At 40.5% G+C, this 57,955-nt stretch overlaps 1 protein-coding gene across 1 annotated transcript; it reads right to left on the bottom strand.

Moving 5' to 3' along the window:
- Positions 1-17,174: 17,174 nt before the first annotated feature.
- LOC103182279 (adhesion G protein-coupled receptor F5-like) lies at positions 17,175-57,295 on the bottom strand. The gene is given in 16 exon segments (XM_007899227.2): positions 17,175-17,871; positions 20,040-20,109; positions 21,562-21,618; positions 21,705-21,746; positions 23,732-24,463; positions 24,466-25,113; positions 26,777-26,956; positions 28,628-28,803; positions 30,550-30,668; positions 34,457-34,515; positions 37,303-37,409; positions 38,672-39,037; positions 39,646-39,816; positions 42,580-42,646; positions 43,211-43,337; positions 57,121-57,295. Coding segments are annotated over 15 exon segments (2,967 nt in total). The 5' UTR covers positions 43,310-43,337; positions 57,121-57,295; the 3' UTR covers positions 17,175-17,797.
- Positions 57,296-57,955: the final 660 nt, after the last annotated feature.

Here is a 57,955-nt window from a genome sequence, read left to right as displayed (position 1 = left end):
CCCACCCCACCCCCCCTCCCCACTCCCCCCCCACTCCCCCCCCACTTCCCCCCACCACCTCACTCCCTTCCCCTCTCTCCCCTCCTTCTCTCTCCCCCTCCCCCTCTCTCCCCCCTCCCCCTCTCTCCCCCCTTCCTTCTCTCTCTCCCCCCTCCCCTCTCTCTCCCCTCCTCTCTCTCTCCCCCCCTCCCTCCCTCTCCCTCCCTCCCTCTCCCCCCCCTCCCTCTCTCCCTCCCCCCCTCTCTCTCCCCCCCTCTCTCCCCCCCTCCCTCTCTCCCTCCCCCCCCCTCTCTCTCTCCCTCCCCCCCCCCCTCTCTCTCCCTCCCTCTCTCCCCTCCCCCTCCCTCTCTCTCCTCACTTTACCCTTCCCTCGGCCTTTTGGCTCAGATCAAGTGGACCTTCATGTTGGTGGGCCTTGGCTAAGATGTTGATCTAGTGTGTGTGTAAAAAAAATCATTGCCTGGCGTTGCTTTTTTTGCAGGGAAGATGATTCAACGCATCAACGTTTCCTAAAGAATCAGAAAAAAATATTAAAATTAATAATAATCTATCATAAAGTCTAGCTGCAGATGGAGCTATTCATAGAAATATATCATGCAATTTTCAATTATGGCTGGCTGTCAAGTAATGGATACTGGGAGCACTAATGGTGTAATATCTAATAACCAATTTCTGACTGCTGAGAACAAATCCCTATCACTTCAGTTATAAATAAATTTGGAATAGAGAAGCCTGATTTCTTCTTCCTGCTGCCAATTGATCACTGAGGAGAGTTCTCCTCATGAACAGCTGAGTATAATGCATAGAGCTCCTCTCTCGTGCTGGATTTTTAATGCTACAAAAGAGCCTGTCAATGCACAGTATTGATTTTTCACAGCTTGAGATAAGATACAAATACAATAGGAACAATACTGGCATAAGGGACAAAGGAGATTACTGTGATACTGAGCAATGGCAAATGTTTGACCAACAATAGGAAATGTATGTATAGATGTAAAACATGATCAATCAGTTTTAGGGGTGTTGTAGACGATCTGCAATGGGCACCTTTGAAGATCACACTGTCTAGTTTTGGAGGTTGGGAAAAGATTATACAAATTCAGAAATAGGCTTTCTTCAAATTGTACCATGCTATCTTTCATAGATTTGTAAGATCTTAAATTCAATTGGAAACATTCAACCAAACAGACATCCTGGCCCAGTTGGTAATACTTTCGTCTCTGAGTCAGAACGTTTTGGTTTCAAGCCCCACCCCAGGGCTTTGAACTCATGGCCTAGGCTGACACTCCAGTGCAGTGCTGGAAGAGCACTTCAGCTCAGAGATGCTGTCCACCAGATGAGATGTTAAACCAAGGTCCTGTCTGCCTGATCAAGTTGATGTTAAAAATCTCATGGGCACTATTCGAAAAAAAGGTTTCTTCCATTCGGATAACAATTGATCTTTCATTTCCTGGCTACTTGTTGGACATTACTGTGCACAAATTAGCTGCCAAATTCATCAACAAAAACACAGCCACTGAACTTCTCAGTAACTTTGAGACCTTTTGACAATGTGACAAGGCATTACATCAAATGCAAGGATTATTACTATATTATCACATTATTCCTGCAACATACAATTCTAACCCAGTGTGGCAACCTGTAACATATTGGCTAGAGCACTCGACTCGCAAACAAGAGAACCTGGGTTTGATTCCCGGGAAGAGCAAAACCTTAGGCAAGTTTCCTTATTCCACATGCCTCTTTTTACCTAGCAGTAAGTAGGAAACTTGGTTGTTAGTTGATTGGATGATCGCTTTTCCTGGGGTAAATAAATAAAGTAATAATAAAATAAAGTAATTAAAAATAAATAAAAATAATAATAATTTGCTCACTCAATCCATGACTGTTTGTGGGACACTTCTGTGCGCAACTGGCTGCCATGTATTGCCCACAAAATGTATAGTCAATTTAGTTTACAGTATATTCTATGAAGCTTTGAGACATCTTGAAGACGTGATAAGGAGCTGTATCAAAAATGCAAGTAACTCAACTGAGCGATTCAGGGATTCAAATTGTAACACACAGAGCAATGGCTCTGAACTTCCACTAAGTAGTTGATATCAACAACAACAACATTACATTTGTAAAGCACCTTTCAGGTCGGGAGGACATCCCAAGGCGCTGGGACATCCGAAGCAAAGAAAAATGTAGTTAGAGTCGCTTCTTGGAAAAATGTAACCCTTAAGAACTTTTTTGGTGATCCAATTCATTACGTTAAGACACAAACCAAGATGATATTTTACAGACAGGCAATGTTTATACTGAACAAGTGACACAAATCCTAAAACAAATCCAACAAGCAGCCACCTAGCACTGAAGTAATTACTGTTGTTGATTACTTTCTGGTTGTAGGTTGAGATCTTCTTCAGACTCTTGATTCCAGAAACAATGACTGAGAGTAATGACTGCTTCAGTAGTTTACCCTGATCAATGATCCCACATAGTTCTCATGATTGGAAAACTAATTCTCGGGAGAGGACTGTGCAAACAATAAAATGCAGGTAAACTGAAATAGACTGGAGAAATAGTAAAGGCCATTTAGGAGCTCTGAAGATAATGGAGCAGCCAGCATTCCTGATGGAGTCGATATGACGGATCCTTTGTTTTCATTTGCGACCACATTTATGTGATGTTCAGTATTAAATCAGTTTAATTTCATTTTTTACCTGATACAAGCTAATGTGCTTTTTAAAAAAGTATGTTGTACTGTATTGTTTGAGCAAGAGTTAGGCAAATATTGTGGTTCAACAGAGAAGCATTTTTCATTAGGTAAGACAAAAAAGAGCTCTTACATTGTTTAATGTATTTTAATGCTGTATCTGAAATGAAAACAGAAAAGTATAACTTAGAAATGTTTCTAATGATTTAACTTAACTGTGACAATACAATATACAATGCAATACTTTAGTTGTTAAAAATGTGACTTCAATTTACATTTGTCTGAAGGGATCTCATGTGAACAAGGCTTATTTTTGTTAGCACCATAAGGAACTGCTGCTCACATTCTCACCACCACAACAAAAATTTCAAGAGAAGACTTGATTTACCCAGCTCCATCTCAGTGTTTATTTAAGGCGATGTTAGCAGTTAATCGTTTGTGTAAAATGTTCCCAAGAGAGCCCTGGCCATTAGGCACACATTAAACTAATGCTGGATATCATTCTGCTTTAAATGACAGAAACAACTACAGGAACTTGAAGAGCAACTTGATCCTTTCCATCCTTTCCAAATCCCTCCGATTCTGGAGACTTTAACCACCTCTCCCTTTCTTCCTAATTTTTGCTTACAAGAATTTCAGACCAGTTGGATTTACTCAGAAATAACAAATATTTCTGGTTTGCTACCTCTCAACTCCAAGAAGAACATGAGAACATAAAAATGTGTTAGTTGGGAGAAGACCAAGGTCCAGTTAGTTCGCCTTCCATCATCTTAGCAGTCACTTGACATGTCGTGTCCCAAACTATATACTGTATCCTGAGATATTATTTTCTAGCAGAAATCTATCTAATTTGTTCTTAAAACAAATGACATTTTCTGCTTCCACTGACTCCCTAGGGAGCCTCTTCCATAAGTTTACTACTCACTCGCTGAAGTAGTGGAGCATCTGTTTGAACAGTGTAGCTGAGAAAAACAGTTCCCTGTGGACATTCTACTCTTTGCATTTAGAAATCCATGTGAAGAGTTTATTTGAGAAATCGGGTTCCTCTCTCCACTTCTGAAGTTGCTGCGATATAGTTCCACAAACTCCAGAAATATTTTCTCCACAGTTGGGAACTCTTTGTAAGGTCGAAGAGAAAACTATTTCTTTGTACACTGACTCAACTACAAATAGAAAGAAAAATTAGGTTAATTCCTAATGTTAGAGGAAAGTGTTTTGAGCAACAATTTGATAAACTGGGCATTTTAGCCTTGAAAATAGACATCTCAGAGAGGATTTTAATAAGGTATATTAAAGACTGAATTGGATATAGTAACCCCAGGACAATATTTTTATATATGCCAAGACAGCAGGGCAACAGGTCACAGGGTCATGGTCATGAAGGGTGAAATTCAGAAAGAGAATATAAAGCATACATCACTGTAACATTGCTTCCTTTGTTTTATATACCAGCCCATTTGTGATAAAGGACTGCATTTCATTAGCCTTTATGATGGCTTTTGGACATGTAAACTGACCTTCAGTGATCTATGAACCTGACCATCAAGATCCCTTTGTTCATCTGATTCTACACCTTCTAACACTTACTCTTTCAGAAAGTATTCCAATTTATGATTGTTAGAGCCAAAGTGTACTATTGTAATCGTAATGATTTAGTTCCCTCATCATCTTCTCTTTTGCCTCCTTGTTTAGTGTCATCCATGAACTTGGGTATAGAGCCTTCTATTCCTTCATCTAAATAATGTATGTATATTGTGGATGGCTATGGCCCCAGCACTTGTTATTGTGGACTCCCATTTGTGAATGCCTGCAAATGAGAGAATGTCCCTATGACCTGATAGTGATTGCCATAATAATAATAATCCTTGTATTTGATATAATAATAATAATAATCCTTGCATTTGATATAGCGCTTTTTACATCTTTTAGATGTCTTAAAGCACTTTACAGAATAGACTGTAAAGTGAATTGACTGTATATTTGTGGGTGAAATGCGGCAGCCAATTGCGCACAGCAGTGTCCCACAAACAGTTGTGGATTGAAATGACCAATTTATTATTTTTTTTGAGGGATTATTGCCATGTAATCTTGAATGCAATCATATTGTGACTGTTAGTTCTTAGAGATTCCAATATTGCTACAACATAGAAATCTTTAAGAATTAATATCACTTTTAAAGCTCAGATTTACAATTGTTACACCCAGATTTTAAAACTATATTTTCGAATATGAATCAAGGAAAGCAGTAATATTACTATACAAATTCCTGTGGTAATCTGCTGTGATTCAAGTACTAAAAATACATTTCCCATTTCTACTTACACTATAAGACTTTCAGAAGGCAAGTCTATGAAAAAACATTCCATAGGCGATTCTTTATACCAAGATCTACCTGAGACAAAAGAGAAGTAGATTTGATCCCCGAAGCCTCAAAATAGCTATCAATAGCTACATCTCAGAGTGCCGTGGAGTAGAGCTGCGTATTCCCCATCCTTTGGATGAGATGTTTGAATCAAGGACCCATTTACATCTGTTCGGATGAATGTTGAAGATCCCATGGCAATATTCAAAGGAGAAGGGAGTTTCTTCCTGTGTCCTGGCCAACAATCTCCCAGATAAAATTGGTCATTCACTTCATAGGCAGGCTGGCTGCCACATTCACCTGCAGAATTGTCAAGCACTACACATTACAGTAAATCCTGTGAAGTGCTTTGAGATGTCCTCCTAATATGAAAGGCACTACATAAAATGCAATTATTATTTATTTTATTAATATTATTTTACGGCATCTGAAAATCTTCATGTTATCAATTTCCAAAATAGATTTGGTTGTATCTAACATTTTTTTTGTAAAGACTGATGTGAGGCTTTACCGTATCCGACTTGCTTATGCCCCACTCCATCACCCACTGCCTCCACGTGACTCACACAAGACCTCCTGTTCATCCCTCGTCTCCTCTGCTCCACCATCGGTGGCCGTGCCTTGAGGCACTACGCCCCAAAACTCTGGAACTCTTGCCCCCAATCCCTCTGTCTTGCCCCCTCCCTATTTTCAAATCCCCCCTAAAGACCTTCCTTTTTGATTTTGCTCATGGTCGCCTCCACTTCCCTCTCCCCCTGGCTCAGGATCAGACTCTGACGCTGTCAAGTGCTCCAGGAAGCTATCCCACGTGAAGAGCGCTATATGACTGCAAGTTGGTATATATCTATCCATTCCCGGTCCCCTTGAGTATTTCTACCCTACTCATTCCAAAGAGTTGTGTCTAGCCTGCTGCATTCACATAACTAATAATAATAATAATAATAATAATAATAATAATAATAATAATAATAATAATAACTAGGGTTAACTAAAGACTAATACTAATAACTAAGAACATATTAGGCACTTTCCTTCCAACTATCATTCACTGTTGCATTTATATTGACATCATTTTATCTGCCACCAACTATATTTTTATATATAGTATCTTCCAATTCTTCATAACTATTTTGTGTAACCCTTATTCTCACTTTTTAAGAACGCTTTATTTAAACATTCTGTGAGAATGCAACATGAAAGACATGAAGATAGATAGTTATCTATGATTATAGATAAATTATGTCTAATGTAAAGTTCACCCTCATGACTATTATCATTTAAATAATGGTACTGATATCATGTAGGTTAATATGCCTTGGCTCCTATAATGTGCCAATGGCCAATTTGCTTAATATTGCAATAGGAAGATAGTGCTCTAGCAACCCAGATGGACTTAAAAGGAAGTAGATAATGTTCTAGCCCAAAGAATATTATATCACTGTTTAATGTTTACAGTAATTGAATAGAAGGGTGGGCGAGTGATATAAACAAAAGAGAGACCTCACTGCTAGAGCTTAGTTGATTTAGTCAAATTTAATTTGACCAAATCACGTTGACTGCACATTCGTGGAGTCCGGTCGCATATTGGTTGGAGCACTCTGGGTCAGTATACAGAATATTCTGTGAATGGCTTTAAGACGTCTGGAAGATGTGATAAGGCTCGATGTCAAATGCAAGGATTATTATTATTAATTGAGTGAGAGAGTGTGAGAGGGAGAGAGTGTGTGTGAGAGAGTGCGTGAGAGAGAGAGGGGAGAGAGTGATTGAGAGAGAACAGGAGGGAGAGAAAAAAGGAGAATGAGAGAAAGCAGAGAGAGAGGGGAAGTGAGGGCAATGTTTTGTGGTTCACTGTTAGGACAGACAATTGGAGCTTCTCTCAGCCACCGTGGGGAGGACCGAGGACAAACACTGAGCACTGAGTACGGTGTCCTCACAGAAAGCTACCTCTCAAATGCACGGATTATTATTATTATAATAATAATAAATCATATTGACACAGCAGATCCACTGTAGGTATTTTTAGTTATTCAATATCAGATGAGTTATAAGATGTGCGATTCCTTCAGAATAAACTACATATTTTTCACATTCCAATCTTTTTTATTTATCCCCAATGGATGTCACCCTCAATGTTTAATGCTTTTATTCATAATGGGACCAATGTACATATTTTTTATATATTTTACTAACAAATATAGAAAATCCCAACTTATCTACAGTTAAGTATAACCCTTACTTAAATGTACAAAAATAATTGCATTTATGGTAAACAATTCTTTGTGCTCCAAAATATTTTGCTCAAATTAATATATAAGATCAAATTTGTGTATAATGTACAATGCACAATGAATAAAATGATTCTGTGCATTTCAGAAGTCCTCATACAATACCTTCCAACTTAGTTCCTCGGCAAAGTTAGAAATATTCCCACTATTCATATATCCAGATGATTAACATATAGAGTGAAAATAATGGGGGGAGTTCGCTAATCAGTAAAAATCCTTTTTGTCCCAACTATATGCCTCCTATCTCCCAACCAATTTCTTATCCATATCATGATATAGTCTTCAGTTCTGTGTGCCTTAGTTTTAGGTAGTGTTAAGAATGCCTACTGAAAATCAATTTAACTGATATCTTCCTTTATCATCTTAGTGGTGCTGTGCTGTCAAAGAACTCTTCAAAACTCTATGAGATTTGTGAGACATGATTAACCTGTCACAAAACCATCCTGATTTGCGCACTTTTATCCCAATGCTCAGTTGCTCTGACCCCGATGAAGGATTCCAGTAATTTGCCACAACTGATGTTAGGCTCTAGTAATAAATTCACTAGCCTTGGCTACAAGCACATATTATTCTCCAGTTGTCAATAAATGACAATATCCACTTAAACCCAATTTACGATCAGGATCAGTAAATTTAACAGCTATCAGGAAATGGGTTCTCACCTCAAGGTTTAAAATTTACCGACAAGTGGAAAACAACAACAACAAATGCATTTATATAGTGGTTTTCACTTGGGCAGATGTCTGAACGGTTTGAATACAGTTTCACACAGCCCAGTCACTCCCCACGGTCACAGGTAAGGATGTTCAGTTGATTTGATGAAGGAAGGTCTTGCGAAGGGCCTTGAGGATGCAAGGAAGGGGCGAGGCGAAGGGATTCCGGGAGGGATGCGCAGGATTAACTGGAGAAAAAGCAGTTTGACGTTGAACTGCAGATATGGGGGTATGGAGAGATAATTTGCAGTTAGGGTTGAATGCTTTTGCAGATTAGGGAATATTCAGACCTTTTTGTTTCTTCAGGAGATTAGATGAAGCTGGAATTTAGGTTGGAACATATTCTGTGGGAGGTGATCACTCTGGTGTCTTTGGTCACGATTTTGCCCCCGACCTCTGACTTCTTGTCCCCCAACATGGTAAAACAAATCCGTCGCCAATTGAGTGGGCTCCTAAAAGTCCTTGTTTGGCTGAGGACCCTCTTAGGCTCATCATTTTAGAATGATTGAGGGGTATTCTAAACTCTAGAATACTTTAGAAGTTTGAGGGGTGATTTGATTGAGGTATTTAAGATGATAAAGGGGTTTGATAGGGTAGATACAGAGAAGCTATTTCCTCTGGTGGGGGAATCCAAAATGAGGGGGGATAGTCTTAAAATTAGAACCAGACCATTTAAGAGTGAAATCAGGAAGCATTTTTTCACTCAAAAGGGTGGTAGAAATCTGGAATTGTCTCCCCGAAAAGGCCGTGGGTGCTGGATCCATCCATACCTTCAAAGAGTGAGGTTGATATTTTTTGGTAAGTCAGAGTAGTAAGGAATATGGGGAGAAATCGGGATATTGGAATTGAAAGGATTAGTTAAAGTACAGATCAGCCAAGATCTAATTAAATGGTGGAACAGGCTTGAAGGGCTGAGTGGCCTGCTCCTGTTCCTATACTCCTATGTTCCTATATCATGAGAGAATCAATAACTAACAAATAAAACCAATATAAAGCATGCCAAAAAGCCTAAAATTGATAAAATAATAATAATAATCATAACATTAGGCAAGTTTCCTTACTCCACACGCCTCTGTTTACCAAGCACTAAATAGCAACACAGTTGTTTGTTGATTGCTAGATCACTTTCCGGGGGTTTCCTTCAAAAAACAATAATTTGGTCACTCATTCCACGACTGTTTGTGGGAAATTGCTATGTGCAATTGCATGCCGAGTTTCCCCCACTAAATATACAATCAATTCACTTTACAGTAACAAAACACAAAATACTGCAGATGCTGGAAATCTAAAAGAAAAATTGCAATAAATAATTCTCTGCCATTTCCGGCATTTCCAGTGTGATCCAACCACTAAGCACATCTTTCCCTCCCCTCTCAGCATTCCGAAGGGACAGTTCCCTCCGTGACTCCCTGGTTCATTCCTCCATCACCACCAACAGTTCTTCTCCTCCCCCCGGCACCTTCCCACGCCAGCGCAAGAGATCCAATACCTGCCCTTTTACCTCCTCTCATACCACTGTCCAGCGCCCCAAACACAGCTTTCAAGTGAGACAGTGATTTACGTGTACTACCACCAATGTAGTTTATTGCATTCGCTGCTCACGATGTGGTCTCCTCTATACTGGGGAGACGAAACGCAGATTGGGTGACCGATTCGCCAAATACCTCCATTCTGTCCGCAAGCACAACCCTGAGCTTCCGTCTGGTTTCTTGCCATTTCAACTCTCCCTCCCACTCACACTCTGACCTCTCCATCCATGGTCTTCTATGCTGTTCCAATAAGCCACAGCGCAAGCTCAAGGAACAGCACCTCATCTACCTGCTACCTTACTGTCCTCTGGCCTCAATATTGATTTCAACAATTTCAGACCATATCAGCTCACCTTCCAACTCCCCCTCTTCTGTGACCACATCACCTGGGTCCCAGACATATCTTTTCTCTCTCTGGTCTGCCTATTTTGTTGCAATTTACCCCCCACCCTTTGGTTTGCATCATTAACACCTCTTTAATCCATCATCCCCTATCCTCTACCCCATTTTCACCTTTCTCTTCCTTGCCCTGCCTCCCCCCCTCTGTTAGCCCTTAAAAATCTCTGCCTCCCAACATGCCCCAGTTCTGACAAAGGGTCGTGGACCTGAAACGTTGACTCACTTTCCTTTCTCCATAGATGCTGCCTGACCTGCTAAGTGTTCCCAACGCCTTCTGTTTTTGTTTCACTTTACAGTATATTCTGTGAAGTACTTTGAGAGTCTTGAAGACATGATAAGGCTCTATATCAAATGCAAGGATTATTATTATCACATCTTTGAGACGTCATAAAGCGCTTCACGGAATGTACTGTAAAGTGAATTGACTGAATATTTTGTGGGCGAAACACAGCAGCCAATTGCACACAGCAGTATCCCACAAACAGTCGTGGATTGAAGTTACCAATTTATTTTGATTTATAACTTTTTTTGAAGGAATTATTTATTACTCCTGGAAAAGCAATCCGTCAAGCAACTAACAACATGGTTCCCACTTACTGCTAAGTAACCAGAGACAGTCATGGATTAAGTGACCGAATTATTATTTTTTTTGGAAGGGATAATTACCGCTGGAAAATCTGAAATGAGGAAAACCTTTTTTAAAAAAAAGTTTTCAAAAAATGGCTGGTGATGGGAACTTTATCGGAAGCAACCAATTACTTGGTGGGGTGTGCTGCCTGCCTTTCAGTGGTGATAGTTTACACTAGCATTAAATAAGGTCCATAAATATTATCCCATAATAAGTGTGAAACAATAACAATTTCAGGCAGCGGCAGACCATTATTCCATTTAGCCTGTCTACCTAATAGTTTACTCTCTTGTAATATCATGGTGATTAATAATAATTATGCGAAACCAGATGTTTTGAATAAAATATATCAGATGTTTAATAAAATATATTTGCATGGATGTTCATTGAAACCACGGAGTTGATTCTCTGCTATTTAGTAAATGTACTGGCTTTATCGATGATCTTAAGATTTTCCAATTATAAACTATAATGATTGGAGATCATTCACTGTGTGCTTATTGAATTGACAATGAAGGGCAATACTGCCCTCTACTGTCCTTGGTAATGATGCTTAATATTTTCCAGCAATATTTCCAAAACACCATAAATAATTTGTGATTTCATCTAACTCATTCATTAACTATTTTTAGGATATTTATAATAATAATCCTCACATTTTCTACAGTACTTTTTACTTGAAGAGGATGTCTACTGTGAATTTACTTCACAGGATTGACTGTAAACTGTAGATTTTGTATGCTTTCTTCCACCTCCGACGCATCGCCCGTCTCCGCCAATACCTCTCTCCGAAAGCCGCTGAAACCCTGGTCCATGCCTTTGTCACCTCTCGGCTGGACTATTCCAATGCCCTCCTCACCGGCCTCCCCTCCCCTACCATCCATAAAATCCAGATTATTCAAAACTTTGCCACCCGCATTCTCACCCGTACCTAACTCCGCTCCCCGATTACCCGAGTCCTTGCCAGACTGCACTGCCTGCCTGTCACAGAGAGGATCGACTTCAAGATCCTCACCCTTGTCTTCAAATCCCTCCACTTCTCTGCACCCCCCTACCTCTCTGACCTCCTCTCCTCAAAACAGTGCTCCTTGCCGTTGCCTTCGTTCCTCCGGGTCTGGCCTCCTTGTCCCCCGAGTCCTCCGCTCCACCCTCGGCGGTCGTGCCTTCAGCCACTATGCCCCGAGGCTCTGGAATTCCCTTCCTCACTCCCTTCACCGCGCCCCCCTCTCTTCCTATTTTCAGGTCTCTGCTGAAGACCTTTCTTTTCGACCGTGCCTTTGGTCACCTTCCTCCCCCTCCCCCTGGCTCAGCCCTGGGATCCATTACTGTAAAGCGCTCTGAGATTCCGTCCGGTGTGGAGAGTGCTATATAAATCCAAGTTGTTGTTGTTGTTGTAAACACAACAGCTTTGCACACAGCAATGTCCCACAAACTGCTATGAAGTGAATGATCAATTGTATTAGAAAGATTATTATACGTTAGAATACCTTAGAATATACAGCAAAGAAACGGGCCATTCGGCCCAACTGGTCTATGCCGGTATTTATGCTCCACAAGAGCTTCCTCCTTCCCTTCCTGAACTAAGCCTTCAAGCATAACCTTCTATTCCTTGCTCCCTCATGTACCTATCTAGAGTTCCCTTAAATACATCTATGCTATTTGACTCAACAACTCCTTGTTGTGGCATGTTCCACATTCCCACTACTCTCTATGAGAAGAAATTTCTTCTAACTTCCCTATTTGATCTATTTGTGACTATTTATATTGATGGTCCCTGGTTTTGGTCTCCCCCACAAGTGGAAACATCTTCCCTATGTCCACCCTATCAAAATCTTCCATCCTTTTAAAGACCTCTGTCAGGTCACCCCTTACTCGCCTCTTTTCAAGAAATAAGAGTCCAAGTTTGTTCAGCCTTTCCTGATAGGTATAACCTCTCAAGTTCTGGGATCATCTACTGGTCAGAACAAGGGGGAAAAACTCTTGATTTTTTCCAATAGTGCTATAGGATCTTTAACATCCAACGATACAGCATATACAGAACTTTGGTTCAATGTCTTATTTGGAGGGTGGCACACTTGTCAATGCCGCACATCCCAGCGCTACATTGGAGTGTCAACCTAATCCATACAAATTTAAAGTCCTTAAATGGGGTTTGCACTCACCAACCTTCTGACAGAGGCAATAGTGTTACCTACTAAGCCAGGCTGACACCTTCTACTTGCCTTCTAGATTACCACTCGCAAAGATGTACTAACTGACTGCTGTTGTGTCAGCCTGGCTCACTTTCGCCTCTGGGTCAGACGGTTATGGGTTTAAGCCCCACTTCTTGAATTCACATAGTCTGAGCTGACACTCCAATGCATTGCTGAGGGTGTGCTGTATTTTTGGACGTGCTGTCCTACAGATGAAATATTAAACTGAGATCCTGTCTGCTTATTCAAAAAGAAGCAGTTTCTTCTCCTGTCCTGACCAACATTCTCTCAAATAAAATTGATCCTTCACTTCATGGCTGTTTATGGGACATTGTTGTGCTCAAGTGGGCTGCCTCGTTCGCCCACAAATACGCAGTCACTACATTTCCCAGGTAAATCCTGTGAAGCGCTTTAAGACCTCCTCCCAAGGTGAAAGGCACTCTACTAAATGCAAGGATTATTTATTATTATTTTTGATTTACTATCTAACAATAATACAAACTTTACTAACCCAACTGCTTCAAACCTTATCAACCCAGTCACTGCCTTCACTCAGCGGGTACCAGCATCCTCCATGTCCCCTGCTTTACCCACCCCATCATCAACAATTGGGCTTTCAACCAACCTGCCTAATTTCTTAACTCCATCTTGGAGTCTCTCCAACCTGTCCTCACCTTCACCTTTTTCAAGAGTACGTCTCAAGACCTTCTTCTTCTACTGTGTCTTCGGGCATCTTGGGTGCCAAGCCAGGACTGTGAAGCGCCTTGGGAAGTCCTGCCAATGCGAAAGGCACTATATAAATGTACAATTGTATTGTATAATAACGCTTGCATTTCAAGTATTGCCTTGTCAAGTCGTAAAAATGTTTCAAAGTGGTTTCACAGTTTTTTTACTGTTGAATGGCGGAGTCAGGCTCCACCACTGTTAAGCGCTCTGAGATGCTACGCTGCGTGGAGGGCGCTATATAAGTGCCAAGTTGTTGCTGTTGTTGTTGTTGAGTGTTGTGTCTTTGTACTTTTATTTAAGTTGTCATTCCCCAATTCTTATTCATAGATCTCAACCCATTTGCCTACAAATACACAGTCATTACACTTTACAGTAAAGCTTGTGAAGTGCTCTGAGATGTTTTGATGACATAAGTCAAATGCAAAGATTATCATTCTTACTATTATTCTGGTCCTAATGTTTGCAAGAGGTGAAGTTTACTGAGGCAGATCATGATTAATCAGAAGGTTAGATGGAAAGTTTCTGCTCTTAAACATGTTAGATTGCTGGTGAAATGGGGATTAAATCAACTAGAAAGAAATACTATACTTCCAATGAAGAAGAATGATGATTATTAGGCTGTTAAGACTATATTCCACCAGGAGACACTGTCCGGCTTGGAGGGCGCTATATAAATCCCAGTTGTTATTGTTGAGTTACAACTGTGACTGTAACCATCAGACTTTATGCTGCCAATGGAGATAGGCAAAGATGGGGGTGTTGTGGAGCATTGTGGAGCCTGTTTTGGGAGAGGACATGGACTGCAGAGCTCGGGATACTCTGCAGCCTTGTAGGGAAGAGCTGGGGTCCACCGAGCAGAAAGTTGGTGTAGTGACTATAGTGATGGTCATCTCCTCCCTCCTCCCAGCTTAGCATCAGGCTCCACCACTGTTAGACACTCTGAGATGCTGCCCCATGTGAACAGTGCTATATAAATGCAAGTTGTTGTAGTCAAGCCTAGATATGATCAAGGTGTGGATGAGGGTCTTGGCGGTCTGAGGGGAGATTATATTGGCGGAAGCGAGCAATATTTCAAAGGTAATGGGAAGCTGAGTGGGTCATAGATGTGGGGTTTGAAAGACAAAAAAATCACTGAAGTTCGCTACCTGCTCTGAAAAGTGGAGTGTGTAGGTTGATGTTGTGAATGCCTCAGGTGAGAAGCTACTGATGTGAGCCAAGCAGGAAAGCCTCTGTTTTATTGACATTCAATTGAAAAAAGTTGCAGCTTATCCAAACCTTGATGTCCAGGCAATCAGTCAGAACAGCAGTGTTCCTGGCGTCAAGGGAGCAGAGAGGTAGAGTTGGCTATTATACAAATATTAGTGGAAGTGAACCATGTGTCTGCAGATGATATCACTGAGTGTGAGCATATAGAAAATTAAGAGTAGAGGACTGAGGGTAGAGCCTTGAGGAACACTGCTGGGAAGGGAGGAGAAGCTGTTTGAAGTGACGAAGTGGAAACACAGGATAGGATAGAACCATGAAGGTGGAGCAGAGAGGAGAGGTACATGGAGAAGGATAGAGTGGTCGTGTTGAAAGCAGCCAAGAGATTCAGGAGAACGAGGAGACAAAAAGAGATCTCTGGTCGCAGATCGAGAGAATGTCCTTGGTGACTACACCCAGTTTGAAATGTTACAGTCCTTCCAGTACTCCATTCCAATTTAACAGTACACATTATCCATGACTGTTTGTGGGACATTGCTGTGCACAATTGTTTATTGGCTACCACAGTTCATCCACAAAATACACAGTCAATCCGCTTTACAATATATTCTGTGAAGTGCTTTGAGATGTCTCAATGACGTGATAAGGCACTATATCAAATGCAAGGATTCTGGTCAGGTAAACCAAAATTTATAAAATGTTTTTAATACAATCAATAACTGACAGGATACAATAATTATAGAAACAACAGCAATACAATAATCATAAATTATTCCATGTAAGTGCATAGCCCAGCACCTTAACCCAAAATGTGAACCTTAAAGTGCCAGATATTGATTCTGTTATGCTAACTAGGAGCAGTTCCTGCTTATCTGAGAAAAGGTTAAAACAAATTCCATCATGATATGATCAACAGATTTATTTTTCATTTAATATTGCCACAAAGGTTAAAGTTCCGATGTAAAATACAAATATTACATTGCAATAAAATAATCTATGATCAGAAATATTTCACACTTGTTGTATGTAGGGACTTGTGAACACTTCAATTGATTTAATTTCATTGTCATTTCATCCCTATTATTAAACTTGGAATGTTCCTGCTCCCAAACCAATTGCCTAATTCCCAAAAGCTCTTGCTATTTGTAAACTTAAACCATTGCATTCGCAATAAGAAATAAAATGTTTGGAGACTATGAAGATGTCTAGTTATTTTAACAGTCACATTGATAGCTTGTTTCTTTCAGAAGTGCCGCCCTTTCCACCAATCGATTTTTATATAAAATCCCAATTTTGCCAAATCTAGATAGATTTTAGCCTTCAGTCTCCAGCAGCTCCATGCAATTTGTAGACAAGTTACATTGTCTATTATTTTTTCCAATATTCTCCCCCCTCCTCATGTTGGACTGTGTTTCTACAAATACTAGTTAACCTGTAGTACTGTGTCCAAATGGCAATTCTTCATCTCACCAGGTTGCCCATCCAACACATACACAAGAGGGACCCCTGGCTGGTATTCCTCTCCTTGGCCCGCGAAGGTAATATTAGCCTTGCCGCACATTTGAATCAGCCAGGTTCCAGGCTGTAAGCTGCAGTTCTATCCAAAACACCATCATAGCTGCCCCAACTTGGCCATATCCAACTCAGATAACCCTTTTTAAAGAAATGCTCAATTGCTTCCTGCTCCGCTGTCCCAAACAATAGGACCACAGAGAGCTTCAGTCGAGCTTCAAGCTTCACTATTGTGGGAAAGTTCAGAGACTTTGACTACAATTTTACAATACACCAAAAATACAATATAAATGTATATTCATATAGCAACTTTCAAATAGAGAGAATATCCCAAGGTACTTAATCCGGGCTTGGAATTTTAGTTGATTCAATAATAATCACATCCTTTTTAACCATATATACTCTACAAGATCCCCCACCTTTCCTATTCCCCTCACCTATACACTCTATTCCCTACTTCCTCATGTGTGCAGCAAGTTTACTCTTAAGTACGCTTATGCTTTTTGCTTTAAACTATTGAGTTCCAGATTCTCACCCCTTTCTGTGTGAAGAAGTTCAACCTAATCTCTCTGTTAAATTAACCACCAACCGTCTTATATTTGTGCCCTCTAGTTTTGGACTCATCTACAAGTGGAAACAGCCTAACATCCTTATCTAATCCTTTCACAATGTTAAACCTCTCTATCTGACTGCCTCTGAATCATCTGAACTCCAGAGAGAAAAGCTGTAGCCTGTGCAATCTTTCTTGTTAGCTGTATCCACTTAGCCCTGGTTAAACTACACAGTACTTCTCACCGATTATTACACAATCTAAAGGCTGATATAATCGCATCATAGATATGGGGCAGAACAACGTGAATACAATTTTACTTTAGTTACCTGGAAAAAAATCTTTGTTTTAATCTCTTCATATCTCTTTTTTTCTTTGCTGTGCCCTCTTTAATCCAATTCAGGGCTCCTTTTTGGAGCCCATGCTCCAATTCTCAAGCCTACTTTTCTCTTTCAAATACAATTTAACCATTTCCAGCAAAATGTGAAAGACAATCAGGAAAGAATTTCATAAGAACATAAAAAAGATCTGGAATTATATCTGATAAAAAGGAATCAATAAAGCACAATACATAGTCGGTAAAAAATAGTTAGGATTGAGTCACTAAACTGGATTACTTTATCTCATTCGCTTACACCAGTGAGGTATTTGATTACAGTGAATAGTTTCTCAAATATTAACACAGACTTCAAATAGACTCTACAATACAGCTAACATCCAACTATTGTGATAATTTACTTCACAGAATAATCATTTACTTTTCTTATTGATATGAATTATCACCATTGGACAGTGAAAAATAGTGATTGTTCCCAACAAATAAAGTAAAACAAATGATTGACCATCTGCCGCACAAATGTATACAGTGCCTGTTTTAACAGTTACATTTTCTTCCTGCATTTCCATTAAGCAAAGCTGCTGTGTCGGGTTTGAATAGATAAGTGTTTCTTCTGCATCTTTCTATGCTACTCGATTTTGATCCAGCGAGTTTCATCAGTTAATTCAAAGTGGAATAGCTTTGTGAATTGCTGAAGTCACTTGAGTAAAATTGGCGAGCCATACTGTAGTGTCCTAAAAGGCCAAAACAGGGCAAAATAAAACAATAGAAATAAAGGAATCTCACAACCATATTTAATCAATTCAGACATACACAGATTGTTTCTTCAATTCAAATATATGGTAGGCTTGCAACGCTCTGAACGATGCCACATCTGTGAACCGCTTGGGTTTTGCAGTTAGTTCAGATAAATGATAAGACAAGCATTATTAAGAATGTTTCATTAAATATGGTTTGTAGCACTCTGAATCAGAAGGTCACAAGTTCAAGCCCTACATTGGAACCAAGAGCTCATAGACTGACACTCCATGCAGTGTTGGGGGATTTGCTTGTTCAGGTGGATGTTAAAGATCCCATTGCACAAAGATTTATAAAGCATGTACAGAATGAATCATGGCACGGATGTGGGGTGGAAAGGACAGCTGAGGGTCTAACAAGGTACTAAGGCTCTGGCTCAGTGAGATGGACTGTGCATCCATGGACGGTAATGCTGCCAACCCCGGAGGTGTGGAGGCACTGACAGGAGCAAGTCAAGAGGGTCTCGGTCTTGTCGATGTTCAACTGGAGAAAGTTAGCTCTCATACCGACATGGCATTTTCAGCATTCACATCGACAAGAAGCTAGCACTTTGATTTAATGTTACATGCAAAGGACAGTACCTACAGCTGTACATTAATAATAATAATAATCCTTGCATTTCTAGCACCTTATCACGTCATTGAGACATCTTAAAGCACTTCACAGAATATACTGCAAAGTCAATTGACTATATATTTTGTGGGCGAAACGTGGTAGCCAATTGCACACAACAATGTCCCACAAACAGTCATGGATTGAAGGGAACAATTTTTTTAAAAAAGAATTATTACCCTTGAAAAAACGATCTGCCAATTGACAAACAACTGTGTTCCTATTTACTGCTAGGAGTAAAGAAACTTCCCCAACATTTTGCCCTGCCGGGAAACAAACCCAGGTATCTCAATTGTGAGGTGAGTGCTCTCACCACTGAGCTACAGGACTCCACAGTACTTCACCTCAGTACTGTCCTTAGTACTGCACTATAGTGTCATGCTAGATTATGATCTTGTGAAGCTCAAACCCACAATTTTCTGATTCAGGGGCATGAAAGTTACCAATGTATCTACACTAAACGTTCACAATGGGTTTGTCAGAACATATGTTAAATAATTAGTTATTTGGAGAGAAACACAATAATAATATAATTCTGAGCAGGTGTAGAATCAAGAGAAAAAAACCTCAAGCTCAATACTCTGGAAGCTTTTGAGAGGTTAGATAATGAATTATTCTTCCTTCTAGTGAATAGATCTTTATCAAGAAGGGATAAACTCAGGATTACCACTACCTGAGTTAGGAGGGTAGAGGAAAACTTTCAATGCAGAGGATTATTAGAATTCGGAATGCTTTGCTACAAGTATCTATTGGTAGATAGCTGTTACAACCCTTAAAAGTGGATAAACATTTGTAGAGGAAGAATTTCAAAGAGTATGGGGAAAGAGCAGAAAATCTGTATTTGAATAGCAAGCTTGAGTGGATGAATTAGCACCAGCAAAGGCTCAATGGACCAAATGGTCTCTTCCTATTTTGTAATTGTTATGATTCTATTAAGTGATTTTTGGTATCTAGAATTTCAAGTTATATGTAAACATAAAATGCATTGAGCTTGTTCTCATTGCAAAAGAGGAGGAAGCTGTGATCTCATGTCTACCTCAGAGAATCCAAATTAATCCCAGATAGAATCCTTATAGACATCAGGGGGCAATTTTTATCCCATCTGCTTACATTAGATTCAAACCTAGATTCCAATTGTGCTTCTGCAGTATGCTAAAACAGTGTAGCACCCATTTATCCCAAGTCTTAAAACCAATATTAAATGATCAAAATTAGTTGGATTACAAAGCAAATCTCACACAACTACAGTAAATGTAGTTACACCCATTATTTTCCTTCGATAATAACCTTTTAAATCATAAATTTCAGCTAGCCATATGTGTCCATTCCCGGGAGTTACCTTATGATTAGATAATATGTTTCATACAATCACAGAAATTTATAGTACAATCAAAAGCCATCACTCTATCAAGACTGAACCAGCTATCAGAGCAAGCTGTTTGCTCAATCCCACTACCCTGCCTTATCCTTATATGTTTATTCTCATACTCACCTTTTTTCCCCAAAATGTTAGAAACCGGTTTTGAGAGAGGTGGTTTTGTCGTGGTAGTGCTCTGTGAAGGCTGAAAAAGGAATAAATCATAATGAGTGCTTCTACATCACAATAATTTAAAACATTTTGTCTTTTTTTATTCAGCTCTCCTTATAATAACACTTGCATTTGATATAGCCCTGTAGCTCAATGGTTAGAGCACTCGCAAGTGCCTTGCAAGCGAGACACCTGGGTTCAATTCCAGGCAGGGTGAAACCTTGGGCAAGTTTCCTTACTCCACACGCCTAATAATAATCCCTCCAAAACAAAACAATAATAAATTGGTCATTTTCAAACCACGACTGTTTGTGGGACACTGCTGTGTGCAATTGGCTGCTGCGTTTCGCCCACAAATATACAGTCAATTCACTTTACAGGATATTCTATGAAGTGCCTTGAGACGTCGAGAAGACGTGAAAAGCGCTATATCAAATGCAATTAAATTTGATATAATAATAATAATCCTTGCGATTGATATAGCTCCATATCACATCTTCAAGACATCTCAAAGCATTTCACAGAATATACTGTAAAGTGAATTAACTGTATATTTTGTACGGAAACACGGCAGCCAATTGCGCATGGCAGTGTTGTCCCACAAACAGTTGTGGATTGGTGACCAAATTATTATTTTTTGTTTCTTTTTTGAAGGGATTATTCCTGCCAATCGACTAACAACTGGGAACCTACTTACTGCTAGGTAAACAGAGGCATGTTGAGTAAAGAAAGTTGCCTAACTTTTCGCCCTGTCTGGGAATCAGACCCAGGTCCTCTCGCTTGGGAGACGAGTGCTCTAATCACTAAGCTATAGGATTCCACAAGACTTAGGCCAGGACATTTTGGCATGACAGAAAATCGATCTTTAAGACTGAGATCGATAGATTTTTAAAAACTAAAGAGATTAAGAAATATGGGGATAGGGCGGGTAAATGGAATTAGGTTAGAAGATCAGCCATGATCTTATTAAATGGCGGGGCAGGCTCGAGGGGCTTCTGCTCCTATTTCTTATGTTCTTAAAGTAGGTAACCCACTCCCATGCCACTCAGGAACTAGAATACTTGCAGTGGCAAGACGGAATATTTGCTATTGATTTGTTTCCTCTCTTCTTGAGAACAAGGTTCACTTCCACTTATGTAATAAACATAACTGATAACTAAAGGAATCACTACCTGGACAACAGGAGAAATTTACTGTTTTTCTACAGTTAATGATTCAACCAACTTTTAATAAATTTAAACATTAACTGTCCAATAAAGCTCTGTCTATATGCTTAGTTGAACAAGTATAACAAATGGAAGGGGCCTGATCAAATTACAACACTTCTCAATGTTAATTATGGCAAATAGTTCTGAACTAGATCTCATTTGAAATTTAAAGCAGTTTCCTTCCTCAGAGAGCTGCTCACTAACCTTTCAACCATTAAAGATCATATGATGCAGCCACAGTTTAATCAAATAAAATCACACTATGAGGATGAACTTACCTTTGTCCGAGAAGAAAATCCCGACAATGAAAAGGTCTTCAATAAGGCTTCTCGCACCTAATTCAGTAGAGCAAAAGATTTTGTTAGGGAAAGTCAATCAGACAAAGGTAAAGCAACTGGTGAAAATAGAATATGTAACTCACCTTACTGTCCATCAATATGGCAAATACCAAAATAAAGAATCCCTGAAAGAAGGAAAATAATCTTAATCTTAACCTTAAGACACACCAGACATTTAACTATTCAAACACATTTCAACATACTGTGCAAAATGTTGTATGACAGAGGCTAATGAGACTAAATAATGATAAGACTTTAAATGCAGTTGGTTGGATTTTTCCAACCAGCAGGATCCAAAGATAGCATTACTTGAGTATAAAAACTTAGTGTATTGGGAAGTGCAATGAAATAAATCATAAAAGCAGCCCTTTGATTTCTATTCCCCGGCAGAGAGTATTGCTTCCAGTCACATGTACAAGTATAGCTAAAGCTTACATTCAGGATAATATTTCAATTGTGAATCTTGGTATATTTCATGATCTCAGAAAAGGAAACTGTAACAAATACAAAAACCCAACTCACTTTCCTCTATGTATCAGTGCCAGGCAATACAACATCAACAACAACAACTTGACTTTTATAGCATCTTCCACGCAGGGTAGCATCTCAGAGCACTTAACAGTGGCGGAGACTGACTCCAAGGCAGGGGGGAGGTGGCGCAAGCAGGGTCGAAGAGGAAGGTTATCAGGCGAGACGTGATAAAGGGTAGAGATGGGGGCAAGGTGGACGGATTGAGGGAGAGGGTTCCAGAGCTTTGGGGCATAGTGGCTGAAAGTGCTACCTCCTTGCTTTCAGCCGGATGGGTGGAGGTGGGGTGGAGGGTGTGAGGGATGAGCAGGAAGCCAGTGACAGTCAAGCGGAGGCGCCGGGTAGTGGATTAGGGTGTGAGGAAGTTGGAGAGTTAGGGCGGTGCCAGGGGGTGAATGGATTTGAACACGAGAGTGAGGATCTTGAAGGCGATCCATTGATGGGGAGCCAGTGGAGCCTGGCCAGAACTGGTGAGATGTGGGTACGGAGTTTGGTACGGAGTTCTGAACGAACTGGATCTTTTGAATAGTGGAACTGGGGAGACCGAAGAGTGTGTTTGAGTAATCCAAGAGGGAGGTGACAAACGCATGACGAGAGTTTCGGTTGCATTTGGGGTAAGGTAAGGTCAGAGGCAGGCAAAGTGGGGGAGGTGGAAGAAGGCAACCCTGATCATGGACCGGATGTGGGAAAGGAAGGACATCTGGGGGTCGAACCGGACTCCTAGATTGCGCGCTGGTTCAGGGAGTCTAAGGGAGAGCCGAGGGAGGTTGAGGAGTTTAGATCTGCAGGAGTGCAGACGTTGACTGAAGTCAAAGAGTATGGCTTCTGTCTTGTCCACATACAGCTGAAAGAAGTTTGCACTCATCCAGGCCATTGGGGGACCTGGAGTTGGTACTGGAGGAGGCAAAATAGATTTGTGTATCATCTGCATACATGTGGAAGTTTACCCTCGTCTGCGGATGACATCGCCCAGAGGGAGCATATAGATAAGGAAAAGAAGAGGGCCAAGGGTGGAACCCTGGGGTACCCCGCAGGTGACCGGGTGGAGGCGCGAGGAGAAACCATTTGCTGAGATGAAATGGAGGAGGTTGGTTAAGTAGGACTTGAATCATGCGATTTCCTCCAATAAACCTATCTCCACATGAACATAAATGAGAGAAAATGGAAGCAGTGAAATAAGTAGAAACAGAAGGTCGGTGTGAAGAGGATCAGGGATAAAGAAAGTAAAAATACAAAAAAATGAACAAAAAAATTAAATAAAGACAATGAAATAAATATATAATACGTTAAATAAATACTCAATGGGATTAATAAAAATAACAGATTTAGTGGAAAATTTCGCTCTACAATACCATCTGTCAACCTTAAGTTAAACAAATTAATTTCTCAGATGAGAACATCCAAAGGAAACATTATGGTGTATTGAAACTCTGGTTACTTCTATTTCCACACCCTTATTGACATGTAAATCTTAAGTAATTATGTATGATGCCCTATACCAATATGGTTGATAATGACATAAATACTGCTGCATAATATTAGCTAAGTCGCCAATATCAGAATATATATGGATAATACATACCTGAAATGAATTGAGAATTGCAAATACATAATGGAAACCTTTTGGGCTGTTCTCTTGAAAAGTTGGAATTCCAAATCCCCACGTGAGACCTAGGATTGGGGTAAGAATAGCAACACTTCTCACAATTTGTTTGAATGTGTCTCTTTCCTGGGTTTGACTTGTAGTTCGATCCCCAACTGTTTTTCTCAGCAGTTTAAATATGACTATAATTAAAATGACGGCATTAATTGTGATGATCATTAACACAGGTATAATGAAGGCTAGGAGCGGGTAATTTTTCTTCCAGCCCAGCCAGCAAACATCAGATCTTGTGTAATAGTGTCTTGGATGTGCAACTCCAATGGTGATGGCCGCAATTATTAATGGACACAGATAGCCAAGAGCTAATGATGCTTTTCTCATAACTGTTCTGCTGTGATCATGGAAAACAAAAACCAAACGATACACAAGCAGCAAGCCAAGGGTTAACATCCAAAAAAACAAGGCGAGGTAGAAGAAGTGAATGAAGAAAGTAGCAGCTATGCAGCCGTTTGTATTTGGTTTCATAGAAGCACCTATAATGAACCAGATGTCAGCAACCAGTAGAGATATTGCAATGTTCAGAATTGCAAGATGCCGGGTATATGAGGTTTTATTTTTGGTTACGTGCTTCCATACCATTGCTTCTATAATGATGCTAATTACTAAGCTTCCCATAGATACAGCAACGCCAATGTAAGTTATGTATTGCAATGGTAGTTGATGAATTCAGGAGTTGAATAGGGGGACATCAGGATACTGAATGATGTCAAGTGGTTACAGTTGCAAACAACATAGCTTCCATTTCTTTTTGATGTGCAGCCAGTGTTATCCCATCCTCCGTTTCCATCAAACAGACTAAAATTCCAAAATGCACATATAGCAGTGTCTAAATCAAGGCTTTCATTCCTTACCGAGAAGGTCATTTCGGTTTCAATATCTTTGTTTGCTGTGGTTGTTATCACAAGACTATTTATTTCATGATTATTATCAAAAGTACTATTAGAAGATAAAATATCAAGCAATGTCGGGTATCCAACGCTGACCACAAGGGTATTTAATCTATTCATAAAATTGTTTTTGTCAATAAATACATTCCCAGTTAAATTTGAATTTATGAAGTCAGCAAAGGATACATTATAATGGGAAGGGTTGTTCTGATCGATTCTGACGGCTTCCAGCTGGATATTCTCGTTTTTAATAGTGAAGGACTCAGTGTTGTCAGGAAGAAATGTAGTAAATGTCTCCACTGACTTTAATAGTTGAGAACTGAGATCTTCGTTACCCTTATGTTGATCAGAGACAAAATTCCATGATTCTGTTGAGTTTTCCCCAATTACAGCACTTACTGTGTCAAGGAAATCCTGAAACAACAAGACATTATCATTAAGCAAATCATCAGATTAAATGTACAGTAAATTTACACACAAGTAAATAACCAAACAAAAAACAACAACAAAATTACATTTGTAAAGTGCCTTTCTCGTCAGGAGGACTTCCCAAGGTGCCGAACAGACAGAGTTACGGACCCAAGCTGGGGGTCAGAGTGGGGGAGGGTGGAGGGCAGGGGGGGATGCATGGAGATTGAAACCACGGTCGAAGAGGAGGGTCTTGAGATGGGTCCTGAAGTGGGACAAGGGAGGGGGCGAGGCGGAGGGACTGCGGGATGGAGTTCCAGAGGGTGGGGGCAGAGTTGCAGAAAGACCACCCGCCAATAGTGGGGCAAGCAAGAAGGGGGACGTGAAGTAGGCTGGAGCCCGCTGAGTGGAGGGAGTGAACAGGATGGTAGAGGGTTAGGAGGTCGCAGAGGTAGGGGGGAGCAAGACCATGGAGGGCTTTGAAGGTGAGGATCAGGATCTTGAACTGTATCCTCTGTGTGATGGGAAGCCAGTGGAGTTGAGCAAGTATGGGGTTGATAGGGTTGCGGAGCCTGGTGCGGGAGAGGATATGGGCTGCAGAGTTCTGGATAATCTGGGAGAGAATGTATGTGAGAGAGTGCGTGTGTGTGAGAGAGTGCGTGAGCGAGAGAGGTGAGAGAGAGGAGTGATTGAGAGAGAGCACAAGGGAGAGGGCAATGTTAGAAACAAGGAGAGTGAGGGAGAGCAGAAAGAGAGGGGAAGTGAGGGAAATGTTTCGTGATCCATTGTCAAGACAGACAGTTGGAGATTCTCTCAGCCGAGGACAGACACCGAGCGCCATGCCGTACAGTGTCCCTCTTTCCCCAGGGAGAAACTCCTCTATGTGCTTCACCCCACTCCACCTCCTCACCACCTCTACGATCTCCCCATCCTGTCGTTCTATTTGCCTAGCTAACATTGGCTTGCTTTGTGTCCCCCACCCCATCTGCCCCACCATCGCCATATTGCCACTGCTCTCTGGAGCTCCATTCCTGGTGTCTGTCCAACTCACTCCCTCCTTCCCCTCTTTCGAGAGAGTGTGTGGACGAGATGGGATGAGAGAGGGAGAGAGAGTAATTGTGTGTGAGAGTGAGTTTGTGTGAGAGAGGGAGAGAAAGTGTGTGAGAGAGGGAGAGAAAGTGTGTGCAAGAGAGTGCACGCAAGAGAGAGAGGGGAGAGAGAGAGGGGTGGGGGACAAGAGTGATTCAGAGAGAGCATAAGGAAGAGGGGAGGGAGAACAACAAAGAGTGAGAGAGCAGAGAGAGTGGGGGGGAAATGAGGATAATGTTTTGTGGTTTACTGTCGGGACAGATAATTGGAGCCTCCCTTGGCCGCCCAAGGCACCTAACTCTTTAACCACACTTTCGGTCATCTTTTCCCCTCCCATTCCACCTCCCTCAGCTCCCACCCCCAGCTCAGGTGCCCGGCCAGCAGTGTCGAACGCTTTGAGATATGCTTTCGATGTGAAAAAAGTGTTATGTTTCTGGAAGGGAAATGCAAATATGTTGCTTATGTGGCAATAATGAGGATTCACTTGCATTATTATCATCACTTTCACAATACAAAAGACATGTAACATGGAAATTGTCAATCTAGCCTTATTACTGGCCTTGTCAGATGCCTTTCTTACCTCCATTTGTGTTGAATCAATAGTGACATTGGTTAAATTTGAAAATGTTGACAAAATATTAACCACAGCTATCAGGTTTCCAGGCTCGGTTATGTCTTTTGTGTTCTCTTTTGAAGTGTTGGAAATCGTCTTAAGAAGATCGCCAAGATGTTCTGCCACAAATGTAGAGTTTTCAACAGTCTGAAAAAGAAAATTCAAAAGTATTGTATAACATATGATTTATAAGGAAATGACACACAACGGAAAAACAAGGGGAGAAATTCCAGCAACTAAATAGGTAAAATAAAAGAAATTGAGATTTTTTTTATTGGCTCATAGTGCACAAATATTGTTCAGACTGCATTCACTGCTGATAACATGCTTTCGGCATCATGCTTTCACGCTTTCGAGGGCTTTGAAATGTCCAGCAGTGGGAAGAGTCGCACTCCCAGTCTGGCCTGCAAGGTTAGTTGAATAAGGTGGCCAGATTGATTAGGTGAGCAGAGGAGTGAGACTGGAGATGATCTCAGAGGTATGGGAGTACGAGTGCATGGAAGGATATGTAATTGATGGTGAGGATCTTGAATTGACCGAAGGCACGGTTGAAGAGAATGGTCTTCAGACGGGTGTTGAAGGAAGCAAGGGAGGGGAGGAGGTGGAGGGACTGCTGAATGGAGTTCCAGAGGATGGGGGCAGAGTGGCTGAAGGCCTGCCCACCAATGGTGAGGTGGGCGAGGCGGGGAACATGAAATTGGCCAGAGCCGGCAGAGCGGAGGGAGCGGGCAGTTTGGTAGGGGGGTTACGAGGTCACAGAGGTAGGGGGGAGCAAGACCATGGAGGGCTTTGAAAGTGAAAACCAAATCTTAAACTGTATTCTCTGTGTGATGGTGGTGAGTTTGGGGGTGATAGGGTCGTAGAGCCTGTTGTGGGAAAGGACATGGGCTGCAAAATTCTGGATGATCTTCAGCCTATGGAGAGGGGATTTGGGGAGGCCGACAAGCAGGGAGTTTGTAGTTGAGACTGGATATTATGAATGCGTGTATGAGGGTCTTGGCGGCTTACCGTGAGAGACAGTGGCACAGCCGGGCAATGTTGCAGCAGTGGGGGAAGGCAGAGTGGGTCATGGCACGGATATGGAGTAGAAAAGACAGTTGATGATCAAACAGGATGCTAAGATGAGGAGCCCTGATCGCAGATGGACAAAATATCATTTGTCACTTTGACAAAAGTTATTTCTGTTCTGTGGGCGGCATGGAAGCCCTATTGGAGAGGTTCGTGAAGCGAGTGGTGGGAGAGAAAGGAATGAAGCTGGGAATCAATGACTTGTTCCAGGACATTGGAAAGGAAAGGGAGGTCATTTGAGAGCAGTGATGGGTCCCGGGAGGGTTTTTTAAGGATAGGAGTGATGACAGATGTTTTTAAAGGGGTGGGAATGGTGCCAGTGGACAGGGAGAGGTTTATAATGTCTGCGAGTAGTGGGGCAAGAAGGTGGAGATGGGAGATAAGGAGAGGGGTAGGGATGGGATCGAGCGAGCAGGTAGTCGGTTTCATGTGGTTTTTAGCAGTGGTGAGAGAGGAGGTGGAGACAGGTTTGAAAGTGTGGAGGAAGGGATGGGTAGGGGCTGAGATGTAAGGGTGAGATGGAAAGGGGGTAGTAGTCGAAAGGTCAGAGGCAGCTGAGCGGATCCCTTCAACTTTGGTTTCGAGGAAGTCCAGCATTTCCTCGCAGTTGGCATTGGAGGAGAGGATGGGTGAGGCATGAGATGATGAGCAGAGGAACTGGTTGGTGATGGAGAAGAGGAGGCTGGAGTTGTCCTTGGCCTCCAAGATTGTCCAATTGTAAAGTGAAATGTCAGAAAGTTATAATATTACCTTTAAAAGTTCACTGACTTCACTCAACAGACAGAAATTTCTTTCTGTGCCGTAAGTTCCATTTTCTAAACAGGTTCTGTTTTTGATTCCATTCTGGTTACCAGGGCAGCTCGTATTTTTTGTCTCAGTATAATTTGCTTTGCCATAAACTGGATCATAACATGGTATATTTTTGTCTAGTTAAAGAAACCAATATTTATTTCAGTTAAACAATCTAATACAATTTATATAACTTGTACATCAGGAGGAAGTCTCAAAATACTCACATTTATCAAAGAGCTACAAAGTTATACAAAGCTGCATAGCCCATGTTACTACTGGTACTGCATTATAATAAATTGACAATGCATTGTATAAATTACAAATAAAATACATATCAACTTACATATTAATACTTAACACATATTAAATACATATCACTGTATTAACTATTATTTCCACTTTGATACAATCATGGTTAAAGGGTAGAATATTGGATAGAAACTTAGTTAATGAATAAGAAATAGAGGCCAGCAATAATAACAACAAATTACATTTGTAAAGTGCCTTTCACATTGTGAGGACATCCCAAGGTGCTGAAATAAATGAATAAATGAAAATAATTTAAGCTCGAAAGGGGTTGTAAATATTTGGTTTTGAGACCTCGCTTATTCAATTGGAATTAAAGGTAGAGCAAATAATGAGGAACAATGCAACCAAATAAAGGTGGATGGCAATGGAATGCAAGTAAGTCTAAAATAATTCAAATGGAAGCAGGAATCTGAATCGTGTCTTCAGAGCATTGATCAGAAAGTACAGTAATTTGGGATATTGTGGAAAGATCATTAAAATCAACAACTGAGGGTATTGTTGCTTTGAAAAAGTACTGAGCCATAAAAAAGGCCATTGAGTCAGAAACAAATATAATGCTTAAGAGGGAGATAGATTAATACTTGGGAAGTAAGATGCAGAGAAAAGGTAGGGAAAATAATGGGATTAAATCATTTGTCATGATCTAATAAATAATAAACTGACAGAAAAAGCTTGATGGATCAAGTTACCTCCTTCTGTTCCCATGAGCGGAAAGACAGAATTCAAATCAAAACAGGAAGTTGTTATTGCATAAAGGCAATGATTAGACCCAAATCTGCACTACACAGTACAGGAAGAGTTAAACCACAGGACAATATTACTGTCGTTCAGAGGAGACAACAACATGCTTCTAAGCAGGGACCATGGCAGAGTCTATGAGGAAAGGCAGCATCTCCCTTCTGTACAAACAAAAGGGGAGAAGGAGGGGATACAGAATTGGTGACCGATCTCGCTGCTGAATGTAAGTCTGTAAGATCGCTGCAAAGGTAATCTCCAAGCAGATAATCGGTCCTCGGGCGGGTATGCCCAAAAATGTATGTACGGTAAACATGTGCGTGTACGGTGCGCATTGGGTGCCTTCCAAAAGCGGCAAGTGCGCCTTATTAGGGTGTATGCAGGTAAGCACATGGATTCAGTGCACACAGGGATGACTCCCGACTGTTTTCAAGGGAGAGTCCCAAAAAACGTGTGCACAACCTGCGTGCGGTGAAGAAACGTTACGTAAACAACAGAAAGTTTTTGTATCAGGAGAAAGGGAAAAATGTAACAGAAGATGTTGTATGTTGTGTTTGTTTTGGATTTCTGTTTTACCGAATATTATATTTATAAATAAATATATAGTTTCAAAAATAAATTAAAAAGATGCTGCTCTGGAATAGGCAGCAATCTTGTCTAAGTAATACATGAATGCTCTTAACTACCGTACTGCATAACCATCTATACAGTCTGAAACCCTCTATAATAGTCTTTATAGAAAAAATGATCGATAATATTCTATTTTTACAATAAAGAATATCTAAAAGCTTTCTCCAATTCTAATAATTTATTGTTGAATTGAAATGCTCTCTTACCTTTAAACAGCGAAATAGAAAAGCCTGCAGTCTTAAAATCGTTTATTATGGTGTCTGGTGGTAATATTTCATTGTTCTCTTCAGTGAATAGGTCAAAGAACACGTCAACACTCCCTTCACTTGTTTAATAAAAGCAACTGTTAATAATCAGAACAGACTGCCACTTTCAACAGTAAAGCATTGAATAAGACAAATTACATCATTAAATTATCAGATTGAATCAAATTCGAAATAGAATGGTTCTAATAATGGAGTTAAAAATGAGGTATAATTATCATTGTTGGAACTTCCCACCCAAAGTTGTTAAATCACTCAATAACCAGCTTTTGCAGCTGACCAGAAATTTCTGTTAATTTATTTATAAATGTAACTTCTTTGTACTGTATCCCACATTTCAGTGTTAGTTCAGAAAATAGTTGCTTAATTCAGCCTAAACCTAATCAAATTGACAGGATAGGTTAGCAGTGTGGGTAGATAAGCAACAAATGAAATTAACAGTGGGAGCTTAATTATCATTATCAATAATAATTTCATATAGTACCTTACATTTCATATAGTACCTTATCACATTATAAGATGTCTCAAAGAGCTTCACAGGATATATTGTAAAGTGGATGACTGTGTATGTAATGGGCGAACTCACAGCCAATATTGTGCATAGCAATATCCCACAAATAGCTGTGGAGTTAATGTCCAACTTTCTGGCCAGGACACCAGGGGAAACTCTTTAGTTATGATGAAAGGCTTAAAAATTCACTGGAGCAGGGAAGGATAAAAAAAGTACTCAATATTATGAAAGAGTGTGAGAGGATAATTGGTGAAATATTATTTCCATGATTAGACGAACAGTACAGTTGGTAACAAGGGGACATAAATCCAAGGTTGTTACTGGAAGTATAAAGGTGGAATTGTTAAGTCCTTGACAATTTCTCCCATTTCTGTGCCCCACCATGAAATAATTTTTGTTTCCACACATATAATCATTCCTCTCTGCTCCTATAGCAAAGTGGCCATTCCTCATATCTAAGATATGACAGTAATTGTCAGCATGTTATATGATTGTAGATATCACCATCATTATGATAATAATTAAATAGTGTTCTCATCCAGCATCTACACAGAATAGGAATAACAAATGCCTCAAATGTTAACCTGGTTCATATTTCTTCTCCACCGCCTCGCCTCTCACCTCCACGGTTCTGTCCTTGACTGGTTCCAATCTTACCTTTCCTACTGTCTGCACTTTGTGTCCACCAACAGCTTCTCCTCTGGCCTCCACATTCTCACATGTGGTGTCCCTCAGGGCTCTGTCCTCGGTCCCCTCCTCTTCAATCTACACATACTCCCACCAGGTGATGTCATCCACAGGCATGGGGTCAATTTCCACATGTATGCAGATGACATCCAACTCTATGTTGCTGCCTCCACCCTCATTTCCAGGACCATTGATATCCTGACAAATTGTGTGTCTGACATCAAGTCCTGGACAAGAGCCAACTTCCTCCAGCTCAATGTTGGCAAGTCAGAAGCCTTCCTGCTTGGCTCCCAGTCGCAGCTCCACAACCTCAGCCACTGACATTTATCAATATTCATGGCTGCACTTTTCAGCTCACCAGCAATATGAAATCTTCGACCTCCAGCTACCCTTCAAACCCAACATTCGCCTTTCCCCACATCCGCAACATTGTCTCTCACCATAGGCCGCTAAGACAATGATCCACGCTTTACGTCCCGGCTTGAATACGCCAACTGCCTGCTCGCTGTCCTTCCCAACTCTTCCTTCCACAAGCTGCAGATTATTCAAAGCTCTGCAGCATGTGTCCTCTCCCGCACCAGGCTCCGTGAACCGATCAACCCCGTTCCCGCCTGGTTTCACTGGTTCCCCATCCCTCAGAAAATCGAGTACAAAACCCTAATTTTTATCTTCAAAGTCTTCCACAGTCTTGCTCACTCATTCCCCTCCAACCCCCTAACCCCATATCAGCCTGTCCTCTCCCTATGATCGGCAGACACTGGCATGCTTCAAGTCCCCTGCACTTCAAGTGTAATTTGATGTTGCTGTTTGCAACAACAGGGCTTTGGGCAGATTTGAAATTGAACAGTGGTGTGCGAAGTTGAAGGGATCAAGAGTAGATTTTTTAAGGAGGGGAGTGATGACAGCTGTTTTGAATGAGAGTGGGACTGAGCCTGAGGAGAGGGACTGATGTGTCATGTCTCCTAGCAGTGGGCAGAGGAGGGGAAGTTGAGCGACCAGCAGCTGGGTGGCGGAGTAGGTCGAGGCAGCGGGTGTTGGGTTTCATCTGAGTGAAGGAGGATGAGAGGGTGGAATGAGAGACGAGGGCAAAGGAGTGTAAGTTGGGGCCCGTGGCAGGAGCCGCAAGAGGAGGAGTGGGTGATGGAGAGGGAATTGGGGTGGGGGAGGTGGGAGACATGGGGCAGGAGGAGGAAGCTAGGCAGATATTAACTATCTTGGAGATGAAGAAATCCAAGATCTCTTCACACTTGCCATTTGATGTGCCTAGGGATGTCCTCCCAACTTGAAAGGCTCTATACAAATATAATCTTCTTGTTATTGTTGTTGTTGATGTTAAGATTGAGTGTGCTTGATGGGACCCACGGAGGAGCAGGTGGTTAGTGGAGAACAGGATTTTGGAGTTGGTTTTGGCCTCCAGAATGATCTGCGAGTAGAATACAGTTTTGGCTTGCGAGAGGGAGCGCCAGTTGGTGTGAACATGCTCAACCCACAGTTGGCGGTGAATCGTGATGCCGATTTTGTGCCACCTGCGCTCGAGCAACCGTGTTTGGGATTTGAGGGAACGGAGAAGACTATTGTACCAGGGGGGGCGGGTAGGTTTGGAGATGATTCTGGATTTCAGGGGGACAAGAAAATTAAAGGTGGAGGAGAGGCGTTCGTTTAACAGCTTGACGGCTGCATCAGGATTTCTGCAGGTTGAAGGCTAGAGGGAGAGAAGGCCCGAGGATGAGAGAAGAATAGCAGTTAGGGTTTAATATTCTGATCGCTATCCAGTGACTCCTGCTTGAGGTATATGTGTGTGGATGGCAGTGAAAGAATATATCAGCTCAGTTATCAAGCCATTCATGTTGAATAGCCTCCAAACAATAGTAGTCACTAAACTTTCAGTAGATCATATGAATCACTTTGAGACATCATCCTGACATGAAAGGCACTATATCAAATGCAGTGACTATTATTAGTTTTAACAATCACAGTCAAAGCTCACACATAAATAATGGCTCTTTGGTGAGGTACTAGAGGATACTTGTACTCTTGGATTCATACTTCAAGGAAAGAAAAGAGCAGTGAAATATTTTCAACATAGGAGTGAAAATTGATACAATCCAATACAAAATTACATTTGTGTAGTGCTTTTCATGTCAGGAGCACTTCCCATGGACAGTCAGGGATTTGGACTTGAGCAGAGTGGGGGGGCGTTGGGATCAGGGGTGCCGGAGGGCAGGGAGAATAGGAGGGAGGGAGTGAGGCAAAGAGAATGAAGGATGGCGTTCCAAAGGGTGGGGGCAGAGAGGCTGAAGGCCCAACCACCGATGGTGGGGCAGGCCAGGTGGGGGATGTGAAGCAGGCCTGAGCTTGATAAGGGGTTAGCAGGTCACAGAGGTAAGAAGAGGCAAGGTCGTGGAAGTCCTTGAAGGTGAGGACGGGGATTTGGAACTCTGCCCTCTAGGGAATGGGGAGCTAGTGGAGCTCGGCGAAGATGGGTGTGATGGGGTCACAGAGCTTGGTACGGGAGCTGCTGAAATCTGGATGATCTGCAGCTTGTGGAGGGAGGAGTTGGGAAGACCGACAAGCAGGTAGTTGGTGTAGTCGAGCCTAGATGTACAGAAATAAACAATAAAATAAAACAATAACCTCATTTATTTCATTTACCTGAATCCTCGAACGATTACACTTGAAAAGCCTTTTACGTTTTTGTAGGCAGAAGTAAGCTAGAAAAATAGATTTAAAATAGATTTGGTAGATAGATAAAAGTACAGAAATAAATGATCAGGAAAAAAAACATAAATGAGGAAAACATATTATTCATTCTGCAGGAACATATTATAATAATAATCCTTACATTTGATATAATAATAATAATAATAATCCTTGCATTTGATATAGCGCTTTTCACATCGGGAGGACGTCCCAAAGCGCTTCACAGAACACACTGTAAAGTGAATTGACTGTATATTTGTGGGCGAACGGGGCAGCCAATTGCGCACAGCAATGTCCCACAAACAGTCGTAGATTGAAAATGACCAATTTATTACTGTTTTTTTTGGTTTTGGAGGGATTATTATTAGGCGTGTGGAGTAAGGAAACTTGCCCAAGGTTTCACCCTGACTGGAATTGAACTCAGGTCTCTCACTTGCAAAGCGAGTGCTCTCACCACTGAGCTACAGGACTCCACTATATAGCGCTTTATCACATCTTTGAGACACCTCAAAGCACTTCACAGAATATACTATAAAGTAAATTGATGTATTTTTGTGCGCAAAATGTGGCAGCCAATTGCACACTGCAGTGTCCCTCAAACAGTCATGGATTGAGCGACCAAACTACCGTTAAAAATTTTTTTTATATTGGAATACCTCTAGAAACGCAATCCACCAATCAACTAACAACTGTGTTCCTACTTACTGCTAGGTAAACAGAGGGCTGTGGAGTAAGGAAATTTGCCTAACTTTTCGCCGTTCGGGAATCTAACCCAGGTCCGCTCACGTGTGAGGTGAGTGCTCTAACCAATACACTACAGGACTCCACAAATAGCGTATGCAGACTAAAGCAATTAATTCTAAATATTAAACCCTTATTTGCAGAATTGTATGTGTGAAGCACTCCAATTAGGGCTTTCCATTGAACCAGAGAAAGTTGAGAGGTGAAATGACAGCGGTGTTAAAGATAATGAAAGGGTCTGTGAGGATAAATAGTTAGAAACTATGCAACTTTGTTAAAGCACTGATATGTTTATAGCGCAAATGGGTTGTGGTCCCCATTCCCAGCTGGCTCAACACCATCTGCTTGATCCAGATCCTAATTTCAAGTGTCTTTCATTTGCCATATGCTTTTTAACATCCACATAAACAATCAGACAGGACAACAACAACAACAACAACAAGATTCCATTTATAAAGCGCCTTTCACGTCAGGAGGACGTCCCAAGGCGCTGCACAGTTGGGTCATGACCTGACATGACATGAGGACCTCAGTTTAAAGTCTCTATTTTTGTTATAAATTTAGGTATCCAATTATTTGTTTCCAATTGTCTCCCTAGTAGCATAAGCCTTTCTGCTCCTGATCTGCCTTATCTTGGGTATGATTCCACATGTGCATCCACCAGCCTGGCCAAGTGGCCAGTGTTCTATGTGTAAACTTCCACAGTGATATTATTAGGCCGAACCTGACTTCTCCTCAGCCGCTAATCGCATTTGTGGCTCGATGGTAGAATTCTTGCCTGCCATGCTGGAGGCTCGGGTTTAATTCTCAGCCAATACAAAGTATTTAGAACTCTTGTAGCATATAGATACTGACTGTTGGGCTGAATGGCCTGTTTTGTTTCCTTGCTGTGTACTCTATGTGGGCTCCTCATATGTAGATAGCCAGTCGAGGATTCTGATGAGGGCCCAGGAGCAGGAAGCTTGACTGGTTGGCAGTGACCTAATGACCCAGAATATGCTATTTTCAAGTTTTATTGTACACTATGGGTCTTGGCCTGTCACCTAGGTTTCTCAATTTTTAAAAAAACCTCCAACTTCTCTCCTCAAGACCACATCTTTTAGCACCCATTACTCCCCACACACCATACAACATGTTTTAGCTACAAGTAGGATTTAGCTGTTGATCGACATTTAACTGATGCACAAATTCTCAATATTGCCAATGTTACAGTAATATGTTGAAAACAGTTAAAAATGGGGGAAGTATAATAATAATTCTTGTATTTTATATAGCGCTTTTTACGTCTTCTCGACGTCTCAAACCGCTTCACAGAATAGACTGTAAAGTGAATTGACTGTATATTTGTGAGTGACTACCATTCTTTGGGTGTAAACTAATCTCCTAATCTAATTTGACCACAAAGTAAACAGTCATTCCACTTTATCCGCAGTATATCCCACGAAAGTGCTTTGAAATGTCCTCCTGAAAGGCGCTATATTAAATGTAAGGATTAGTATTATTGTTAGCGTGTCGTATCACGCCATCTTATCATGTCGCAAACTACTTCTCAGGAGTTATTGGAAAATGCAGTGATTCTGTATTTTGTAGACAAATGTGGCAGCCAATTTGCAGCCAACAAATTGGCATAATAGCCATGAAATTGACCAATTTTATTGCTGGCCAAGCCACTAGGAGAAGTTCCCTTCTTTTCACAAACACGTCCTTAATGTCCACCTGAATAGGCAGATGGGACTGTTCAGGTGGACATTTTGCTGTACCTCAGTTTGCTTTATGCTGTATCAAGTTTAATGTATGAACTAAAGGATGACAATGCAATGCATCCTTAGCACTGTGTGGGAATGTCAGTCTAAAAGTGGGGCTTGAAAAATTAACCTCTGACTCAGAGGTGAGAGTGCTACCAACAGGCTGACAAACAAAATACAATTGTATACAATTTTCTTGAGGACAATTAGATGAAGTATATCTTAATACATCAAAGACAAATCATTTGATAAAATAAAAGACTCCTGCATGTTCGTGCTAAAGTTTTTAACGTTATTCATTCCATTACATACCGTCTCTTCCATTTTGGCTTTAAGTTCTTTAAATTCATTTGAAGAAGGATCCCGAAGACTTTCTGTAAATATTTTATTTTTAAGTTTTATTGCACCTTTCTGTTTGTCTGTAACAAAGCAAATAATATTCTCAATCATTATGGTTTCAAATAGAAAGAATTATATTATCATTTTTTCACCTTTTAATTCCTCAAAACTTCTCCCCACCCTACATCTGCAACCTCCTGCAACCCTTGGCTCCATTCATCTAATAATACTCATTGACCTGCTTCATGTCTCCACCCAATCTTCCCCACCACCTGCTGATCAGCTTTCAAGCCATTCTATTCCCACATTTTGGAATTCCATCCCAGAGACCCTCTAACGCGCTCGCTCCTATCATTCAAGGCTCATCTTAAGAACCGTGTTTTTGACTGTGCTTTTGATCATCTTTTCCCTCCCTACCCCCTTGACTCTCACCACTAACTCAGTAGCCGGCCAGCAGTGTCAAGCATGTTGAGAAGTTCTCTCAACATGAAAGGTACTTTGTAAATGTTATTGTGTATGGTATTGTTTAAAAAATCATCCTGCATTAATAATGGATTACTGTCATATCATTATTCATATTATTATGATTGATATGTTAACTCTTCTGAGAATAATTGTGGAAAAGTGCACAAACAGTATATTTCATATGTTAGATTATTCCAGAATTTCCACTGCATCACTTGAAATTATTTACTATTATGGGCCTGAAATTCCAGCGATGATACATTAAGAGGGTTGAGGGTTATTTTTGCAAACTTTTTAACAGTTACTATTTTGTGGAGAACGTGTGAAGGAACATGAAGAAGGTAAAAAGGTAGGAGCACAGCTAGAGAGCAAGTTTCCCAAACATCTTAGCTGCCTAGTCAAATGGAGGTTGAGGAAAGAGGGGGCCAGGGAGGGAGGAGACAGGGAGATCAGTCTTTTTGTTAAGTTTCATTTCCTGCTTAATATGCTTAATTTTCATTTGAATTTAAGTTAAATTTAAATTTACAAGTTCAATTTTCACATGGGTTAGAGTGTAAATGTAGGAGACAATCACGGGACAATATTGACTGACAGGACATTATTTTCGGGTCACAGGACGTTATTTTGGGGTCTCTCAAAATTTCCAGTTTTGAAATGTTCCTAAATGGTTTAAGTTCATACAAAACAAAGTATTGTGACATAGTTTATAACTTTTGACCCTACTTTACTTGATTGCCTGAATGACAGAGGGAGAAATCCAGAAAAGCAGGGGGTGGGGGCAGTATTGTATGCATGTTCCAGCAGTATAATGCATAAGATTGATTGAAAAAAGCACAAATTTGATGTCTGTAATAGAATTGAGGATTGTTTTTCATACTCAAACTAGGTGCAATTGTTGACAACGTTGTTGTTGTTGTTGTTGTTGTTGTTTCTTTCGTCGTCGTTGGCATTATTATTTTTTTCGTCGGTGTCGGCTTTGTCGTTTGTCCCGATGTTGGTAGTCGTGTCGTCGATTTTCTTGTCATTGTGGATGTTGTCATTGTTGTGGTTTGTATAGTTGAGCTAGTAATTGTTGAAGATTGATGTTTTGGATCACAGTATGCTCCTTCTGCTGCTGGCAACTTGATACAGCTGCAGTTGTCTTTGGCTAAATCGCATGGCTCGTATTTGTTGCAAAATGTCGAGTTCCATTGGAATTCACTGTCACACGAGCACTGAATCTCTTCATTCACAAGCTTACAGGCTGCAGTGAAAAATAATCATTGTAATAATTCAATGAATGATAATTGTGACATAATTCTGATCATTCAGTACTATTATTCAGCAAACAATGCTAATAACAAATCAAAGACTTATTCTCAACATTAAATTTCCTCTAAAGTCAAGTTTGCCTCCACTGATTCCACTGTTATAATAATAATTATTGCACTTCACATGGCACCTTTAATGTTGAGAGGACATCTCAAAGAGCATTCTCAGCATTTATTGTAAAATGTAATCCCAGTGTATTTTGTATGCGGTAGACAATTTGGGCACATCAATGCCCCATAAGCAGCCATGAAGTGAATGACCATTTTTATTTGGGGGATTGTTGGCTGGGACACCTGGAGGAACTTTATGTGACAAATCAGATGCGGTTTATTTGAGTGCCTGAATGTTACGTTGAAGACATTTAAACAAATTTCCTGTGCATCATGTGCTCTTCAGGATAACATCATTTTCCACAGCTCCTGGAGGCAGTGTTGGAGAGAGTCTCTGTGTTTGAATTGATATCAAATGAGCTACTTTTATAAGTTGAACCGCATGATTTGCAGATACAGTACATTTTTGGCACATTATCCCCAAACTCACCTGTAATAATAACAATTTCAGTAATATTTATGGAAATGCTAGGCAATATTTCATTGTGCAGCTGAATGGGATATGTTAAATTATTCAGGCGTCTTTTTGCCACCTCAAAATCAAAGGAACCAGGGATGTTTACTTGAAGAAATATCATCTGGTCCCTCTCAGTTGCTGCAACTTCAAACAGAAAAAGAGAATTAGATCAAAAACAAAAATCATAAACACGGTTAAATCTAGATTGAGCAAAACTTCAAACAAATCCTAATAAAATCATTATACTTTAATGAGATCCTCTGAGCTAAGAAGAAACCTAACCAAATTGCACAACGTTTCTGGTAGATCCAGAATAATGACCTCCCTGAAATAATACAATATGGACACAACCAAAATAAGGAACCTCATCAGTGTTGGGGAAGGGTTAATGCTGTAGAACTACCTCAAAAGGAATGCCAATTGTGGTGAGCAAATCATTTTTGTGTTACTTTCTGCAAATATAGGGTGATTGAATGATTTTTTGGGAATCCAAGATGAAGTCCAGAGTCCATAGCAGGACCAAAAGTAGAGAAGATTAAATTTAAAAGTAGGAGTTAAATAATGCCAAGCTTGGGTTTCAAAAGCCCCTGCACAGAGAGCACAAGGAGGAATTACATAGATTTACATGGACTGTACGGTACTGAAACAAACCATCCATCCATCCATCCTTACTACCTCCCATAGTTCAATTCCTCTCTCTCCCATGTGAATATCTAGCGTCCTCTGAAATGTATTTGTACTATCTGCTTCAACACTACTTCAGCCAACAAGTTCCACATTCTCACTCCACTCTGAGTGAAGAAATGCTTCCTATGTTCTCTTTTATTGGGCTGACCACCGCCTCCCGTTCGCTCTTAGTCTCGGCGTGTGCATTTTGGCTGCCGCCACCATCTCAAGCTGCTTCCCCAAAATGTTCCCACCCCTGTCCTCTACCCTCCATTACTCCCACTCGGTCCTCCTCTCCCACCGCCCTCCCCGACTCCTATCCCTGCTCGACCGTTCCACAGCCTCCTTCTGCTCCAGCCTGCGAATCCTTCGTCAGGCCCACCGTGGCAGACACCACTGGCTGTTCAACAGCAGCCACTCTGACTGCCTTAACCCCCATTCTCACCGCACAGCCCATCGGTCCATGACCACGAAGGCCAACCTGTCTTCCCTAATCCGCAGCCCCACCCTCCCTGTCAGTCCTCAGTTTGAAGGAGGTCCTGATCCTCACCTTCAAAGCCGTCATGGCCTTGCTTCCCCCCTACCTCTGTAACCTCCTAACCCACTACCATCCTGCCCGCTCCCTTCGGTCAGTGGGCTCCGGCCTGCTTCACGTCCCCCGCTTCGCCCATCCCACCGTTGGAGGGCGAGGCTACTGCCACTGTGCCCCCACCCTCTGGAACTCCTTCCTACAATCCCTTCCCTCCATTTCACCCCCTCCCTTGCCTCCTTCAAGACCCATCTCAAGACCCTCCTCTTCAACCGTGCTTTCAATCACCTTCCTTCTTCCCTGCCCTCCACCCTCCCCAATCCCTACCCCCGGGTTCCAAACAGTGACTGTCCAGTGCCTTGGGACCTCCTCCCGACGTGAAAGACCCTTTACAAATGTAATTTTGTTGTTGTTTTAGATCCCCAAGTCACGATCTTATTCATGTGACCCCTGGTTCTGAATTCCCCAACAAATGTGAACAACCTATTTATGCTAACCCGATCGAGCCCTTTTTATTATTTTAAACATCTCTATTAGATCCTCTTTTAAACATCTCTTCCATAGTGAACAAAGGTCTAACCTAGCCAATCTTTTCTGAAATCTTTTCCTGCCAGCTCTGGTATCACTGCTACAAACTACTTTGCATTTTCCTATGTTAAAACTTTTTTTGCCATCTGTCTATCCACTCTCTAGCCTGTTAATGTTTGCCTTCATTGTTTTGAGCTCCTCTTCATTATTTACCATGCCACCCCGTCCTCCACCCCCAGTTTGGTGTCATCTGCAAATTTTGACACCACACCTCCTATATCTGAGTCCAAATAATTTATGTACTTGGTGAACAGAGCGATCCTAATATGGATCCTTTTGGGTTTCTAATCATTCTTTAGTCCATTTTGTTACATCTCCCACAATTCCACAAGCCCTGATTTTAGTGATGGGTTTCTTGTGTGACACTTTATCAAAGGCCCTCTGGAAATCCAATCACACTACATCTACTGCATTTCCCTTGTCTACTTTATCCGTTACATTTTCAAAAAATTCAGTAAGGTTGGTCAAGCATGATCTTTGTTTGCCAAATTGTCTCTCTGGTCTACCTTGGCTAGTTTGTTCCACATACCATTGTCATTAGCTTTTTCTAATCAAGGACCATGATCGTTGTCTTATCTATCTCCATTGGGGATAGTATCTGAGAGGAAGGGTACCTCCAAGCTATGTTGCTCTACCATAGAGGGAGATTACTGTCTCAATAAGAAGTGAGGACCCTGATTAAAGAATCAGTGGAGCGGAAAGACAGGAAAGTGAGATTGGACGTCAAAATTTAAAGTTGACAAGTATGTTGCAAATTGCAAACACTGATTTAAAAAAAACGAGTCAATGGTTAGGTGAAAAGTAAAGGCTTTACTTAAAGGATTTCACTGAAATGGATTCTAAACATGCTGCAGTTCAGACCTTCAGGAACTTCTTATAATAGCTATTTATCTTAATAATATACTTGGTTAACCACACATTGAAGTAGAATTATTTTATTACAAAGGAACATAGGAATTAGGAGCAGGAGTAGGCCATTCGGCCCCTAGTATTACTTCAAATACTAACATGATATCTTCAACCAAACTGTAGACTTTGTAGAACATATATCAGCAAATCAAATTCACACTTTGTCTTGATCTTAAGAAAACTCCTAGATTGAAAATGACTTAGTAATTTCTTACCAGCTCTTTTCTGCCTGTTGTGATGTTTTTGAATAGTATAGTCTTTTCTTATCAATCCATCTTCTACCTAAATAATATATTCTGGTTACTTAGATTGAACAGCATTAGTATATGCAACCGCTGTTAAAGTGAGTTTAAAGTGGGAAGAGCGTTACATTATCAGTGTATCAAACATGCTGGAACTATGTTTCAGTTTAGTTTGACTGCAACCTTCAGATCAACATCTGTAACATCAAATAATGGTAAGTGTGATTATATTGTGAAGCATTGTAACAATAATATTAATCTTTATATTTGATATAGCGCTTTATCACGTCTCAAAGCGCTTCACAGAATATGCTGTAAAGTGAATTGACTGTGTGCTTTGTCAGTGAAACGCGGCAGACAACTGCACACAGCAGTGTCCCACAAACAGTCGTGGATTGAAGAACAAATTTTTTTTTTAAGGAATTATTACTCCCGGAAAAGCAATCTGCCAATCGAATAAAAAATGGGCTCTAACTTACTGCTAGGTAAACAGAGGCATGTGAAGTAAGAAAACTTGCCCAATGCATCGAACCCAGTTCTACCTGCTTGCGAGGCGAGAGCTCTAACAACTGAGCTACAGAACTTAAGGAAGTTAGCTACTCACTGGAACATGACGTTTTGAATTCTTCCGATGTCCTTCATTTTCTGAATACTTGCAGGCAATTAACAGGAATAGGCAAAGTAAGATGGTCCGAAGTGCCATTATGGAAATGTTCAGAATCAAGGAAATGCTGAAACAAAGAATGTTTGTTGGGGGGGAAAAATACAGTGACTATTTGAAAATAAAACTTTTATTGCCTGCTTCTGAATGCATTTTAATATGAGGAAATAGCTTAAAACTTCTAATAATTCCCAATGAAGCACTGGCCTATTTTCAAAATGTTGTATCCATTTTTATCAGTGAGCATTCCTCTTTTCATTAAAAATGGTGCAAAAGTATTAACAAAACGCTTATAAGCTGCCTCAACACTTTGCTTAATAATAATATTTATATTTGGTATCGTGCCTTTCGAGTCAGATGGACATCTCAAAGTGCTTCACAGGATTTTGCTATATAGTGCTGTAACTGTATGTTTTGTGAGCTTTCTCAAATACAAGAGAAATTTTGTTTCTTTACCAGGTAAGCATTAACAAAAGACAATCCTTGAGAGAAACAGATTTTCATCCAAACTGATTAATTTTTAAAGGTACTCCACAAAAGTCTCTGGGTTTTTACGAATGCTTGTTGTCAGAGAAATACATAGGAAGTATTCTATAAATTCAAGTCCAACCTCCTCAAAAAAATCAATTAAATTCATAAGAATTGACTAACCCTTCACAAATCCATGCTGACTCTCTTTGATTAGGTCATACTAGTCCAAATGCTCAGTCACTCTGTCCCTGATAAGAGACTCCAGTAACTTCCCCACAATTGTGGGGATCAGTGAAAAGTCAACAGTGAAAGTCGAAAAGAATTACAAGGAAGTGAACAATAAAATACAGTACAGAAATGTTATTGAAAATACGTATCGTATGAGAACCCTACTGAGATACTACAGGAAAGTTTTCTAGTACATACTCGTATCTAATCAGGTCTACTAGACTTAACCAATTATAATCTTTTAAATAATCAGACTACTTTATAGAGCAATGCCAACATTAATGAATTGCCAGAATGAGATCTGTAATATGTCACCTGTAATGCAAACTTACAGAGAAGTATGGAGCTATATTAACTTTTCAAAGTAGATAAAATGTGTTTATTAATGCATTTTGTGCTTGACAAAGCTATGTATGTTAGTTCTCGGAAATGGAAGACTTGCATTTTGTGAACTCAGTGTCAGCATTGAGTACTTCTAGGTTACTTGGAACAAAGTACAGCTTCCTGTATTCTAACCTGTAGTCTGAAAAGTACCTTCTTACACCAGCACATCTTCCATTTACCACATTATCCCATCTTGGGGCTCTTAAAAGTTAAATAACTTTTAAATACTAATAAGATGACACCTACTGGAGCTATCTTCATTTCCACATGGGCTAAAAGGGAGATAGCCAAATATAAAGATTTTCACTCCAGCAGCTTTAACTGGAATCAGACCCCGATCCCAACAGTGAAAGGCCAGCATGCTAGCCCGTGACACCTGTTCCCCTGATAGTTTGAATTTATAAGCAATACAGTCAGATTTTCACAATGTGAATTAAACTCGTTAGTTATGGTTGGTGTTGACGGAAGTGAGTTGCAATTTCTGAAAAACTACATCCAACGCACGGTTTGTCTGCTGTTTAAACTGGGGAATGTCTATTATTAAGAGTAGTTCGGGGATGAGTCAGAACAACAATAACAACTTGAATTTATACAGCACTCTCCACGCTGGTCGGTATCTCAGAGCGCTTAACAATGGCGGAGGCAGATGCAGAGCCTGGGGGAGGGGGAAGATGACCATAGGCACGGTTGAAGAGGAAGGGCTTCAGGCACAACCTGAAAATGGGGAAAAAGGGGACAAGGGGAAGGGATTGAGGGAGGGAGTTCCATAGCTTCGGGGCGTAGTGGCTGATAGCACAGCCACCACTGCTGGAGTGGAGGATTTGAGGGACAAGGAGGAGGCTGGAGTCAGTAGAGTAGAGGCAGTGGGTAGTGCTGTGATGAGAGAGGAGGTTGGAGATAAGGGGGCGCCAAGGAATGGAGGGATTTAAACACTAGAGCAAGGATCTTGAAGTCGATCTGCTCTATGATAGGAAGCCAATTACAGCAAGTAATTGGTGCTATACAATTACCATTGGATATCCTAATTCAGGGAGGGGCTCAATGCCAATAAAGAATGAGCGCCATGGTCACTATTTTTCTATCTGATGACAACAAAGATACGTGTTCTGACTATTGATGAGTAGGAGTCAGGGGATGATTCTTCGTGCACTTTACATTAATTTCATTACACTGCTGGTGTAGTGGTATCATGCAAGATTTCCATTCTTGCGACCCAGGTTTGATTCCCGGGCGGAGCATCATCTTTTGTGGAGTCCTGTAGCTCAGTGATTAGAGCATTTGCTTTGCAAGTGAGAGACCTGGTTCAATTCCCAGCAGAGTGAAACCTTGGGCAAGTTTCCTTACTGCACATGCCTGATAATAATTCCTCAAGAAAAAAACCCAATAATAAATTGGTCACTTCAATCCACGACTGTTTGTGGGACACAGCTGTGTACAATTGGCTGCCGAGTTTCGCCCACAAATATACAGTCAATTCACTTTACAGTATATTCTGTGAAGCACTTTGAGACATCCAGAAGATGTGATAAGGCGCTAAATCAAATGCAAGGATTATTATTATTATTACAAGTGGCTGCTAGCATGTGTAGTGTTAAGTGTGATTAATGTTTGTTATCTCATAGTTATGTTTGTTGACACTTATTGTGTCATTTAAGACTTAATGCCGAGGGTTGTGGATTTCATCGAAGTTACATTAAAATTCTGTTGAGCTCAGTTAACCATGCTTAACTCGAGCTTTCTGTATAAATCAAAAGAGGGCATAAACAAACAGGTTCAGCCTAGGTCACAGAGGTGTAAAACAAACTTCTGGTTGACTGGGACATCCTCCCGACGTGAAAGGCGCAATGTAAATGTAATTTTGTTGTTGTTGCTGTCGTTAAAGCTTCCCAATATGCTATAATTTAAATAGTAATTGGTAGTGCCTGTCGCCATGGAAGAATTCATTAGTCAATTTACATCTAGTTATAGGGACTTGCGAAGACTGAACACAAAGGTCATCCAGTACACTGCGAGGGAGAGCAAGCCATATCATGGGTGTACATATAAGGGTGATAGAACCGTCTCACTTGGTGCCCAAATGTGTGGGGCTTGAGAGCACTAAAGCAGGCCAACGGACTAAGGTTTTATTCTTAGATTAAGGTAAGTAAAAATGGACGCAGCCAGCGACCGGGATAACAAAATAACACAGAACATTTCTAAATCTGCTGTCAAAATGGGGAAACCCAGTGAGAGAACTCATTCTCCAGGGGGATGTGGCTATACAGGTGAGACATGCTTGTGAAAGATATGAAAACCAAAGAAAGAGTGGGGGTTGTTAGTTGAAAGAAATTAAATAGTAGATCTGGTAACAATACTGAGTACTTTGATTTTCAGAACTCAGACACACTCACATTAAAACATCCTGCAGCTGAATGTGGACAAGACGGAACCCATACTCCTTGGCTCCCGAAAAATGTCTTCACTCCTGCAGATCTAATCTCCTCAACTTCCCTGGGCTCTCCCTCAGACTCACTGAACCAGTGCACAGTCAAGGCATCAGGTTCGACCCCCAGCTGTCCCTCCTCCCCCACAACCAGTTCCTGACCACCTTCTTCCACCTCCGCCACATTGCCCGCCTCTGATCATACCTTACACCAAATGCAGCCGAAACCTTGTGCATGTGTTTGTCACTTCCCGGCTGGATTACTCAAACGCACTCCTCGCTGGTCTCCCCAGCTCCACTATTCAAAAAAAACAGCTCATTCAGAACTCTGCCGTCTGCATACTGACCCGGAACAAACTCCGAACCCACATCCCACCAGTTCTGGCCAGACTCCACTGGCTCCCCAACACCGAATGGAACGACTTCAAGATCCTCACACTCATGTTCAAATCCCTTTTGGTAGAGGACAGGGGATAATGGGTTAAAGAGGTGTTACTGATGCAAAACAAAGGGGGTGATTGCAACAAATCAGGGGAATAGAGGTATTAATACTGGAGGACAAAGCGGGAGCGAAATTAGTAAGAAAAAATGTTTGGACAGCCCTGAACTACTCAGACTTATCTGAGGACCAGGACATCCAGATGTTTAGGCTCACCTCACCATGAAATAATTATATCAAGGGAAATGATTATGATTCCCCACCCCCAGCCCACTCTGGACATCCATCCTAGAGTCCTTCTGACTCCCTCCCTTCATTCCCATGTTCAAAGTATGTCTCAAGATGCACCTCTTTGACCTTGGTTTTGGCATCTTTCACCTCCCACCCCCCTCGGTTCCCACAACCTACTTGGGTGCCCAGGCAGCAATGTCAAACACTTTGAGATGTCTTCCCAACCTGAAAAGTGCTATGTAAATGCCCTGCTCCTGACAACACCCTGAAGTGGTTTTAAGAAACAGTGTTTCATACCCATGCAGTGGAAATGTGGCAGAGGGGGAAATCACAATTCAAACGCTCTCTGGCAAAGAACTTTTTACGAACTCCCCTTTCATTCTTCTTGGAATCATCTTAAATCAGTGATTATAATATAATAATTGGCTGCCATGTTTCGTCCACAAAATACAGTCAATTCACTTTACAGTATATTCTGTGAAACACTTTGAGATGTCTCGCAAATGTTTTGAATCTTAGATTTAAAAAATCTAAATTTACATTTGATATTATGCCTTATCGTGTTATCAAGATGTCTCAAAGCACTTCACAGGCTATACTGTAAAGTGATGAGGCCATATTTTGTGGGCAAGTGTGGCAGCCTTTTCTGCAAAGCAATGTCTCACAAACAGTCATGAAACAATGACCCATTTCATTTTGGGGGAACTGTTGGCCAGCACACCAGGAGAAATTCCCATCTCTTTTTGAGTAGTGCCATGGGATCTTTAATATCACCTGAATAGGCAGATGGGAATTTGGTTTCATGTCTCATTCAAAGGACAGCGCCTCCAACAATGCGACACTGTCCTCAATCCTGTTTTGCAGTGTCAGCATCGACCTGATGGATTCCAAGTCTCTAAGTGGGGCTTGAACCTATAACCTTCTGATTCGGAGATGAGAGTGCTACTGACTGACCAAGCTTTTTTTTAAAAACTTGAGTTTACGTCAGCTGGTTCACTCCTCAGGTCATAATAATTGAGTAGTTTTCTAATCTTAACCTTCAGTATGTTTGATCGTTACCTCTTGGGAGTTCGACCTTTAAATCTCTTACCTACTCTGGCTCAGTTCCAATTCCTAAATCTACAGCGCCTTGGGACGTCCTCCCGACGTGAAAGGCGCTCAATAAATGGAATCTTGTTGTTGCTGTTGTAAATCAAATAGAGCTTCCCCACAACAACACAAGCAACAAATTGCATTTAAATAGCACCTTCCACATCAGATGTATATTTGAATGTTATCTACACATGGAAATTTTCCTACGTATGGAATATGCCCTCTCTCCCTGGAGGGATGTACCTTGCAAATTGGCCACTGGTTGCCCTCCAAGACCCCAACCAAGTAGCCATTTTCATATATGAGCCTAGATAGTAAGTGTCTTACACTTACACTTCACTGACCTCTCCTCACTCAGCTGCTATAGACAAGTACACAAGCAGTAGAAATTGCTGTTGATGGACTGGGAGCAGAATGCTACATATTGTAGCTCAAAGCTTCACACCATGTATCACATTTCATCAATATTTAAAATTTCACTGGTGTACTGAGCAACGTGGCTGTACATGAAGGCTTTTGATTAAAAAAAGCCTATTTGAAATGGAACAAGGTAATAATCACTGGAGAAGAGGAGAGAAGTGAAATAATTTCACTCATAAAATAATCATTACACTTTACAGTATATTGATAATGTGTTATATCAAATGCAAGGATTATTATTATTATTTTAAGGGAAGGCAAACAATTATCACAACCTAAATCAAAATTACAATAAAAGAGAAAATATAATTTCATTTTTTCATAATAAACTAAGACATCAGTCAAAGCTGTCAATAAATAAATGAAGATAATCTCCCTTATATACATTTTGTCTGACAAAACTGTTTTTTGAATAAACCAGATACCCTCCAGAGGATTTTACTGTTTCAGTAGACTTGCAAATACCATTTGCATATCCTTTGTCTATATTGTTAAAATGATCCTGTGATACTGTATTGTTACAATGATACTGTGAAAAGAGATAGTATCCATAAACTGCTGAAAATACTGCCTTCTAAAATACAGGTAATAGCTTTTATCTTTCCAAATCCCTAAGGTGACCCGTGGATAGATATTTGAATTACTGTAAAACAGGGATAAGCAGGTGATTGGAATGAAAGGCATACATTGCAAATTACCTAGTTTTGCACACCCTTAACAAATGATTTATTGCATTTCTGCTGTATATTTTTGATTAAATTCAATATTTCATGACTTGCATAACAAATTTAAAGCATAATTGCTTGCAAGTTAGATTTTGGTTCTTAGAAGTGACCTTATTGAAAGAGTTATTATTCATTCACCTTGCAAATATAAATAGAGCTATATAATAGAATATAATAAAAAAAAGAGCTTCATCTCTTCATGGTCTCCACAAAGACCTATTACCCCATGTGTTTTTTTCTACAGTGACCAACAACTGAAACATGTGGAAAAATTATGATAATTGTATTTGGAAGTACTTAATTGTATTCAGTACAAATGTTTAACTATTTAGATATCCAGAGGATTGGTGCGAGTGCCATCATTTTTATGGCAGCTAATGATCCGTCACCATGTTCAGTACAATATCATCTGTGACATGATGGAGTGACAAAGGGAAATGCATCTCTACAGCTCCTATGTAGTCTCATGTCACTGTTTTGTAATGGGGTGGGGGGTGGGAACAGAAAATAACCCTCAATATGTTCCTTGATGTCAGCCGCAGAAAAACATCTCCTGTGTCTATGTGACGTTTCTATTTGACTAATAGCTTTGCTTGTGGTTGCTCTGAGTGCGACTGTCAATTAAGGGCCAAATTATAAGTAATTTGTGTTACAGCCCCACCCTACTAAGAACTGCATTGAGGCTATGCAGATCTTTCTTAGCAGACGCATAAAACTTTTACCTCACTTGATTGAATTTGAACCCAAAACCCTAGAGTCAAGACAGTGTGAAATCCATTACGTTATCAACCTCTGTGTTGTACAGTGTTTTGTAAATCATTTTCTTTATACTTTCCAACATTTCAGTTTAATTTTTACTTATACCTTATGGTTTTCACACCAAAGGGAATCAGGAAATAAAATGGAAATCCAGAGAGTTCTGTATTACTGTATATTCACATACAAATACAATCATCACACTTTACAGAAAATCCTGTGAAGCACTTTCAACATGAAATATAAGGTTTATTATTATTATGATATGGTTCTTTGTTGAGCTTAATTTTGGATCTTGTTAATATTTAATCTACTTTTGCTTTAAAAAGATACATCAAGCATTCCAAAGTGTTGTGTGTTGATTTGTAAACCAAATTGCATGAATGAGATATGAAATTGCATTCATAGTTTTCCAGTTATTTTGTATCTAGCTTTTCCTGTCCGTGAAAATATAAAGTAAAACTGGTTCATCAACCCGACTCACTAAGCTGTGAGAACTGAAAATCTTAACAAGACAATTATCTTCCATTTACCTAACTCAGGGAGTCTTATCTTTTGGCTGCTGATGACCAGATACGAGCAAAGTCTTCAGGCCACATAAGCAATATTTGTAATAAATTATAATAACAATAATCCTTGCATAAATTGATAAATGTGCCTCTTTACATCTTCAAGACGTCTCAAAGCACTTCACAGAATATACTGTAAAGTGAATTGACTATATTTTGCGGGTAAAACGCGGCAGCCAATTGTGCACAGCAGTGTCCCACAAACAATTGTGGATAGAAGTGACCAATTTATTATTATATTTTTTGAAGGAATTATTACCCCCGGAAAATTGATCTGCCAATTGACTAACAACCAGGTTCCTACTTACTGCCAAGTAAACATGTGGAGTAAGGAAACTTGCCCAACATTTCACCCTGCCTGGAATCGAACCCAAGTCTCTCGCTTGCGAGATGAGCACTCTGAGTACTGAGCTACAGAACTCTGAGCTTAAGAATCATATAGAAATCTTATGTTTTAAATTGTGTAACTGTATTACTTAATTTCACTCTATTTTAGAAACAATGCAAACTTTAAGTTGGAAACAATGTAAAAATTCATAAAAATTTAAAAACAATAATACACTTTTATTAATAAAGTACATATATGCAAGAATATTCTTTAAATCCAGAGTAAATGATAAAAGTGAAAGAAATAATTAAGTGAATCAAACTGCACATAATTTAATAGCCCTAATAATGAACAAAATAATAACACTGTGGAAAATGTTTTTTTTGAAGCAGAACGCCAATATCCTTCATTTTCCGCATCTGCCATGCATTTCTTACTGAGACGTGTCGTTCTATTTCTTTACATTTATTTAATACCATTTAAAAGCACTCCCATTGAGCATCTTTTTATGTCATTTTCTGCCTCTTACCTACCACTGAGGATCTCTTCCTGTCTGTCTCTCTGCTTCTCTTAATGTCATTTTTCGCACGGCGACTGATCGAAAGAGAGGTGAGACCAGGAGGTAAAACAATATAGTCAGAAATGGGCCACATGAAATCATCACCCAGGCCGGATGAGGCCTAACCTTGACCTAACCCATCCATGATCTTTTGCCAATCAGCTTCAACACACTTTCACGCCACAAAACAGCAGTCAGTATTTCAGTCTATTTTACCCCTTGAATACAGTATCTTTTTGACCCTCTCTATTTTACTTCCTTTTCCCTTTTTAACCCTCCCTATTTTATTTCCTTCTCGCTCTTGTTCAGCCAGTTTTTCTGATTCTACGCCAAATCTGTCTTGCTACATAATGTTTACATATCTGCATACATTTAATCGATCTCTGGATTCAAAATACCAAAAAATAACAAACAAGGCTAGAGAGGACCTTTTAGTGTTTGCTGCCAATTCTACCCAAGTCCACCAAATCTTGTGTGCTTGGGTAACCTAGAATGTTACCATAAGTTATGGGAACTACTCAAATTACACTATAAGCTGATGCAGTGTTTTAGAAAACAAACACTTACACATATTATGTCTTTTCCACTCAGTAAAATATTAACATTTTATTGCTTTTTTAATATATTTGTGTGTTTTCACTGATGAAATGTAGGAAAATCACAGGGAAAACTTCACATCCAGGGAACTATTATCTGTTTTCCACTCACTGTTGTATCAAATTTATTTCATTCAATATTACATTAGTCGCTTAATTTCGCTCATTGTCCACATTGTATAACATGTTTTCCTCAATCTCCCAACTTCTTAGATTCTACTTTGCAAGTAAAATACTTACTTTATTTTCATTTTATAGTGAATATAAAAGTAATAATTTTCCTTTGGTATAGCGATTTTCACGTCAGATGATGTCTCAAAGTGCTTCACAGGAGAAACTGTAAAGTGTAGTGACTGTTATTTGTGAATGAATATTCTAAACTGCCAGCCTTACACTGCACACACATATAAAGAACACACAAAGTGCAAAGTATTTCAAAGCATACGTAATAATAATCCTTGCATTAGACATAGCACCTTATTATGTCGTTGAGATGTCTCAAATCACTTCACAGAATATATACTGTAAAGTGAATTGACTGTATATTTTGTGGGCTGTCCCACCTTATATTGAATGAAAATATATATATAGTAATTTTTTCTGAGGTAATAGGAGAAAATACTAAAAGAGATTAATAAACAAAAGTGTTGACTTTAAAAAAAAAGGTATTGGTGCACAGCTTTTTATAGTGAAAATGTATATTTCTGTGTAAGATTCTTAAGAGTTTGAAATGGTTTAATGGAATCCATCAAATATCCATGTTCAGTAACCAAGGCTCAGGTGTCCCTCTTGTTCGGAATCAGGGAGCACCAAGTAAGCACATTTAACTATGACCTGCCAGTGTGACTCTATTAAACCTTACCAACCTGTCCTCTCCCTACCCTCTGCCTGCTCCATGTCCCCCACCGTGCCGCCCTATCATCAGGAGTCGGGCCTTCAGCCTTTCTGCTCCCATTTTCTGGAACACCATCCCGGAATCCCTTTGCCTCGTCCACTCCCTTGCCTCCTTGAAGGCTCATTTCAACGCCTTCCTCCTTGAAGCACCTTTGATCATCCTCCTACCCTTGCCCTCCACCCCTCTCGATTCCAACCCCCAGCTTGGGTGCAAATCTTTGACTGTCCAGCACCTTGAGACATCCTCCAAAAATGAAAGGTGCTATATAAATGCAATTTGTTGTTGTATTTTACATTGCTCATGCTAATAATGTGAAGAGCATAAGTAGTCTGCTCAAGTAAAAGGGGGAAGGAAATTGATTTCCACTCAGGTTGTGCCCCTGCGCTCCCCATATACTCATTGAGAATATGATTGTAAAATCCTGCTTAGATTGAGTTCCTGGTACCTTTCTTTCATCTAGTCAGAGCTAAAACCTGCTCTTGTCTATGTCAAATAATCACCCCTACTTGGGTGAGAAGTAAGCAGCTTATCCTTGGAGCTGAACTAGCTCCAGGATAACATGGTTGCCAACAGAATGTCATCTCAATATTCTATGGCAATTCCTGAACCTGATGGGTCTGCATCAGCAGCACCTGAAGGGGCAGAGCAATCATTGGGTCATTCAGCTCCTATTAAGAATGTAAATCAAAGCTCTAATGTGTAGGGTGGTCCTAGTTGGACATGTAGCAGGACACTTGCCAAACAGTGCTTTCAATGCCAAGCTAAATGTTTTTAGCCGATTAAACCCACCACATACTCTGGGGCACCAAAGCCTGGGCTCTTACCATCCATGTCTAAAACCCTCTGCAATTAGTCCCTCCAGGGAAAGAGGAGTGTGATACACAATAAATTACACACTCTCTCCCTTGTGTAGATACAATAAAATGCAAATTTCAAATTCACATTAAATGTTGCCTTTCACATCAGTAGGATCAAACAAGTTAAACCGGTCTGACTTGGTTTCTAAGCTGGGGGTGGGAGCCTAGGAGGATAGCAAGGGAAAGTGATGGAAGGTATGGTCATAGGAAGGTTGGACAGGAGACATGCAGCCCATATCCTTTCTCGCAATAGGTTCCGCAACACCAAACTTCACCTGACTCCACTGGCTCCCCACCCCCCATCAAATAGGATTGAAGATCCTGTTCCTAACCTTAAACCCCTCCATAGTCTTGCCCATCCTCACCTCTGCAATCTCTTCCAACCTTACGAACCCACTCCTCCATTCAGCGGGCTCCAGCTGTTTTATGACCTCCCCCCCACCCCATCCCACGCGGCATTTGTGCCGGCACTTAATCCATTTGTGTTGAAAGGTGATTTAATGTATGCCAGTATGACGTACGTATAGCATTCTCATGACGCAAACCTTCATTTCAAAGCTGAAGCTGAAATACAACTATGAACTTGAAATCTTACATACCACATTGGATAGTATAGAAGTGAATGCCTCCAATCACATATTTCTGAAGTTGAAAGAGGCTATTCCTCCCATACCAACACTTGTCAATGAAGAATACATACCTCACTCACCCTGTAACACAACACACCCACATACATTAGAATGTGTTAGAATACACAGCACAGAAACAGGCCATTCAGCCCAACTGGTCTATGCCGGTGTTTGTGCTCCACATGAGCCTCCTCCTGCCCTTCCTCAGCTAAGTCTTCAAGGATAACCTTCTATTCATTTCTCCCTCATGTACCAATCTAGCTTTCCTTTAAATACATATATGCTATTTGCCTCAACAACTCCTTATGGTATCATGTTCCACATTTCCGCTATTCTCTGTGTGAAGAAATTTCTTCTAACTTCCCTATTTGATCTATTTGTGACCATTTTATATTGATGGGCCCTGGTTTTGGTCTCCCCCACAAGTGGAAATATCTTCCCTATGTCTACCCTATCAAAACCTTTCATCATTTTAAAGACCTCTATCAGATCACCCCTTATCCTCCTCCTTTCAGGAGAAAAGAGTCCAAGTAAGTTCAGCCTTTCCTGATAGGTATAACCTCTCAGTTCTGGGATCATCCTTGTGAATCTCCTTTGCACCCTCTCCAGTGCCTATACATCCCTTCTATAATGTGGGGACCAGAACTGCACACAGTATTCTAAGTGTGGTCTAACCACAACTTCCCTGCTTTTCATCTCTATCCCTCTAGAAATGAACCCCAATGCCTGGTTTGCTTTTTTATGGGCTTATTAACCTGTGTTGCTACTTTTAGTGAATTGTTTGTATGTACAGCCTAGATGCCTTTGCTCCTCTCCCCATTTAGGTTTTTATTTTCCAGGATGTATGTGACTTCCTTATTCCTTCTACCAAAATGTACCACCTCACACTTTTCTACATACGCAGCAACAACAATTTACTTTAATATAGTGCCTTTCACATAGGTACGACTTCTCATACATGTAGATCAACAGTAGCTTTTTGAACAAATGTATACTTAGGAATAATATGGTACAATATTCATGACATTGCCAATAACATTTCCACTTAGCTGATACCTAATAATACAATTATAATAATAATAAATAATAATCCTTGCATTTGATATAGTGCTTTTCACTTCTTCTCGACATCTCAAAGCGCTTCACAGAATAGACTGTAAAGTGAATTGACTGTATTTTTGTGGGCAAAACGTGGCAGGCAATTGCACACAGCAGTGTCCCACAAACAGTTGAGGATTGAAATGACCAATTTTTTTTTCATTTTTTTGAGGAATTATTATCAATCGTGTGAAGTAAGGAAACCTGCCCAAGGTTTCGCCCTGCCGGGAATCGAACCCAGGCCTCTTGCATGCAAAGCAAATTCTGCTGATATTCTGAAAGTCTCCGAAAGAGAAAAAGGCACCACTTGTACAATGTTCTGACCTGGAAAACGGAGGAATAAACAGGGAAAATGGAAACCACCAGCACTGTACTAAGAAACTAAAGATAGCAACAATAGGTTGAATTAAGTTAGCACCCTACACATAGAATGCTTCGGACCACTTATATCACATTGATTCTGCTATAAGCTGCTTTCAGTCTTCAGTTGGCCTACCAACTCTCAGTTCTCTGGTTCACTATAAACCATTGTCCTTTATTAATTTATCCTATAGTCAATTCACCCCAGTCATTTTCTTGTATAAATCATACAAGGTTTAGGGTCAATATCGAGAGTCACCCATCTCCTTCATGCAGTCTTCGACTGGGTTTTTAATGCATGGAAATCTAGCAGTAGATCTTTATTAGAACTCTGTGTTACCTGGGTCAAGTGTTACCTGGATTCAAAGTTTTTAACTGTTGTGAATATATTCTGCAATTCCTTCTCTATAATTCATTTTGATATGTTACATTCATTTATTATCGGATGCAAAGCAAGGCTGATTTGCCTGTTGAAAAGAGTCGGTAAGAAAACAGAACAAAAAGACGTTGAGACAAGTTCACAGTAAGGTAAACAGTAAGGCAATCTGGCACAAACAATGGCATGTTTTATCATGTGAAAGTCAGTAAAAAAATCATTCATATCCTAAGTTATGATTCCTGCCAAACTGTTCTCTCAGCCGTGGTCTAGAACAATGAACCTCGAAGCATCAATCAGAAATGTTCTGCAAACAGGAAATCGGGACGAGAAATCGAGACCAAAACTTGTAGCAGAAACTTCAGCAGGTGAAATGCAAGCAGGTGACTGAAGAGCCCATTCCCAGCCCCTTCCTTACCTGCCTCACTGAGCCCGAGCCTCTCACTCTACAATGCTGTGCGCTGTTAAGATCCTTGCTGCTGCTGCTGTGGGGAAAGCCTTTCGTTAGACTGGAGTCAAACTTAGTTTTTCAAACTATTTCCCCGTCATGTGTTAAAAAAAATCCCGGTGACATCAGTCTCCGTCAGGTGCCGCCCACTGAAAGAAGCAAGATAGATTTTCTGTAGGGATTAGAAATGGACACCACCAAAGGAATGTGACATAAACAAGCACTCACACAGCACTAACCAGCAAACACAACTATTCCCCCTTTGTTTTGAATATGAATTCATTTAAAATAATAATAAATGCAATTGTTTCACTCAGTAAACAATAATATTATTCACATCCACAGTGAGATATTGCTGGGGAGGAGAGGGGGACTAAATCCAGTGAACCTTCATAATTCGCCATCCTGGCATGAAAGACACTATTTCAAATGCAAGGATTATTTGTTAACAAGTTCATGAAATGCAATCTCTAGTTCACTCTATACAACAGGTTCCATGGGCTAAATGGCCACTTTAAATTTTTTTTTGTCTGACCCATAAATCACCATGCTTTAAGAGTAGCGAAACCAAACTGAGAATTATATGCATCCCACCTACACAGGTAAACTGTCACGACTGGAATGGAATGCACACTCTCTTCCCAGAAAGTACACACCCTGCTTACTCATTTCTGGAAACTATTAGGTGCAGATTGGTAAAGAATGTATGTTGGGGTACTTCTAGATCTAAACAGCTAAAATTGTCTAATTTATAATACTCCTTAATCATCCTTATTTGATATAGGGCTTTAGCAAGTCTTTAAGA

This window comes from Callorhinchus milii, unplaced genomic scaffold (assembly GCF_018977255.1).
Source record: "Callorhinchus milii isolate IMCB2004 unplaced genomic scaffold, IMCB_Cmil_1.0 Scaffold3, whole genome shotgun sequence".
NCBI classification, from domain to species: Eukaryota; Metazoa; Chordata; class Chondrichthyes; order Chimaeriformes; family Callorhinchidae; genus Callorhinchus; species Callorhinchus milii.
This window is presented reverse-complemented; position numbering and strand designations above follow the sequence as displayed.